The following is a 60,948-nucleotide window of genomic DNA, read 5'->3' on the forward strand; positions in this document are numbered from 1 at the left end:
AACAAAGTACTGGAAGTTCTAGCCAGAGAAATTAGGCAAGAAAACATCCTTCCAAATTAGAAAAAAGATGATCTCTATTTGCAGATGATATGACCTTATATGGGCATACATTGGAGATACTGCAGATTTGGTTCCAAAACTCCACAAAAAAGTGAATATTGCAATAAAGCCAGTCACATGAATTTTTTGGTTTCCCAGTGCATATGAAAGTTATGTTTGGGGACTTCCCTGGAGGTCCAGTGGTTACGACTCCGCGCTTCCACTGCAGGGGACCCGGTTCGCTCCCTGGTTGGGGAACTAGGGTCCCACATGCCATGTGGCACAGCCAAAAATAAAAAAAATTTCTTTTAAAGTTATGTTTGCACGATACTGTAGTCTATTAAGTGTGCACCAGCATTATGTCTGAAAAGCAGTGTTACATACCTGAGGTAAAAAATACTTTGTTGCTAAAAAAAATGCTATCATCTGAGTCTTCAGCAAGTTATAGTAGTAACATCAAAGATCACTGATCACAGATCACCGTGAAAATATTATAACAATAGAAAATATTCCGAGAAATATTAACAGAAATATTGCAAGAATTACCAAATTTTACACAGAGACACAAAAGTGAGCAAATGCTTTTGGAAAAATGGCACCCATAGAAATGCTTGACGCAAGGTGGCCACAAACCTTCGAATACCGCATTATTGTAAAAACCAAAATAAGGCAAAGTGCAATAAAATGAGGTATACCTGTATGCAGAAAACCCTAAAGATTCCACCCAAAAAACCTGTTAGAACTAATAAATGAATTGAGCAAAGTAGCAGGATACATAATCAAAACACAAAAATCAGTTGTATTTCTCTACACGAGTAATCAATGACCTGAAAGGGAAATTTACAAAAACAATTCCATCTGCAAAAACATCAAAAAGAATAAAATACTTAGGACTTGATTAAAGAGGTGAGAAACACATGCAATAAAAACTACGAGACACAGCTGAGAGAAATTAAAGAAGACATGGGTAAATGAAAACACATCCCACGTTCATGGATTGGAAGACTTAATACTTTTAAAACGTCCCCTTGGAGGACACCTCCCTTGGAGAGCCCACAAGAGACAAAGTTCCTCACTACCTCTTTTGGGAGGATGAGACATTTCCCTAGTCCTCCCTTTCATAAAGGAGGCAGGAAGTTCTTGTTCCAGCTTTATGCAGGGGTCTCAATTCCAGCTTCCTGTCTTGGTGGGTCAATGTCATGTCTTTTATTTCTGTGCTGGTATTAAAACCCCAGCTCCTAATGGTGAGGGTCTATGTGGGCATACATTTCCATTCTGACCCAGGAAAGTGATGCTTCTCTCTAGCTAGTCAGTGTATTTAATATTTGTATCATATTTTATACAGCAGTCTGTGTATTTGTAGAAATATGAGGAGCACGGGATGCATTACATCAATCCACCCAATTGCCAGAACTGAACGTTGGAGTCTGTTTCCAATTTTTCAATATCATAAATAATGCTATGAAGAATATCTTTGCCCATTAATCTTCATGCACATCTCTGGTTACTTTCTTTGGATAAATGCCTAGAAATGGTCAAAGAGTATGAACGGTTTTAAAGTATTTGATATATAATGCCCCACTGGCCACCTCAAAGAATGCACCATTCTTTGGTGCATTCCCTGAGAATTCCTGTTTTCCTGCACTCTCATCAACATTTGGAAACTTAGAAAGAAAAAAAAAAAAAACCCATCTGCTTAGACTAAACATATAGCGTAGAAACAGTATTTTTTACATTTTTAACAGGTTAGAAAAAAATCCAACGAAGAATAAAATAGTGTGACATATGAGAATTCTATGAAATTCAAATTTCAGTAACAATAAAGACAGTATTTTATTGGTACACAACTAGATCCATTCGTTTACATGTTATCTATGGTTGCTTTCAAGTTGCAATGGCAGAGAGTAGTTGTGACAGATCTACGGCTTGCAGTGCCTAAAATATGCACGGAAAAGGTTTGCTGACCCGTGTTTTAGATAAAATCCGCCTATACACAAAGACATTGTGCTGTAATCATACAATGATACTAACCATCCCACACCAAATGAACTACAACTACACACAACAGAGTGAATGACTCTCGCAAACGTAAAGTTGAGAAAAAGAAGCCAGAAACGAAAGATTACATGTAGTATGCATGTTCCAGGTAGAACGTTGAGAAACAGGAGTCAGGAGAGTGGTAACCTGAAGAGGGTCAGTGTAGTAACTGGAAGAGGCCAGGAGGGGGCATCTGAAGTGCTGATCTGGCTGTCAGTCAGGTGCATGAGATTGGTTTGTAAAAATTCTTGGAGGTTTACACTTAACGATCTGTGCACTTACCAGTCAATAAGTTATGCTTTAACACAAATTTTAGAAAGAAAACCATAGTGATGGGGGTGGGCACTGCTTGGCCACATCTGGGAACATAGAGTTACATCAGAGCAGGCCAACATGTCTTTGGCATTTTCTCATTTTCTGTTTCTTAGCTCTTCTTCTATAACTCAGTTTTCGTTGCTTTCCTCATCACCTTTTTTCCCCTGCTTTAGGGGGAGGAACTCCTCTTAGGTTGGAAGACCTATCCAGTGATGAATAGGAGGTAAGCGGCTGTGAGACAGGTCCGTGCATTTGTCACAAATATTTATTGCTATGTGACAAATCACCTTCAAGGTTAATGGCTTAAACAACAATATTTTATTGTTTGCTCATGATTCTGTGGGTCAGGCAGGACACAGCGAGGGGATTCTTTGGCTGCACGTGGCATGGGCCACAGTCATGCACGGGGCTGAGCAGCTGTCTGGGATGGATGGTGCAAGCAGCCTTACCTCCCAGAGTCTGGCCCCTCAATGCTCTTTCCACATGGTTCTCCTGGGCTGCCTGATAGCATGGCGGGCTCAAAGTCATCAGACTTCTTACATGGTGGCTGACTCCTAAGAGCAAGAAAGTTGAAGCACCCGTTCTCTTAAGCCTGGGTTTGGAAGTCCCAGAACTTCACTTCTACCATATTATATCAGTCAAAGAAAGCCATGGGTGTGCTCATTCTAGAAGACGGGAAATATTGCATGTATATGACGATGTCGTAATAAAAAGCAAGATAAATAAGCTAAAAATTTTTTAAAAAGGAAGAGGGGAAATGGACTCCCTTCTTGACGTGAGGAACAGAAATGCATTTGTGACCTTCATTAATCTACCCAGAACTTTACCTAGGGTGATAGTAGCTGAGTTGGCTGGAGCTCACCACACTTCCTGGAGCTTCCGGGGTGCTAGGGCCTCAACGGATTATGATACCCCCCACCCCTTTCCATATCATGGGAGACTTCTGTCCAGCTATTAATGTGACATGTTCATGTTCCAGTCATCCAAGTGCCATTTGTGAGAACTCAATATACACATGTAATTTAATAATTTGTAGAGACAATTTACAGAGTTAACTGAATTGCAACTTGTCATCTTTTCATTTAAAAGAAATAAATGGAACTATGTCGTCTGCTGAGCAGGAAACTCAAACAGCACAATATCACTGCAACAGTGATTACTGTTACCTGAATTCCTGTGTACACCAATGCTTTGTAAATGTGAACATGCGGAGGTCCGAGTGAGGCCAGATGGTGCTACTCTGTGGACCACAGAGTGTGACTCTCACTGTGGTGGGCCACGATTAGACCACGGTAGAATTCAACCAATCGGAGCTCAGTACCTTCCAAAGCACGTACCGGCTGCAAACAGGCTTATTTGGAACCCCCATCAACACTCCCTAGTTAAACTGGCATAGAGTTAAGCTGGCCCTTTATAAGGAACATAAATTAGTTGGTTAGGAATGACATAATTTATTCAGATGACAACCAGTCACACACACTCATGCAATTCCATAAATGGATGAGAACATGACAAAGGCAGAAAATTAGATTCAGAATATGTAAAAAAAAAACACCCAAAACGGAAACAAGCATCTTAGGAGAAATGCATTTTGAATCATATCAGACCTTCTCAGCTCTATGCAGGCTCTGGAGGGCTGAGCAAGGTTTCTGAGTTTGGGTGGAATTAATTGGTAAACAATATTGGTATTTGATCATATTATTGCCACAGGGTTGCAAAGACTTCTGATTTTTTTTTAATGTAAGCACAGTAATGTGGACATTGCACAGCCCTTCAGAAGTGATTAATGCCCTCAAAAATGGTGTGTGTGTGTGTGTGTGTGTGCACAAAAAAAGATCTGCTCAGTTTCAAATCTGATAGTCAACTTATTTAAGTTATAAGTTCAAATGCCTACTTTTCTCTTAACTCTTTTTCTAACATTTTTTATGAAAGTGTAGTTGCTGTACAATATTATATAAGTTACAGGTGTGCAATGCAGTGAGTCACAGTTTTTAAAGGTTATACTCCATTTATAGTTATTATAAAATCTTGGCTATATTCCCCACACCGTGCAATATATCCTTGTAGCTTATTTATTTTTCTTGGCGGCGTCCCACAGCTTGTGGGATCTCAGTTCCCCGACCAGGGATTGAACTTGGGCCACGGCAGTGAAAGCCCTGCATCTTAACCACTAGGCCACCAGGGAACTCCCCCTTGTAGCTTATTGTATACATAATATTTGTAGCTCTTAATCCCCTACCCCTATATTGCCCTACCCATCTTCCCACCCCACTTGGCAACGAGTAGTTTGTTCTCCGTATCTGTGAGTCTGCTTTTTTTTTTGTTATAGTCACTAGTTTGTTGTAGTTTTTAGATTCCACATATAAGCGATATCATACAGTATTTGTCTTTCTCTGACTTTTTTCACTTAGCATAATAACTTCCCAGTCCATCCATGTTGCTGCAAATGGCATTATTTTGTTCCTTGTCATGACTGAGTAGTATTCCATTGTATATATATACCTCATCTTTATTTATTTATTTCTTTTGTGGTACGCGGGCCTCTCACTGCTGCGGCCTCTCCCGTTGCGGAGCACAGGCTCCGGATGCGCAGACTCAGCGGCCATGGCTCACGGGCCCAGCCGCTCCGCGGCATGTGGGATCTTCCCTGACCGGGTCACGAACCCGTGTCCCCTGCATCGGCAGGCAGACTCAACCACTGCGCCACCAGGGAAGCCCCCTCATTTTCTTTTTATTTATTTTATTTATTTATTTATTTATTTATTTATTTATTTATTTATTCTTGGCTGTGTTGGGTCTTCGTTTCTGTGTGTGGGCTTTCTCTAATTGTGGCGAGTGGGGGCCACTCTTCATCGCGATGTGCAGGCCTCTCACTGTCGCGGCCTCTCCTGTTGCGGAGCACAAGCTCCAGACGTGCAGGCTCAGTAGTTGTGGCTCACAGGCCTAGTTGCTCTGCGTCATGTGGGATCTTCCCAGACCAGGGCCCGAACCTGTGTCCCCTGCATTGGCAGGCAGACTCTCAACCACTGCGCCACCAGGGAAGCCCCCCCTCATTTTCTTTATTCATTCATCTGTTGATGGACACTTAGGTTGCTTCCATATCTTTGTTTTTTGGCTGCGCTGGATTTTAGTTGCGGCATGTGGGATCTTCTGTTACACCGTGCGGGCTTCTCTCTAGTTGTGGTGTGGGGGTTTTCTCTTCTCTAGTTGAGGCGCTGTAGTTGTGGCATGTGGGCTTAGTTGCCCTGTGACATGTGGTATCCTAGTTCCCTGACCAGGGATCGAACACACTTCCCCTGCATCGGAAGGTGAATTCTTTTTTTTTTTTTGATTAATTTATTTATTTTGGGCTGTGCTGGGTCTTCATTGCTGCGCGCGGGCTTTCTCTAGGTGCAGCGAGCGGGGGCTACTCTTCGTTGAGGTGCGTAGTCAGTGGCTTCTCTTATTGCAGAGCTCGGGCTCTAGGCGCGCGGGCTTCAGTAGTTGTGGCACGCGGGTTCAGTAGTTATGGCTCGTGGGCTCTAGAGCGCAGGCTCTGTACTTGTGGCACCCGGGCTTAGTTGCTCCGCAGCATGTGGAATCTTCCCGGATGAGGGCTCGAACCCGTGTCCCCTGCATTGGCAGGCGGAATCTTAACCACTGCGCCACAAGGAAGCCCGGAAGGTGAATTCTTTACCACTGGACCACCAGGGAAGTCCCTTCCATATTTTGACAATTGTAAATAATGCTGCTCTAGCACTGGGGGACATATATCTTTTACAATTAGTGTTCATGGTTTTTTGGGGATATATGCCTAGCAGTAGAATTGCGGGGTCATATGGTAGTTTTATTTTTAGTTTTTTGAGAAACCTCCAAACTGTTTTCCACAGTGGCTGCACTGATTTACATTCCTACCAACAGTGTGAGAGGATTCCCTTTTCTGCACACCCTCCCCAGCATTTGTTATTTGTGTTCTTTTTGGTGATAACCATTCTGACAGGTGTGAGGTGATATCTCATTGTAGCTTTTCCTTAACCTTTTAAGTTCAGCCTAGAAAATTGATTATTCTCTTTTAAAATTCATTTTTAAGTCTAGCAAATAATAGCAACCAATTTTAAGAGGACTTTGGAAAATATTTGATCCCACTTGCAAACTCAGGTAATTAAACACTTTCATGAATTTTAAAGTGCATTTAAAACCCTTAACACATTACACCCAGTTCTCTTTTTAATCACTTCAATTGTCTCAATTAACAGATACATTCCCAGGTATGCAAATATCCTTAAAATCTAATAAATTAAACTTATAAATATAGTAAAATTTAAGCTCTTTTAAAATATTCCAATACTATATAGTTTTCAACTAAAATCACGTTTAGATGAATTACCCAATTATATATTTTACAGTGGTTTCCAAAACTCAGAAATTCTTTGAAACCTTACAAATGCATAAAATACCAAATACGCAGAGATTCCTTCTTTACCCCAAATATGAATCCTATATTTTGAGTCTCTTAAAAGTTTCTGTACTTTTCCCAAATCCTCCTGGAGCTGAGAGATTCGTTCCATTACAGATAGTAATTACCATCCCATGGCTGAGCCTGCATACATTCCCAGGATTTGGGCTGGCCCCTAGCTAGATTCTTGTCAGTGACCCTAATGGGACACTTGAATCCTATAAATGATTGTTATGTCCAGGATGCTATACTTCACGGGAGGTGCTCTCAAGACCCTGACCCTTAATTTTAATTAAGCTGTACACATTACTGAGTCTTCCATGTACCCTATGGACATTTGTAGGACTGGCAGCTTTATCCTTGATTGGATTTTGCAGGTCTATGGTTCTCAAAATATGTACTTTTCTCTCTGGCTCTAAAGACCTTTGCACTAGAGGAATCCTAAGATATGTCAATACCCTTTTATCTGCAAATAAGATCTTTGGAATCCATGGAATCTTTCCAGAGGCTTTGATCAGATCGGGTTTGGATTTTAGGGCAAAATTGTCTCATAGGTTCGTGGTGTTTTCTTCCCTAGAGGCACATCAGGTCTTTGGTGTCTGTCTTGTTGTGATTTCAGCAGGAACACATACTTTTTTTGATATTCCTGATTATATTCACTTTTGGATATAATTCGGTGACTCAGCTGTAGTCACCGAATTTGAGGTCGTCTTATTGATGAGAAGGTGTAATGTATTTATTAGCAAGCTAATTGTTTATTCATTCAAGAAATACTTCTTAATTTCTTGCTCTTTGCAGATACATTGTGGAGAATATAACATGCTCTTTTCCTTCTGTTGCTCCTTGCCCAGGGTTGCTCAGCCTCAGTACTAGTAACATGTGGGGCTTGGTAGATCCCTCGTCCTCTGCTTTGTATGAGGTTTAGCAGCCTACAATACATGGTCTCTACAAACTAGATAGATTCCAGTAGCACCGCCTCCTCCCCCACCTACCCTCCCCGACCTTACCTGCGGTCTTGACAATCAAAAATGTCTCCAGGTATTCCCTGAAAAAGAATGTTTATATATATATTCTAATCACTTTGCTGTACGACAGAAATTAACACAACATTGTAAACCAACTATACTTCAACAAAATAAAACATTTTTTAAATGTCTCCAGATACTGCCAAATGTCCCCGGGAGGCAAAATCACCCCTGTTGAAGTATGCAGAACTCATAACCGGATGTCTCTGTTTTGAACAAAAAGTTGTTGGTAAATGTCGATCTGAGATACCTGGTAGGCAGAATAATCCCCCTGCCAAAAGATGTCCAGACATGTCCTAATCCCCAAAAGCTATGTTTCCTTACATGACAGATGTTACTTTACATGGCAAATGGCACTTTGCAGATGTGATTAAATTAAGGATCTTGAGATGGGAAGATTGTTCTGTATTATCCAGGTGAGCCCAATGTAGTCAAAAGGGTCCTCATATGAGGGAAGCAGGGGGTCAGAGTCAGGGAAGGAGAGGTAAGATGTAAGCCGAGGTGGAGGAGGGACATGATTGCTGGAAGAGGCCATGAGCCAAGGAATTCAGGCAGCCGCTAGATACTGGGAAAGGTAAGGATGCAGAATCTCCACTAGATCCTCCAGAAGGAATGCAGCGCTGCCAACACATTAATTTTATCGTAATGAGACTCATTCTGGACTTCTAATGAATTTCTATACTTTCAAGTCACCATGTTTGTGGTAATTTGTTACAGCAGCTATAGAAAACCAATAGACATAACACCCAACATTCAGATTCTATCCACTCAGCTGTTTATATGGCGTGCCAGTGGAATTTTCAAAAATTTTTTATTATGGACATTTTTAAGCATATATGAATTGTAGAGGTTTTATGATGACCCCCATGACCCATCACCAGCTTCAACAATTATCAATTTATGATGCCCTTGTCTCAAATCTACTCATTCCCACTCTCCATCACCCATGTTATTTTTAAACAAATCTTGTATATAGATCACATTTCCCATAATTATTTCCAAATGTGTTTCTAAACTATATGCCCAACTAAAAAAAATAACTGGAATACCATTATCCAACCTAAATTTTAAGAAATAATTCCTTAATATCATCTACTACCAGGGAGTGTTTACATTTCCAGTTGCCTCATAAATATCACAGGTGTTTTTTTCCAGTTGTATGAAGCAGGATTCAAATACGGCCCACACCGTGCTGCTAGTTCCTGTGTCTCCTTAGTCTTTTTTTTCATCTAAAGGCTCCCTTTCCATCTCTCCTTCCCCCCCAACCCCCCCCCCCCACTTAGAGTTTTTTTCTGAAAGAAACAAGGTCAAATTGTTGGATATCAGCTGGGATTTTGCTGATAGCATTCCCGAGATGTTAACTATTCCTCTGACGTCTGTATTTCCTGGAAGCAGGTAACCAGATCTACAGGTTTGATCCCTCGATACAGGTTTGACTTTTTGACAAGGCTACGTCACAGGTGGTGTGTTTTTGTGAGGAAGCACATCAAGTCTGATCGTCTATCTTTTTGTGATCTTAGCAACCGTTGAAGCTCAGCACCAGGATCCAGGCAATCCCTGGGGGAGGGGTCTTCACTCTAATTCTGATTCCATCACTGCTTCTTTGGGATTAGCTGAAATGTTTCCATAAAGAGACATTACCCTCATCTACAGGTTGGATACCCAGTGGTCCAAGGTAAATCGGAACTTTGTGCAGCACATGGTAAAACTGGATACTTCTGGTCTACGTTGGATGTCAGCTATTACCGTTTACCGAGTCAAGCATGTCATACCTGGGGCTCCTGGGTTTGGTGGGATTTCTGGAGGCGGTCATGGAAGGCTTCTGTTTTCTGGGATTTCTTGGCACTGATCAGGACACTTCTATAGATTTCAGTCTTGCCTGAAGCAAAAGCAAGAGCCTAGGGACAAGTTTCCAGGAGTATTAGTTTCCTAGGACCGTGGTACGCAAAGTACCACAGACTGGGTGGCTTGAAACAATAGAAAGTTATTGTCTCATGGTTCTGGAGGCTAGAATTCTGAAATCAAGGTGTCAGCAGGGCCATGCTCCCTTTAAAGGCTTTAGAGAATGGGACTTCCCTGGTGGTACAGTGGTTAAGAATCCGCCTACCAATGCAGGGGACACGGGTTCGAGCCCTGGTCCGGAAGATCCCACATGCCGTGGAGCAACTAAGCCTGTGCGCCACAACTACTGAGCCTGCACTCTAGAGCCCGTGAGCCACAACTACTGAGCCTGCACTCTAGAGCCCGCGAGCCACAACTACTGAGCCCATGCGCCACAACTACTGAAGAACGTGTGCCTAGAGCCCGCGCACCGCAACAAAGAGTAGCCCCCACTCGCTACAACTAGAGAAAGTCCGCGCGCAGCAATGAAGACTCAACACAGCCAAAAATACATAAATTTATTGAAACATTATATATATATTATGTATATCATATATATACATAATATATATATGATATACATTATATATATATACACACACATAAACACCAGGTGTTGCTGCCAATCTCTGCCATTCGTTGGCTTGTAGACATATCACTCCAGTGTCTGCCTCCATAACATGGCCTTCTTCCTGTGTGTCTGTCCTTTCTCTTCTTCTAAGAACACCAGTCATATTGGGTTAAGGGTCCACCCTACGTCAGTATGACTTCATTGTAATTTAGCTAATTATATCTGCAATGGCCCTATTTCCAAATAAGGTCACATTCACAGGTACTAGGGATAGGTACATATTTGAACATATTTGTGAGGGGACATAATTCAACCCTCAACACCAGGGAGCCCAGGGCGTAGGAGCAGAGGACATTCTTCCTGCCAGCAGTATCATGCTGACCTTGGGGAGGTAGCTGGGCTGGCAGAGAAGTCCTGGGGAACAAGTGGTTTGATTTGCTGGGACAGGGCCTCTTTCCCCAAAATGATCTTCTGTGCTATCGCTGAAAATTGCTGTCCCTTTGGAATGTTCAAAGGGCACAATGACTAGAAGTCAAAGGTATGGACAGGGCCCTGTGCTCTGAAGGGCTTGTGCTTGTTTTAATTGTCTACCCTCTTGAAATTATTAGTATTTTTTTAAACAAGGGGTCTGCCGTGGTCTGAATGTTGGTGTGCCCCCCAAGTTCATGTATTGAAGTCCTAGTCCCCATGTGATGGTATTGGAGGTGGGGCCTTTGGGAGGTGCTTAGGTCATGATGGTGGAGCTTCACGAATGTGATCAGTGTTCTTTTCAGAGAGACCTCACAGAGCTCCCTAAACCCGTCCACCATATGAAGACGCACCGGATCACGCTGGCACCCTGTTCATGGACTTCCCGGCCTCCAGACCTGTGAGAAAGGAATGTCTGTTGTTTATAAGCCGCTCTGTTTAGGGTGTTTTGTGGGAGCAGTCTGAAAAGGGTCCCGCCTTTTCATTTGGCACTGCAAAATGTAGACAGCAAACTGTGTAGCCAGTCCTGGGTGGGGATACCAGGCAGGGGAGAGGCAGGGAAACAGGCAAAAATCAAACATTGCTGACAGCATCGTTGGCTGGGGGCTGGCTTTTGCCCATTTCTACTTCTGTGCCAGGTTAGCCAGGCTGAAGTTCGCGGAGGCTTGGCCTACGGTTGAATGACACACAAATCCAGACTGTTAAATATGCTTCTCATGGAAAGCTGAGTAGCTCTTGGCACCTCTTAAATGATAAATAAAGCCCTAACGATTATGAAGTTGAGTAACGGAAACACTAACCAGATGGCTCTCTGAATCAATATAGTAAAATCGTTTTTTTTAGATGCCCGCACCCCCGCGCCACCCCCTTCCATGTGTGTAACATAGCGCTTCACAAACCAATGGGTCCGGGCTGGCCGTTTGGATGAGATCCCCCGCGCTGCTGATGCTGCCATCCATGAATCACTCTGGACAACTGGATATCAAGTCAGGAGGTGTAATGGGGAGTTTACGTGTCCACCTGACTGGACCACAGGGTGCCCAGATATTGGGTCAAACATTCTGGGTGTGTTGGTGTGGGTGCTTCTGGAGGAGAGGAAAACTTGAATCAGGAGACTGAGGAAAGCAGATGTGGGTGGGTCTCATCCAATCCGTCAAACGCTGGAGTAAAACAAAAAGATTGACTCTCCTGTGAGTCAGTAAGTAAGGGGGAACTCCTCCTGCCTGACCGATTGCGCTGGGTCATCCGCTTTTTTTTTTCTTAAAACTGAAGTTTAATAACCCAGGTACAAATGCCGAGTCTGCCTACAACATGACAGCCATGAACCAACGCCAAGGGCATTGCTGTACGCAAAGAAGCCAACACACAGCAGAATAAAGCACTAAAATGGCCAAACAGACGGCCTGGTTTATTCACACAGCTGACTCTTTCAGAATACTCTGCATCTCTTTGGAATGGAAGATCAGGACATGAGAAAAACCTCGTCTCAAAACTGCACAAATCTACCCAAGTCAAGGAAGTCCCATTGGAGAAAAATGCTCCCAGGCTCCCCGTCCACACTCAAAATCCACACAAGGGCGTTTCCGATCACAAGTCAAATAAGTGTCTAAAGTTGAAGACTTAAAGTCAGGAAAAATAACCTCAGGGAATAGCCCCACCCGCCCGCTTTTAGTTCCTGAGCCCCAGGAGAGGTCTCAGGTTAGGCAGGCAAGACATCTCCAGCAGTATTTATTTCTCTTATTTTCGACATGACGATTGCAGCCCTCCCGGTGCTCCCTTTTCCAGAAGCTTCCCAAGTATTGAATGTGGATAGAGGCAATTTTTTACGTTCCTTGATAACTCAAGGTTATCCTTTGGGAAGAGGAGGCGGAATCCGAGTAAAAATCTTCAAACTCTGGGCATGCTTGCCTGGCATGCAAGGAGTGTGTTGGATTTACTCCTTAAGAAGCATTTTAAAGAAAATATTCTGCAAGCTCCACGTGAGGGCATTTTAACAGTTTGCGCAAGGGGATTCCCCAAAGGGTCTGCAAGGAGAACAAGTATCAATATTTGCATCTCCAGTACCCAGGGCCTAAGTGGATTTTTCCTGAGCTGTTTTTCCATCAGAAATCTTGGCGCCAGGAGAGGTCGCTACAATGTTTGTACTTTTCCTTGTTGGCAAGGCTGTGGTATGAACATGGAGCAATAAAGAATGCATAATTGTGCCTTCGGCTCAGACGAAAGCCTCCTTTCCCTGCAGTGCTTTGTGTATGCTTGTGTTTTTCAGTCCAACATGGAAAGCCCCACTTGACTGTGAGAAAGACAGGCTTTATTCTCCCTAACAATTAACACACGCACACAAGACTTCCCAATATATGGCAAAGCTGGGGAGGCAAGATTCCCCTCACTCCCCCCACCAACTTCTCTACCATCCCAATGCCCCGCACAGGTCTTTAGGGACCATCAGTTTCTGCCTAGGGCAAACATTACAAGGGAAGATGGAGGCCTCGGTCATCCCAAGTTCTGGTCTCTTCCTTTTGTTGGCTCATTTTAGGAAGACAAATGCGGCTGGCCTGCTTCACTTCTCTGACTCAGAGAGGTCCAGGGGCCGTGGGTGGGCCTGTGGATAAAGCCTTTTCAGTGAGGGGCTTCCATCTGTCTCCACTGGCACGCCGTGTGACATTTCTTCCCAATTCTCCTCTGTTAATGTGCAAATGAAGTTAGGACTATGTGTAGATGTCTTCACGATGGTCAAACGGTTTATATTTGCTAAGTGCTTGGAAGAATAAGCACAGCAGACTCTCTGGGTTCAGGCTCCCTAGAAGCAGTGCTCAAGGAGGGGTAGTTCTCATGCAAGTGATGGATGCGGGTAGGGGAGGCAGGCTAGAGAGGAAAGGAGCTAGCAAAGCCATGGTAGCCCAGGTGGGGGCTCTGGAGGGTGAGGTGCACTACACTTTGTCCCTCCAAGGCACGGGGCCTGGTCTGTCATACTGCAGGAGCAGTCCTGGGGCGGGGGTAGGGTGGGAGTATCACCTCTCAGACATCTGTCAGCCAAGGGTAATCCTCTGAGAAGGGTGTGCGCCCCAGCCAGGGAGATCTGGGTGAGGCGCCGTATCTGCTAGTAAATCAGCAAGTATTTGAGGACTGCGGCTACACGTGCCAAGGGGCAAGGGCTCAGGACTCGAGAATCTAAGGACCGGAGCCTCAGCTTCCTCATCCAAGCCATCTTCCTTTCGGTCTCACAAGGCCTCCCCTGAGTTCCCAGTCTGAACTGGCACCCTGGCTTGGTCTGTAGACAGGCCACAGTCCTAAATGCCTATTCTTAGTTTAGTCCCCGACTTGCGGGCTGGGGGTGCACAGACTCTTTCCTGTTCTCTGCAGCATCGCAACGCCCAGCACAGTGCCTGCATATGGTGGGTCTGCAGCCAGTCTGAGGAGTCCAGAAGATCTCATCCTCAGGGAAAGGCCCATCAGCACTTGCCTCTTAGCTCCTCATGGGGTGTAGCTTCCCCCACCCCTTATTCTTTATCTGATACTTTTTCATCTTGCCTTTCCTTCTGTGAGTCCTTTGATGTGTGTGGCTGTTCTCTCTCTCTGTTGAGGTTGGCGTCACTCCAATGCACTCCAGCCCCATTCAGGATAATTTTTAGTGATAGCGCCCAGATTTGCAAAATTCTGAAAGGACACGATGCCTGGCAGGGAGGGCGGGATTGCAGCTTCAGCCCAGCCATGTTGGGTGGTAAGGTGACTGCAGCGTGGGCCGGGAGGGAGGGACAAGGCAGTGGCAGCCTCCTTGGTAGTAAAGCATGCCGATCAGAAGGGAAGATGTCAGGGTAGGGACACTCAGCACATGGGCATTCTCTGGAACATGCAAGATCACAAAGTATTTGCTTTTTTGATACGCTCCATCCCTTTTCCCTGGACATTTAATAACTGTGCACGTGTAACTAAAAGGACTCCCGTGGTGGAATTTCCGGCATATGATGTTCGGGTGGGGCTAGATTCTTGGGGAGCAAGGAAGTTTCTGCGTTGTGGTGGGAGAAGAGGAGGAAAGGCCTCCCTCGGATATGTCCCAATTACAGTCTCCATGCCTTCACATTCTTTTTTAAAACAACTTTTCCCCTTATAAAAGTAATATAACCCTTTTACAAACAATTTAGACAGTAAATACGATAATTAAAAAAAAAATCATCCCACTGAAGGAATGCAAACGGCTGTGAGCATTTGGGGAGGTTTTCCTCTAGTCTCTTCCCCTATGTAGCTAGATATGGATTGCTGTTAGGGTTTTTATCAGATCTTTTTGTATCACTGTAACAGTGTTTTAAAACCTCCCTGATACTTTCCTGCATTTCCCGGCATTAAGTCTTGTGGCCAGGGATCTGGAGCACGAAGTAGTAGCTGGGAGATTTGGAGGAAGAGAGAGCCCCATCTTTGGACTTCAGTTTCTCCAGCTATGAGATGTGAGTGGAACATAATTACCAATTACCATAGAGGTTTCATGTTTTAGGAGCTGACCTGGCTTCCGCCCGAGCAGTGGCCTATTTGGGTCTCCACTCACACTGTTGGATCCTCCAGACTGGAAGATGCAAGAGCTCAGAGCAGGGCAGGGGGCGTGGCCCAGAGTGGGGATTTCGGATCAGCCCTGCTGGGGCTCTCCTGGCAGGGATGAGAAGTGCCCACCTGCCCAGCTCCCCACTTCCAGGTGTGTCCTCCAGGTCCCACCCAAGAGGACCTGCCTCGGGCTCCTCCTCCAGCTACGGAGCCCCCTCGGCCTCCCTTCCGGGGACTTACCCACCCTCGCGGGACCATCCTGGGTATTCGGGAGACTCAGGGCGCAGCTCCCCTCCCCCACCAAGTGGGCAGAGAGGAGGACCCCAGACATCCAAGGCCTGAGAATGGGTGCAGTGAGGTGACCGCCCTCTCCCCCGGGAATTGTTTGGGCCCCAAGAGTCAGCCCCCGGCAGGCCGCGCCTGCAGCCCGGGTGGGGCGCCGTCCTCCCGGCCCTCCTTCCTCTCTGCTGTGGCCCGGGGGCGGACGGACGCGGCGGCGCCCATCCTGGCTCCCGTGTGCTTTCCCTGCGAGGCCTAAGGAGGTGCTGGAGCGGGAAAGAAGAGGGAGGAGCGCGCGGAGCAGGAGGGGAAGACGAAAGAACACTGAGCGGGGTTGAGGGGGTGGGAGCAGCCGGCTGGGGAGCAGGAGTAGAGCAGCGGGCGGGGGTGGGGGCTGGGGGGCACAGGAGCCAAGAGCCGAGGAACCCCCAGGAGAGACTGGAGGCAGAGCAGCCAAGCGAGATTGAAGGGCTTGCAGCAGGCGGGGGAGGAGCCGCCGAAGGAGAAGGGGATGGGGAGGTGCGTGGCCACACGCGGGGCGGGGCCTGAGAAGCCCCGCCCCTACCGGCCCACGCAGAGGAACGAAGACGGCCGGGCGCGCCGCGGAAACTGAGGGGCGGCAGGTAGCGGCTGCGGCAGCTCTGTGGCTGTGACTCCACGAACGGCGGCGACTCGAGTGACCCAGGCGTCGCGCTGGGCCGGGCGGCAGGCGGGCGGAGGTGAGCGGGCACCGGGCGGAGGATGCACCGGGCGCGGCGGGCGGCTCCCCCCGGCCGCCCCCGCGCCCCGGACGCCGGGCCTTAGTGCTGGCGGAGGAGGCGGCGCGCGTGGGGCGGCCGGGCGGCGGTGGGGCCCGCGCCGTCATGCGGTGGCTGAGCGGTGGGCGGCGGCGGCGGCGGGGACAGCCGCGCGAGGCCCCGCGGGAGCCGCCTCAGCCCGCGCAGCTCCACCGGGAGCCCCCGCAGCTCGCGCCCCCAGCCGCGGGCCCCGCGCCCCCCGCGCCCTCCTCACCGCCACCCCCATGGGCCCGGGAGAGCGCCGAGCTGCCGCTGCCCGCCGGCAGGGAGGAGGCGCGCGACTACGATGGCCGCGTCTTCTGCATCGACCACTACACGCGCCAGAAGTCGTGGATCGACCCCAGCGACCGGTAAGGGGGGCGCGGGCCCCGACCAGGATTAGGGCTCCCCATACCTTGGGCCCAGGGAGAGGATCGAGGATCCGGGAGGCCTCCGGGTGTGGGCGAAGATCGTGAGTCCTCCGCACCCGGCGAGGATCCGGGCGCCCCCATCCCCGGACCCCTGGCCAGGGTCGAGGCTCCCCCTCTCCCGGCCTCGAGCCCCAGGAGTTCGGGATCTCTGGTCTCCACCGCGGAGCGGACACTCTGACTTGGTTCCCTCACGTCAACCGCTGACCGAAGCCTGGGAGCTGGGCATCTGGAATTTCCTCTCCAGGCGCTGACGGATGGCCCTCTCTTCCTTTTTCCTCCGCGGTCTCGCCCATCCCTGTCGGGCCTCCGCGGCCCACCGTCCCCAGGCTGTGGCCCTACAGGCGCCCCCGACCTCGCGGTGGCCAGATGAGCTGTCATCTTGGAGCACAAACGTGCGCCCCAGCCTCGTGGTGTGGGCTCCTTGTCTGGCGGGCTGAACCTAGTTTCCATTGGAAGACTGTGCCAGATGGGACACTTCAGGGATTCCCGATTCTTTGGAGTAACCATCAAACTTGTGACGGTTACTCTTTAGCGCCTTAAAAATTGAGTTAAAAATCTGATTGAAAAAGCCTGTGTACTGCGGTCAGAATGGGCTATGATTAGACCCATATGCTTTTGGAATAACGGGAACACAAGAGTTGAATTTTAGGTTTCCTTTTTGTGCAAGATCCGAGTAGAGCATTAAATTGTCTTATTATTCACGTAAATAAATCCTACGGAGTGAAAAACGGATGCTTCTAAAAGCACCACCAGATTACGATTAATTAAGTTCATGTAATGACTTCTTCGTTAACTTTTTGTTCGATTGTCTGTTGGTTTCAGTGGTTCAGCTGCTTTTGGGGAGAGGCATTTTTTTGTGGAGCTGGAATTCTGTTGAAACCAAGGGATTACAATGATGATCTGATATCTTGTCCTGTCTGGAGCAACTTCTTTCCACACTGGGCCTGAGTGCCAGAAAGGAAATACTGCAAGCTTCCCAGTGATTTTGAGAGTTGAAAAGGCCCAGCGTGGTGAGAGGCTCCTGCTTCCTCCTACCTGCACTGGAAAGGCAGCGCTGCATGGGTTCAGATAGGGAAAAACAAAGAAAGGCAAAAGGATCATGGTTCCCTAACATTCTCTTTGAACATGGCAAGCTTCTGGACTCAGAAACTTAGAGAGATTATAGCACAGTTTATTGGCTTAAAAAGATGCATAGTTATTTTGAAAATCAGGTGAGATCATATTATAATTTTAACCAAAGGCTAGAGCCACAGCTGTCTGATCAAGCCTTGGATGGTTCTGGAGTTGGTAGAACTGCTTGGAATGTGGTGCCCTTTTATGCTGTGTGTCTGTTAAAAATCCAAACAACTGGAAAATGAACCAATTAAAAAATACTGTTTTGCTTAGAAAAGGCAAAGACTCATTTTATGAGGGTAATATGAAACAGCTGTGGTTATATTGCAGTGTGGATTCATGATGAAAAGTATAAATGTAAGTGTTTCCATTTTAATGGTACAACCCAGGCCGTAGGTGAGCAGACCCCACAGAAGACAGCTTGCAGAATCTTCCTTTCCATGTATTTCATACACATTTCCTATGTTCCTCTTTCCAGAAATCTGTGTTATTGAATGACATTTTATACATCACTTATGTTACAGGTTTTTAAAAAGCCCTGTTTCTAATGGTAAAATTGTCGGTGGAGTGAACAAAAGTGAACATTTTACATTTTTTTGTAAAGTAAAAATGTGTACACTTTTATGAGACACTGTTTTTATAGGGAGTGAAATTTCAGCAGGGGACAGCTTGCACTTCAGCTCCCATAGTACCTTGCCCGAAATATGTATGCAATGCTCAGCGAGCCACAGACATTTAAGTGGAGTCTACGGAAGGGTGTAAATGCTGTAATAGTCATTCTTCTTCTTTCGCAACAGAACCCTGCCCATTTTTATAGGTGACCGGTTATCCTTTAAAGTTGTAATTGATTTTTATGATATGGAAAAAACCGTGTGTCAGAGCACAGCATTTTCTCCACGTGCATCTGACAGTTAACACCCTTTTTGAGTTGCATTCGATTCACATGACTGGAAAACGGTATTCAAAAAATGAGGACTTTCGGGCTTCCCTGGTGGCGCAGTGGTTGAGAGTCTGCCTGCCGATGCAGGGGACATGGGTTCATGCCCAGGTACGGGAGGATCCCACATGCCGTGGAGCGGCTGGGCCAGTGAGCCATGGCTGCTGAGCCTGTGCTCTGCAACGGGAGAGGCCACAATATTGAGAGGCCTGTGTACCGCAAAAGAAAAAAAAAAAACATGAGGACTTTCCCCAAACAGCTTCCAAATGGAGAACTATCAGGAGAGGCAAAGAAATAGGTTTTTAAAGAAAATTAAATTATGGAGGAATAGATGAATGTAGTCGGTTAGGCGAAAATTGTTGCCGACTGAAAACATCATTTCCTATATAATTTATTAAACCTAATAGCATAAAATATGCTGCCGTAAGCAAGGTCACCGAGGGCCAAGGTTTGTAAACAAACTCTTCTAGGGTTTTATAGTAATTCCATTCAATGTTGTATTTAACAACATTGGGTCTTACCAGCTCAGGGTGTGTTGGTGAATTATTGTAGCTGTACTTTCTTTTTCAAGTTACAACAAAGAGGTTGCAAACGTGAGGAGACATCTTTACAGATGTGGCTACAGATGTGTAAAAAAAATCTCAATATTTTCAAAATGGAATTTCTTTAGTTGGAGTATGAACCCACTTAGGTTTAAATTCACTATGTCTGCAGATCAGTACTGTGCATATAATTTTCGTGGTTAGTTTTCTGGGAATCATACCCAAAAACTTTGTTAAAAAATATAACGTTGGGACTTCCCTGGTGGTCCAGTGATTAAGACTCCTCGCTCCCAATGTAGGGGGCCGGGTTTGATCCCTGGTCAGGGAACTAAGAATCCCACGTGCTGCATGGCGTGGCCAAATAAATAAATAAATAAGATTAAAAATAAGGTTAATTCACCATTTTTGTGACTGGTAGTTTCTGTGGGTGAGTTGTATGTGGTTTACATTAGTGACACGTATGTGTTCCACATACATCAACACAGAGTTCAATGGCCACTTTATAAAAAGGTATTTACCATTTAGGTGGATAATATGGCAAGAACTTTTTTGCCTCTTTTGGAAAAATTCAGTGCCTTTGACATGTATATGTCTGCTTCTTGCAGGGTTGTATTGATATTAACCTATAGGTGGACTGATCTGTTGAAACTTAGTGTTCTGTTTCCGATAGCTCAGTTGGGGTTGTACGTTACTGGAAATGCCAACCTCGAGCAGTCTGAGTGGTGGACCATGTCACATTTGAGATCAAAGCAGAGTATTAAATGATCAGGATGATGGTGGGAGGCCCAGATTATATCATGACAAAAGCTTTTAGGGATCCATTTGTTCACGAGATGGGGCTTGACCTGTGCCACATGGAGAAATTCTGTGATATATTAAAAGTCTTTTGAACAGGCTGTTGCTTTAAGGAGAAAACAATGCATGGTTCCGGAATTTGCCAGGTTGGAGCCCCACATAACAGGGCCAGATGGCATCATTGCTACCTTCTTGGAGCCTTTATTCGGTGTTAATTAATAGGAGGCTTACTATATTTACCCCGCAGAGTCTATTTTGGGATTATATAAACTTTCTGATAAGCAAATAATGATTTTTCCATTTTTCATTCTTTAAGATTATAGGTAGTCTGTATACATGGGGGAGTGTCTTGCTTTTCAGGCTATAAGGAGTGGGCTTCTGTAAGAATCTTCTTCCATTTAGATGATCAACAACCACTTCTTGGTTTGTTCTCCATCTAATACCTTTCTTTCTTTTTTTTTTTTTTTAAGAGGAGTGAATGGAAAAGTCATTCATTTCCAAAAATAGCTCCCGGATGCTTGGAAATCTCTAAGTTTCCTTTTCTTCCCTTTTGCTCTGATTTTGGAAGTGGAAACTGTGTTTCACCTCTGGCAGGTTCTAGTGCATAAACCGTTGGGTCAAGTGACATGTTAAAAGTCACCGGGTGAGCCCGGTGAACTGCTTCTAGCCTGGGTCCTTTTGCTAATTGGCTGCCTTTCCAGTAAATTCAGTAAAATTAATCTGATGGCATAAAAGCAGAGCTAAGTTTTCCTGAGTTCAGTTATTCCCATTCAAATCCAGTAAAATGAAGTAATAGTTATAGATTCTTGGCCTCCTGTGTGCTGGGATGGTGGATGGAGACCAAGTTTGTCTGGGAGATGGGAGACACATAAAATGGAGACAGTGATGGTCGCCAGGCACCATTTTCATGTGGTGATGGCTTCAGAGAAAGGAGGAGGGCTCACTCGAGCCTGGGGGTTCTGCATCCTTGTCCATCATCTCCTAGGTCGAGCGTTTCTCGTGCTTTCTCAGTGCTGGGGCTGAGAAGGGGGAATGTGAGGAAAGTGCTGCGGAAGAGGAAGTGCTGGGTGCGTTTGGAATAAGAGAGCGAACCGTTCAGTTTGACTGACCCCGAGTCTTCGTGTACGGCAGGTCAGGCTCGGGCAAGACCACACGTGGCTTGAATGCTCCAGCTTTGTTCTTGGAGGAGCCAGGGCCTCTTCCTTCAAACCCCTCATCTTGTATCTGAGGGCTGTAGCCAAGGCGTGCGCCCCACCGGCTGTGGGAAGCACAGGGACTTGAGCTGAGTCTTCTGACCCTGATGCAGTGCTCCGTCCCGTACGCCACCCCATTGCCCAGTCCCTACTCAGTTTAAGCATACCGCCTCTGTTCATTTGTTCATTCGATCACCCATTCATTCATTCAGTAACTGTTGCACAGCCTCTCCATCTCAGGCACGCTTCCGTGTTCAGGACTCCAGTGGTGACCGCCAGCAGACAGGTCCCTGCCTCCATGGCGCTCACACGTGCCCGTGTCCTCTTCCCTGAGGCCTCACCGTGCTGTTCCTGCCTCCTGTTCTCCCCGCTGGGATCCCTTGGGTCTTAGGACCACGTGGAGTGCTTATCGTGTGCCAGGCACTCTAGGCACTTGGTGGATGCTCTCCCTGAAAGCCCACGGGGCCTGCATGAGTTGTAGGTGGACAGGTGGTGGAGCTGAGGCCAAGGGGGTTGACTTAGTAACCTCGCTTCCCAGAGCCAACGAGGAGGCGTCTGTCTGACTCCAGAGTTGAGCCCAAATCTACTACCTAACCTGACCTTCCTTCCCTTGGCTAGGTAACTGTGTGCCCCTTGTACTGTGTTATACCCACTGGTTACTTTTATCTTATATTCACTGTTGTTTGATATTTAACAGACACCTGCCCCCCGCCACCCCGATAGAATAATGGCCCTCCAAAGATGGCCATGTCCTAGTCTCCTAAACCTGTTAATAAGTTACCTTCCAACACAAATGGCATTTGTAGGTGGGATTAAGTTAAGAATCTTGAAATGAGGTGATCATCCTGGATTATCTGGGTGGGCTCAGTGTCATCAGAAGAATCCTTACAAGAGGGCAGCAGGAGGGTCAGAGTCAGAGAAGAAGATGTGCCAGCAGAATCAGATGTTGGAGTCATGTGGCCACGAGCTGAGGAATGCAAGCAGTTTCTGGAAGCTGCGAGAGCCAAGGAGGTGTATTTTTCCAGAGGTTGCAGATGGAACACGGCCCTGCTGACACCTTGATTTTGGCAGAATGAAACTGATTTTTGACTTCTGACCTCCGGAACTGTGAGGTAATAAATGTGTGTTGTTTTAGGCCACCTGGTTTGTGGCAGTTTGTTACAGCAGCAGTAGGAAACCGATTCGCCCCATGTGTTGTTCTCCCAGAGACAGTGGAAGCATGTGGTCAGCTTGGTGTCCGTTGATAATATTTGGGGGTGGGTAATTCTTTGTTGTCACGCTGTCCTGTGTAGTGTAGCATATTTCGCAGTGTCCCTGGTCTCTACCTAGTGCCTGCCAGTAGCACAGCCCTCCAAGTCATGACAACCAAAAGTGTCTTCCGACATTGCCAAGTGTCCTCTGGGAGCCAGATGGTCTGATGGAGACTCGCTGAACTCCTTCTATCTACCTGGTTGCAATGATACATTTAGGAGCTGAATTTGTTTCGAGCAGATTGATGGTTACTAAGATGTTCCATAACAGGGGGTAAGACCACAGAGACCTGCTGTCTGTTTTTTCCATGAAGAACGGATGTTAAACATATTTATGTGAAAACCCCTGAATTTACTAACCATGCAAATGGTGATACGAGTACATGAAACTTTGGAAAAGTAGTATGAATGTATTCTTCAATTTGTAGAATATTCTCAATCAATGGGTAGATACTGAATGTCAAGTGTATACAAGTGCATATGCAGTGGAACAGAAGAAAATGAATCTTGGGACTTCCTTGGTGGCGCTGTGGTTAAGAAATTGCCTGCCACTGCAGGGGACACGGCTTCGAGCCCTGGTCCGGGAAGATCCCACATGCTGCGGAGAAGCTAAGCCTGTGCACCACAACTACCGAGCCTGTACTCTAGGGCCTGCGAGCCACAACTACTCCCACGTGGTGCAACTGCTGAAGTCCGCATGCCTAGAGCCCATACTCCGCAACAAGACAAGCCACCACAATGAGAAGCCCGTGCACCACAGCAAAGAGTAACCCCCGCTTGCCGGAACTAAAGAAAGCCCGCACACAGCAACGAAGACCCAACACAGCCGAAAAAAGAAAATGAATCTGCTAATACTTCAGTGTTCTGCAGTAACCCAGAGAGAGCTGGCCTGGCCTTCTGCGTGTGTGTGTCTGTGTGTGTGTCTGTGTGTGTGTCTGTGTCAGAGAGAGAGAGAGAGAGAGAGAGAGAGAGAGAGAGACAGGGATCAGGTTGCCTGGGATGCCCCCAAGAGACATCCCCATCCCTCTGTGGACAGAGGAGCCGCTGGTGAGAGGATGGCCTCTGCCTTTGCTCAGAAGCTGTAGAAAGACAGGGCAAGGGCATCCTGAAAGGTTGCTTGTGGAGCTGTGGAATCCTCAACATTTTCCATCTGGAGGGCCCTCTTTTTATTTCGTTAAAGCTCAAGGGGTTCAGGGAGGGAGAGGGAAAGAAGAAGGGAGCTGGCTGGGCCAACCCCTGGGGGACAAGCCCCACAGTTCAGTGGGTGGGACATCGAGCCAGGCAGAGGGCTCCTGTGTGCCAGCCTCAGTGCTGTCAGGAGATCGGGCACTGCCCTGGTGAGTGTGACATTTCCAGGCCACCTGGAGCTCGGGCAGGACACCAGAGAACCACTGCAGGAGGTGAGCTCCGTCCTGTGCAAAGGTGCCTGTCTGCAGTGTGGGGCAGCCCTCTAGTGTACGGGTCAGCTGGGTTTGTCCTGAAAATTACCGCGGTTTTTAAAAATTGAGATATGCTTCACATACCATAAAATGTGCCATTTTAAAGTGCCCTGCTTAGTGGTTTTTCGTGCACTCACAAGGTTGTGCACCCATCACCACTATCTAATTCCAGAACATTTTCATTGCCTCAAAAAGAAACCCTGTGCCCTTTAGCAATAACTCCCATCTCCCTCAGCTCCTGGCAACCAGGAATCTGTTCTCTGTCTCTATAGATTTGTCTGTTCTAGACATTTCATGTACTTGGAGTCATGCAGTCTGTGGCCTTCTGCGTCTGGCTTATCTCACTCAGCATCATGTTTTCGAGATTTGTCCGAGTCGCAGAGTGGATCAGGGCTCCATTCCCTTTCGTTGCCAAATACTGTTCCCTGGTGGGGCTGCACCGCGTTTTGGAAGCCGTCCTGAAGCGCTCTCCCTGTCCAGGTGTGCTTGCAGAATCTAGGAAATAGCTATGTCTTTAATTCCACGATGTCAACTCCCAACCGTTTTACTCAGAGAAAACTGACCATTCATAGGTTTAAAGTGTCAAGATAGGTCTGTGTGTTTATTCCTGTCTTACCCCTAGGTTCTTCATGACATTTTTTCCCTTAAATTCCGTATATATGTGTTAGTATACGGTATTTGTCTTTCTCTTTCTGACTGACTTCACTGTGTATGACAGACTCTAGGTCCATCCACCTCATAACAAATAGCTCAATTTCGTTTCTTTTTATGGCTGAGTAATATTCCATTGTATATATGTGCCACATATTCTGTATCCATTCATCCGATGATGGACACTTAGGTTGTTTCCATCTCCTGCCTATTGTAAACAGAGCTGCAATGAACATATTGGTACATGACTTTTTTTTTTTTTACATCTTTATTAGAGTATAATTGCTTTACAATGGTGTGTTAGTTTCTGCTCTATAACAAAGTGAATCAGTTATACATATACATATGTTCCCATATCTCTTCCCTGTTGCATCTCCCTCCCTGCCACCCTCCCTATCCCACCCCTCTAGGTGGTCACAAACCACTGAGCTGATCTCCCTGTGCTATGCGGCTGCTTCCCATTAGCTATCTACCTTATGTTTGGTAGTGTATATATGTCCATGCCTCTCTCTCGCTTTGTCACAGCTTACCCTTCCCCCTCCCCATATCCTCAAGTCCATTCTCTAGTAGGTCTGTGTCTTTATTCCTGTCTTACCCCTAGGCCCTTCATGACATCTTTTTTTCTTAAATTCCATATATATGTGTTAGCATACGGTATTTGTCTTTCTCTTCCTGACTTACTTCACTTTCTATGACAGACTCTAGGTCCATCCACCTCATTACAAATAGCTCAATTTCGTTACTTTTTATGGCTGAGTAATATTCCATTGTATATATGTGCCACATCTTCTTTATCTGTTCATCTGATGATGGACACTTAGGGTGTTTCCATCTGTGGGCTATTGCTGCAATGAACATTTTGGTACATGACTCTTTTTGAATTATGGTTTTCTCAGGGTATATGCCCAGTAGTGGGATGGCTGGGTCATATGGTAGTTCTATTTGTAGTTTTTTAAGGAACCTCCATAGTGTTCTCCATAGTGGCTGTACCAATTCACATTCCAACCATCAGTGCAAGAGTGTTCCCTTTTCTCCGCACCCTCTCCAGCATTTCTTGTTTCTAGATTTTTTCATGATGGCCATTCTGACTGGTGTGAGATGATATCTCATCGTAGTTTAGATTTGCATTTCTCTAATGATTAACGATGTTGAGCATTCTTTCATGTGTTTGTTGGCAGTCTGTATATCTTCTTTGGAGAAATGTCTATTTAGGTTTTCTGCCCATTTTTGGATTGGGTTGTTTGTTGTTTTGTTATTGAGCAGCATGAGCTGCTTATAAATTTTGGAGATTAATCCTTTGTCAGTTGCTTCATTTGAAAATATTTTCTCCCATTCTGAGGGTTGTCTTTTGGTCTTGTTTATGGTTTCCTTTGCTGTGAAAAAGCTTTGAAGTTTCCTTAAGTCCCATTTGCTTATGTTTTTATTTCCATTTCTCTAGGAGGTGGGTCAAAAAGGATCTTGTTGTGATTTATGTCATAGAGTGTTCTGCCTACGTTTTCCACTATGATGTTGATAGTTTCTGGCCTTACATTTAGGTCTTTAATCCATTTTGAGCTTATTTTTGTATATGGTGTTAGGGAGTGATCTAATCTCATACTTTTACATGTACCTGTGCAGTTTTCCCAGCACCACTTATTGAAGAGGCTGTCCTTTCTCCACTGTACATTCCTGCCTCCTTTATCAAAGATAAGGTGTCCATATGTGCGTGGGTTTATCTCTGGGCTTTCTATCCTGTTCCATTGATCTATCTTTCTGTTTTTTTGCCAGGACCATACTGTTTTGATTACTGTAGCTTTGTTGTATAGTTTGAAATCAGGGAGCCTGATTCCTCCAGCTCCGTTTTTCTTTCTCAAGATTGCTTTGGCTATTCGTGGTCTTTGGTGTTTCCATACAAATTGTGAAATGTTTAGTTCTAGTTCTGTGAAAAATGCCAGTGGTAGTTTGGTAGGGATTGCATTGAATCTGTAGATTGCTTTGGGTAGTAGAGTCATTTTCACAATGTTGATTCTTCCAATCCAAGGACATGGTATATCTCTCCATCTATTTGTATCATCTTTAATTTCTTTCATCAGTGTCTTATAATTTTCTGCATACAGGTCTTTTGTCTCTGTAGGTAGGTTTATTCCTAGGTATTTTATTCTTTTTGTTGCAGTGATAAGTGGGAATGTTTTCTTGATTTCACCTTAAGATTTTTCATCATTAGTGTATAGGAATGCCAGATATTTCTATGCATTAAATTTTGTATTCTGCTACTTTACCAAATTCATTGGTTAGCTCTAGTAGATTTCTGGTAGCATCTTTAGGATTCTCTGTGTATAGTATCATGTCATCTGCAAACAGTGACAGCTTTACTTCTTTTCTAATTTGGATTCCTTTCATTTCCTTTTCTTCTCTGATTGCTGTGGCTAAAACTTCCAAAACTATGTTGGATAAAAGTGGTGAGAGTGGGCAACCTTGTCTTGTTCCTGATGTTAGTGGAAATGCTTTGGGTTTTTCGCCGTTAAGGACGACATTGGCTGTGGGTTTGTCATATATGGCCTTTATTATGTTGAGGAAAGTTTCCTCTATGCCTACTTTCTTCAGGGTTTTTATCATAAATGGGTGTTGAATTTTGTCGAAAGTTTTCTCTGCATCTATTGAGATGACCATATGGTTTTTCTCCTTCAGTTTGTTAATATGGTGTGTCACGTTGATTGATTTGCGTATATTGAAGAATCCTTGCATTCCTGGAATAAATCCCACTTGATCATGGTGTATGATCCTTTTAATGTGCTGTTGCATTCTCTTTGCTAGTATTTTGTTGAGGATTTTTGCATCTATGTTCATCAGTGATATTGGCCTGTAGTTTTCTTTCTTTGTGGCATCTTTGTCTGCTTTTGGTATCAGGGTGATGGTGGCCTCATAGAATGAGATTGGGAGTGTTCCTCCCTCTGCTATATTTTGGAAGAGTTTGAGAAGTATAGGTGTTAGCTCTTCTCTAAATGTTTGAAAGAATTCGCCTGTGAAGCCATCTGGTCCTGGGCTTTTGTTTATTGGAAGGTTTTTAATCACAGTTTCAATTTCAGTGCTTGTGATTGGTCTGTTCATATTTTCTATTTCTTCCTGATTCAGTCTTGGCAGGTTGTGCATTTCTAAGAATTTGTCCACTTCTTCCAGTTGTCCATTTTATTGGCATGGAGTTGCTTGTAGTAATCTCTCATGATCTTTTGTATTTCTGCAGTGTCAGTTGTTACTTCCCCTTTTTCATTTCTAATTCTATTGATTTGAGTCTTCTCCTTTTTTTTCTTGATGAGCCTGGCTAATGGTTTATCTATTTTGTTTATCTTCCCAAAGAACCAGCTTTTAGTTTTATTGATCTTTGCTATCGTTTCCTTCATTTCTTTTTCATGTATTTCTGATCAGATCTTTATTATTTCTTTGCTTCTGCTAACTTTGGGGTTTTTTTTTGTTCTTCTTTCTCTAATTGCTTTAGGTGCATGGTTAGGTTGTTACTCGAGACGTTTCCTGTTTCTTAAGGTAGGATTGTATTGCTACAAACTTCCTTCCTAGAACTGCCCTTGCTGCATCCCATAGGTTTTGGGTCATCGTGTCTCCATTGTCATTTGTTTCTCGGTATTTTTTATTTCCTCATTGATTTCTTCAGTGATGACTTCGTTATTAAGTAGTGTATTGTTTAGCCTCCATGTGTTTGTATTTTTTAAAGATCTTTTCCTGTAATTGATATCTAGCCTCATAGCGTTGTGGTCGGAAAAGATGCTTGAGACAATTTCAATTCTCTTGCCATTCGATTTTTAACTGGCAGAATGGCAGTGTCACCAGGGCTAGTGTAAGGCACAGTAAGCCCTTTCTTAATGTAAGCTGATATCAAAAGTTCTGTTTCTTCTGTGGCTTCCCGCCTCGATAGGTATTGACTGATATTGGACAGGGGTTTATTTTGGTCTGTGGTAATTTTAATGGCTGCTGCAGAATGTATTTTCCCTACGTCAGTAGGATCAAGTGACCCCAATTCTTCAGGTACTAAGCCTGGCAGTTTCTTGTTCAGCATCACTCTCAGTCACAAACATTATATGATGAAGAAATCTGAGTAATCTTTTAGGGCTAAAACCATTTCTCCCTTAACAGTAAAAGAAATATGAGCATCATAAGTTCCTAATAAATCTATACCTTTCAGGTTCATAGGGGTATATTCTACTAGGAAAAAGGAGTTCCTTTGTTTAAGTTCTCCTAGTTATAATTCTAAAGGTAATGATCTGAGCGTCTTAATATTTGCATTAGAAACCCCTACCATCTGTCCTGAGGTGTTAGAGAGAGAGAGCCTTTAATTTTGATAGGGTTCAAAATGTAAAAGGTAGCTTCTGTATCTATTACTGCTTTAATTGTTTTCTCCTCATATAATCATTTGTATTTCTTCCAGGGTGTTAGAGAGGAGAAGGTTCCCTCAGATCAGCCTTACTCTTGTTTAACTTGAAATTACAGTCTGTATCTGGTTTCCCTTCTAGGTCTCTCTTTTCTTGTCTTGCAGTTTCCCCAGTAATGACCCGGTGTTGTTCAGTAAAAGCAAATTTTAGAATTTACCAGTCGCGGATTGAATAGGGTTGGGTTAACTTTAGACTGACGTTGATTATTTAATTGTTGCAACTGAATGTTCATAATTTTTATAGAGGCATCTTTTTCTTTTTAGTACTTTTGAAAAGTTGGTCAGCCAGCATGACAAGGGCATTTGTATGTGATACAGACAAATCATGTCTAAATGATTAACATGCCTAAATCGTGTCGTTTAGAGCAGCCGATTCCTCATCCAGACCTTCTAAAAAGATGGAGTTAAGCAAAGAATCATCTTGGTGGTTAAAGAATGATTCGGGTGTCATGCCGTAATATTGTTTAAAAGTTTCCTTGAACCTCTCATAGTGATCCAGGATTGATTCATCTCGTGTTTGTTTACTTGCTGAATCTTTGACCAGTCGGCAGTTTTTGGAAAAAGCTCTGTGATAATTCTGAGTAATTTGTGAGCTAACTCCTTGCATTCACCTTGAGCCTGTGGGCTGTATAAATCAAAATTTGTTAAGGGGTCTCTCCATCCTGCTTTCTCTACTTATTCCTTTGTTTGACTTTTAGAAACTAATAGCTGTATTACTTGATACAAATCGGAAAACCTGAGCTCATAGGTTTGGACGATTAGCTCAAATTCCTTAGCAAATCCCAATGGATCTTGACTACATTCGAGAAAGTCCTTAGCTAAACTAAGTTCTGCTCGGGTCCAGGATGTGTACGTAAGCGCAGAGTACAGTTCACCTCTTCCTGTAATAGGTTTCTCCTTCAAGGGAGCTATGAGTACTTCTGATCTTATGTCTTCCTTTCCCGGGGAGGGGGAAGCAGCAGGAGAATGGGTTGGTGGAAGAGAAAGAGAGTGCGTCTGGGTTAGGCAGTTCGGATAAAGGAGGATATAAAGAAGGAACGGAGTGAGAGACAAGGTTAACGCTAGTGGCTTTTAAAAATTCTAGTAGCATTTTGAGCAACCTTCTGTTGATTTTTTGCGAAGAAGTTACTTTATCATTTCCCCTTTTAGACGCTTCTAAATACCAATTGAAATAAGCATTCCATTTCTGTTTGATCTTTTTCTAGCTGCATATGCAAAAAAAAATCCCCGGTTTTCAAATGTCAAAACAGACCCAATTGGGCCATTTAAGGTTGAGATCTCTTAGTGTAATTGCCCTAATTCGGTTGGTCCTTGCAAGCGTGAGCTCCATACGTATTGCACGTGAATCTGGCTAGAGTGTTAGTGTGGAGGCTGGCTTTCTGACACTCCATGTTTCTCTGTTTGAGAGTATCTGTTTCCCATTTTAAAGTTGAATTTGTTGGGGATAAAATTTTCTTGAGAAATTGTGGGGTGGGCCAGTGTGCTGCTTGTGAGTCTAACTCCTCTGGGATTTTGCCCTAAAGTCGTTTTAGCTCCTTTTACGTGTCTTGGGTTTTCCCTCTGGTAGTGTAAAACCACCACAATGCTCAGAACTTACCTGTGCTCCCAGCAGAGCAAGCTTTCGTTAAAATGAGTGGGTTTCCGCATAGGGATGGTTGCACAGTACAAGGACTTGCCTCCACCACTGCTGCAAGTTAATTATAGAAAACCGGACATCTCAAGTGAATGAATGCAGCACTTTTCTACATAGGGGAAGATACAAGAGTCTGGGCTCACAGAAAGCATTCCTTTGATATGCACCTTAGCTATCTAGGGTCAGAATCGTGTTCTTTCCCATCCTGAGTCCCCTCTGGGTGCACCATCGGGGGCGGCTGTAGTGGCTGAGGGCTTGATGGTGGGCTTCCTGTTTTTATCTTGAGTTCCCTCAGGGCTCAGCACTGGGGGCAGCTGTAGTGGCTGATGGCTGTTGTTCACTGATATGGCAGGTGGCATCCTTAGTCCACAGCTTCATAAGTATTTTTAAAAAGTTAGGTATTTCCTTTGAAGTCCTATTTGTTTATTATTTAGTTGCATTTTGGTTTGTTTCTTTTGTTGTTTATTTGGGATCCAGTTAACAATCAAGTGTTCCATTTACTTAACATGATATAATTTCTTTTCTGATTTGAGAATACCTTATAGATATCATACCCTTTTCCAGTCAAATTCTTCAGTGTATTTTCCTAAAAACAATGATTCTGCCTCATTACCATAGTAATCAAAATCAGAAAATTAACTAATTAGTACTATTTTCAAATCTATAGACATATTTAAATTTAACCAATTGAAACACAAATATGGTTTAAAGAAAATGAAAAAAAATTTTGTCAAGGTTCCAATAAAGGTTTATGCTTTGCTTTTACCTCTCAAGTCCCTTTATCTTCATTATTCTGGAACATTTTTGTCTTTTATGACCTTAACATGTTTGACAAATTCAGGCCCATTATTTTGTGGGATGTCCCTCCATGTGGCTTTGTCTGATTTTTCCTCATTAGATTCAGGTTTGTGTTTTTGGCAGAAATATCTAGAAGTGACGTTGAGTCATATGTATACTATCAGGAGACACATGTTGTGAATTTGCTATACCGCTAAAGAAGTCAGCTTTATTTATGTTGTTAAAATGACGTCTGTCAGCGTTTCTCCACAATAAAATTAATATTTTTCCCTTGTAGTTAATAAGTGTCTTGGGGGGAGAGCGTCCCCCTTAATTTTTAAAAGTAAATTTTTTGTTATAAGTTTGGAATCACAGCTTTGTTTTCCTGTCCTCTGTATCATAATCCAACACTGTCATTTATTTTGATGCTAGTTTTATGCTTTTAAAAGAAAACATGAAGTTGTGAGTTTCAGTCTTCACTAAAAATCCTGAAGCAGTCCTAGGAAACCATGTCCCTAGAGAGGAAACTGTTTATAGATCTAAAAATCAAAATATCGGTCAATTTTAGTCCTATTTGATTTATGTGAATGGATCCATAGTACAAGTGTCTGATTTTAAGTTTTTTTTACATTACTTTATTGTAAACTCCTAGATTTAATCATGCCATTCTCTTTTCACAGCCAGTTCTTTAGCCTAGGTCTGAGGTCCTCAACCTGATAATCATATGCCAAACAGAGTATATGGATTTTTTTCTTGGGGAGAGGATCCATAGGCTTCAGTATATCTTTAACGGATCATTATGGGAACTTTTTGCATAAATTGCCTTTATTTTCCACCCACATTAGTTTATTTTTCATTTCAGCCTCAGATTGATTCCCTTAAACATCTTTCCCTTAGGTCATCACTTTGCTTAGGATGCTGTATCTTTTTTCTGACTCATCAGTGCAAACCTAGGTACTTTATCCTAACTTGCAGACCTGCTATTAGCTAAATAGATCTAATAGGCTTTTTATGGCTTCCCCCAACCCCCTAGTCTTCTTGGTGCCACTTTAAAGTTTTCTCCTGAATTTTTACATTTGTTTTGTGCCCACTCTATGCCATTTCAGACTGCGTTCTTTTTCCTTTTATGTCACACATTACTCAGATTTTCTTCTTGATGATTTTCCCGTAGTAATTCATCCTGAATTCCGTGAGTATTTACATATTACAGTCAATACTACACTGTTGCATATTGTTTTCATGTTTCTTTGGAATTCTTCAGGTATTTAATGTGTGTAACTGATCTGCTCAATGGATGATACATTTATTGATAGCAGGGACAATATATAGTTTTCTTTAATTTTTGTAGATACCAGTACCTACTCTCCATATCTATTCTTTCCTCAAGTATTTATTGAACACCTGTTATGTACCACCGATTGCACATGCAACAGCACAGAAAAGAAACAGCCCTGCTTTCAAGAGCATGCATGCAAGAGACCAAATAAATCAGTAAAGTGTAATACTGATTTTTTTGAGCTTTTAAAGCTTTATTAAGTTTTTTATTGTGGCAAATATATAACATAAAATTTACCTATTTAACCCTTTCAGGTGTATAATTTAGTGGCATTAAGTACGTTCATAATGTTGTACAGTCATTGCCATTACATTTCCAGAACTTTTCCGTCATCTCAAACTGAAACTCTTTACCCATTGAATAGTAACTCCCAGTTCTTCCCAAACCAGGTCTTAGTAAACACTGTTCCACTTTCTGTTTCTATGAGATTGCCTAGTTTGGCTACCTGCTATAAATGCGGTCATACAATATTTATCATTTTGTGTCTGAATTATTTCACTTAGCATATGTCTTCAGCGTTCATCCATGTTGGTTGCATCAGAATTTCCTTTCTTTTTAAGGCTGAACAATATTCCTCTGTACATATGTGACACATTTTGTTTATACATTCATCTGTCGATGTACACTTGAGTTGCATCCATCTTTTGGCTATGATGAATAATGTTGCTAGAAAATTGTTATACAAATATCTGTTTCAGTCCCTGCTTTCATTTCTTTGGGGTATATACCTAGAGATAAAAATGGGTCATCATATGGTAATTCAACAGTAAATGTTTTAAGAATCCATCATATTTTCTTCTACAGTGGCTGCACAATTTTGCATTCCTGTGAGCAGTGCACTTGAAGTTCCATTTTCTCCCAGTCTTTGCCAAAACTTGTTGTTTTCTGCTTCTGTCACAATAATTATCCTAATGGATGTAAAGTAGTATTTGTTGTGGATTTGCTTTTTATTTCCCTAGGGATTCATAGTGTGATCATATTTTCATGTAGCTTAACGGCTATTTGTATATCTTCTTTAAGTTCTTTGCCAGTTTTAAAATCAGATTTGTTTGTTTTTGACTCTTAGGAGTTCTTCAGATACTTTGGATATTAATTCTTTACTGGATACCTGATTTGGGTATATTTTCTCCCATTCAGTGGGTTGTCTTTGAGGTCTGTTGATTGTGCCCTTTTTACTTTTGTGGCCTGTGCTTTTGGTGTCATATCTAGAACATCATTGCCAAATTGTGGCAAGTTTTCCTCCTCTCTACTAAGACGGAAATTAATGGCTATAAACTCTTACCTTACAAAGGAAGAAATATCTCAAATCAACAAACCAAAACCTTACAACTTAAAGAACTAGAAAAGAGGAGCAAATAAATGACAACTAACACAAGGAAGGAAACAATGATTAAACCAGACATAAATAAAATAGAAATCAACCCTGCTGACAGCCCTCCTGACCTAGGACTTGAGTTCCATAATTGTGAAAAAATATTTTTCTGTTGTTTAATCTCCCTAGTCTGTGGTATTTTTTTAATAGATCTTTATTGGAGTATAATTGCTTTACATTGTTGTGTTAGCTTCTGCTGTATAACAAAGTGAATCAGCTATATGTGTGCATACATCCGCATATCCCCTCCCTCTTGCGTCTCCCTCCCACCCTTTCTACTCCACCCTTCTAGGTGGTCACAAAGCAGGGAGCTGATCTCCCTGTGCTATGCGACTGCTTCCCACTAGCTATCTGTTTTGCATTTGGTAGTGTATATATAAGTCCACGCCTCTCTCTCACTTTGTCCTAGCTCACCCTTCCCCCTCCCTCCCCATGTCCTCAAGTCCATCCTCTACGTCTGCGTCTTTATTCCTGTCCTGCCCCTAGGTTCTTCAGAGCCTTTTTTTTTAGATTCCATATATATGTGTTAGCATACGGGTATTTCTTTCTCTCTTTCTGACTTACTTTACTTTGTATGACAGACTCTAGGTCCATCCACCTCACTACAAGTAACTCAGTTTCGTTTCTTTTTATGGCTGAGGAATATTCCACTGTATATATGTGCCACGCCTGCTTTATCCATTCGTCTGTCAATGGATACTTGGGCAGGGAATCCTTTACTCACAGGAGGGAGCAACAGGGGCTGGGGCCCGGGTGGCCACGTTTGCGAGGCCTGCAGCTCCTCTCCCCACACAGTGAGGTGTCCCGGTCGCACTGCCCCGGGCAGCCCAGGGTCAGGCGGGGCACTCCCGCCCCATCAGGCTGCGGCCCTGTGGGGCCTGATGCTTCATCACGCAGCTGGAGGTGCCTGATCGAAGGCCATCCTTCCTTATCCTAGACTCCTGCCGAACCCCTGTGGAGCAGCCTCCCGCCTGCTTGCTGAGGAGGACGGGGCGGTGAAGGAGGAAGCCCTTCACCTCCCCAGAGACAGGCCTCCAGCCCCTGCACTGTGCTTTGTGCCCAGCACAAAGGCACACGCACTGACCGGCGATGCTTCTAGAGGCCTCTGTTTTTATATATGTTTGTGATGACTGGGAGGCACGTAAGTGCAGTGCTGCAACATTTCCTGCTATCTGGGGCTCACTGGCATGGAAAGTAAGGCCGTGAAGGCCAGGACTTTGCTTTCACACAGATACATGTTGTTCCTGAAATGAAAACCTGCCGCCAAATGAAATACGTAACGTCTCGGCTCCCGTGAAGTCGGCATTATTTATTTTTCTTTTTAAAGACAGGCCTTTTCCCTTGACGGGCAGGGTGGGTGTTAGTGGTGTGGTCTTGTCCTCCTGCCAGGAACGAGGCTCTTATCTGGAACGCCACTCTTCCCAGCTCTTGCCAAAGCTAGAAACACAGCAAATGAGAATGACTGATAAAAAGTGAAAAGCGCTGAGGAGAGTGCGGGTTTTCATGAGCGTCACACCGTACCAAGTGGCAGTTGGCATTGATAGGACCGAAATTGTGTTGCGCGATTAGCCTGGAAAACCTCAGCTGGTTCGGTTGATGGACCTGAAGCAGGGGTGGGGCCGGGGGTTGGTCTGCTTATTTGGTTTGTCTTTGTTTGGCCTGAAACTCTTGTGTGGGGTTTTCTTGTACGCGAAACCCAAAGTCTTGGTAAAAGCTCTAAACGTCATAACTGTTTGAGTACCTGCACGAGAACCAAAATAATCCAGTTCAGAGTACACAGAGAATGAATGTTGAACTCTTGAGGAAGTGTTTCTGAACCGCCGTCATTTGGTGTAGCTTTATCGTAGTGACAGCGACAGTTCAATGCTGGCCCGCAAGTCCCCCCTTGTCCGAAACACTTTGGAAAGACGAACCCTTCGCTATAAGCAGGTATGTGCCACGTAGACTAATCTGCCGTCTGTATGTACGCTGGGAGTTATTTCCACAAACCTGAAGGGGTAATATTTTAGGTAAGATTAATTGAAAGGTAATATGTTTATTTCCTTGTTTACTTAGATATAATTTTTAAAAGTGTATATAATGTCAATGTTACCAGTATTTGTTAATTTCCTAAGATAATGTCGTAATCTAAGATAATACATGATCTTTACATTTTAAAATATAATAAATTAATAAACAGCCATTCTGTATAAGAGATTCTTCTTTCTTTTTTGACAAGGGAGTATATACAGTTTAGAAAATTTGGGTCTTTCACCGTGGCGCATTCTCCTACATAGGACTGTTCTACAGTTTTCCTTTATATACACCGGATTTTTTCTCCACGTCACGCCAGTGTACACAGTTTTGCTCCTTTTAATTTGTAAGGTAGTGGTTCCCTGACTTTCCCGGGCAAGAATTCTTTGAAAGAAAAAGAAATTCCCAGATCTCCTTGTGGTGGTTGTATTTAGAGTAGCCGCTGACTGAGAGTGATAAGAAAATACATAACTCAGCAACGAAAGTATTTCTCAGCAGCCATGCTGTTGGCATTTTGGCCTAGGTCTGTCTTTGTTGGGGGCTGTCCTGTGCACTGTGGGCTGTTGAGCTGCATCCCTGGCCTTGACCCACTAGTTGCCGGTATCACCCCCTCCCCCAGTTGTGACGACCAAAAATGTCCCCGGAGGGCCCAAGTCACCCGTGGTTGGGAACCAGTGAGCTCTACTATGAATTCAGGAGAGCTTTTAAATGAGTTTGTGTTTATTAAGTCACTTAGATTTGCATTTAACTTCTGTATATGTGCAAAATAGCGTTATGGGTGTGTAAAACGCACACAGTTATTCAGTCCTCCCAACAACGCTCGTGGATTTGTGATTTTGTTGCACTAACTGCCTTCCCCAGCGTTGTTAGCCGTGGCGTGGGAAGTACTGCTCTCAGCTCCGTGTACAAAATTCTACTGTCGTCTTAGAGCTTTCTTGAAAACAGGAGACTTGCTTACTTCAGGCGTGTGTGGGGAGGAGCGTTTTTTGTTGTTGTTGTTGTTGATGTTCGGCCTCGCTGCGCGGCTTGCAGTTGTAGTTCTCTGACCAGGGATTGAATTTGCAGCCCAGCATTGGAAGCGGGGAGTCCTAACCATCGGACTACCAGGGAATTCCCTGGGGAGGAACGTTTTTGACAGCTTGTGTGTGTTTAACCAGAAAGCCCTCAACGTGGTTTATAACGTGCTTTTTTCCCGTTATACAGTAGGCCATTAAGATTTTGCCATGTCGGTCTATTTTTCATCTTTCTACAGTAGCTGCGTTTTCTGCGGGCCTTATAATGTATTTGATCACTTTTCTCTTGTCAGGTATTTAGAATTTTTCTGTCATAAAGCTTTTGCACATCATCAGCTGTGCCTTTCAGGTGCAAGTCACATGAAATTTCAGAACCAAAGAAAACACAACATTTTGTGGCTCTTGCTTATAGTGTCAAGTAGCACTTGAGAAAGATGACGCCCTCCTGCCCCGTGTGAGAGGGTCTGTTTCTCTGCGCTTTAGCCAAAGCCTAGGTCGTCATTACAGCGGACAGCTTGCTGTCACTGGCTCGTTACCGGAGTGGAGGTTTGAACCCGTGTGGCCCACATCCGTGTTGTGTTGGCGTCGGGCCACGCTGCGGCTGTCTCTCTCCAGTGGGGTCGGTCACTCGGGGAAGAAGCCGCGGGAAGGGCGCGGGCGGGGTGGAGGCGCTCACGGCCGCGGTCTCGCAGCCCTGCAGGTCCTCCGTGGCGGCGCTGGCGGCGCGCACGTCCCTGGACCTGGAGCTGGACCTCCAGGCGTCGCGGACGCGGCAGCGGCAGCTGACCGAGGAGCTGTGCGACCTGCGCGAGCTGCGCCAGCGCCTGGAGGACGCCCAGCTCCGCGGCCACGCCGAGCCCCCGGCCTGGCTGCTGCGCGACGAGCGCTTCCGGAGCCTGCTGCGGGAGGCCGAGAGGCAGGTGAGGCCCCGGCCCGCCAACGCGGGGAGGGGGCAGGCGGCCGGGCCTTTCTCTCCTCCCGGTGCCCGGAGCTGGCAGGGGCTTCCATCGCTCTTCCTTAAAACTGGAAGCAAACCCGTCTGGTTCACCCCGCGTTGCTGTTCCAGACGAGACAGACCAAACTTGACTTGCATTCAAGAACAGGCAGCTGAGAAGACGCTGAAGAAAGCCTCCAAAGGGGTGTGCCAGCTGCGCGGGCGGAACCTCAAAGAGCCCATCCAGCTGGGTGCAGGCGTTCAGGTGGGGAGAAGCCCAGGCCTCACTCTCGCGCTTGATTTTTACTGTCATACCTTTGTCATTATGAAGAGTAAAGTAAGTATTGAGAGAGACCCACAAGGAAGTCGAGAACAAAGCTGGAATCCCCACTGCTGTTAGCATTGTGCGATTTTTCTCCTGATTTATTTTCTGTGGAGCTTTAATTAAGGCCAGGTATGATCATTTTTGTTTAATTTTGCATTCAGCTTATTAAGAATTAACATACCACATGTTACTACCTAACCTGTTATTTTTTTCATGACTGATTTCATCTAATAAACATAAATCACTTACCGGCTCTTGTAACATCTTTTTATGTTTATGATCATAAATAACAGCAATTTACATATGTACAGTATGTGTTGTCTTTGCTTTTTAAAATTTAGAGTGAAGCATACTCTATATTCAGGAAAATGTTCTTTTCTTACCAAGATAGTTTAGTGAGTTCTCATAAACTGAACATGACAGAAATCAAAACATTATCAGCATTTCCAGATTACTCTGCAAATTTCCTTAAACACTGTGTTGAATTCTAATGACATAAATTAGTTTTGCATGGTTTTGTTCTTTTATACAGCCGCAGTTAACACAGTTCTATCCATACTACTTTGTGCCTGACTTTTAGCTTTGTTTTTGTCTATACCTGTAATTTTTATGTCCTTATCATAAAATAACACAAGATATTATAACCACTTCCTTCAGTTTTGATTTAGAATTCATCTATTGATATATTTTTAAAATGTATTCATTTGTTGATAGAACAAGAGTTAACACTATGTAGCAGGCACTCTTCCAGCCACTGGAGGTAAGTCCCTGCCCTCCTAGGAGTATCATAACTTCTATTAAAATTTTGAAAATTTGTATATGAACATATATTATGGAAATTCAAATTCTGATTGTTCTTTGAACAAGGAAAGCCATCATTGATATGAGAGCTTCCTGCCAGCTTTCCGTGTCTGCATATCACCTTCTAACATAATTTTTTCCATGCCCACCCAGGGAGAAGATAACATTTTTCACGAGACCACGGGCTAACATACCCCTGCTGCCGGTTGATGCTGTTTGCTGGAGTATTTATCTGCCTATTTTATTGCTGCGAAGTTCTAAAATTGTCTAGCTAAAATTGTCTTTCAAATATGTGTGCAAAGTTATTAATATACAATTTGTTTTTCGAAAGTCTATAAATATGTATTTTTTGATAGTGACAGGAGCAGGGCTTGGCTTTTCCTTGTTGTTAAATTAACATCTCAAACAGGTTATTTTATAAAAGAGTAGCTGTTGTGTGAAGATTCGACAGTTTCCATGCAGTTTTCTTTGACTTGAAGGGTGGAAGACAGAAACTCAGGCAAATTCACTCTATTGTCATTTATTCATGGTTCTTTTCTTCCTCCTTGAAGGAGAATACTGACTTTAAGATGTATTTTAAGACTGAAACTTGGTTCTTCAGTATTTGCCATGTGGTAGAATGGATCTTTGGGGCCGGTTTTGTGTTCTGACATCGGAAATGCAAACACTATGTGCTGAACTCGTCACTCGTCCCGTTTCTCCTGTGTGCATTTATCATGTATAGTGTACACTTTCGCACCCTATATGTTCTGTTAAGATGCCACCTTAGGGGCTCAGTCCTAAGTCAGTGCGGGGTGCGCTTTGCGGAGCTTGGTCTCCCGCGCGGGCTGGGCACCCATAGCCCCTGGTTTCCGTGCACCCTTCCGTGCCCACCCCGGGTCTGAGGCTGGTCACGGAGCCCCCGGCAGGCACACAGCCCACCCTCACCCGGCCTCGGCAGCCCCGCCTGCCTTTCCAGTCCGCCCCATCTGATCCTGACCGACAAGGAGGGCAGTGGTGGAGCTTCTGCTCTGCTGCTCTGCCCTGCAGGAAAGTGAAAATAGAAGAAGGAAGGTGTGTTTTCACTGAGTCACTGGATCCGCTGATGGATAGAGCAGTCACGACATGGACACGATAACCTTTGAAGGCGCTTTCTTGAGGAAGCCAGCTTCCGTGGGAACTACAGCTACCAGGCGAGTCACTCACAGGAGAGCATGTGCTTTCGCTCAGAAGGCCCCCCGCCCCATGCTGGAGTCTTGCCAACATTTCTTAAGAAATCTTAGAACTAGCTCATGAGGAAAAATATTTTTATTCAATAAAAGGGTACAACTATTCTTTGAATTGCCAAGTGATATAAATGTTTTGCCTAATATATACTTACTATATTTAAAAGGCACTCTTCTTCATGAAGCTTTGGATGAGTAAACAAGATCAGTCACAAAATGTGAAAGAAAGAAAGACAGAAAGAACATACAACTCTTCCTGTAGCTTTCTTCTCCCTCTTTTCCGTTGAAAATATGGACAATAGAGTTTGTAAGTAGTACTAAGACTGAAAACTTTATGCTATTCACAGTTGTCATCTGTTGCTATGTGTTTCTAATCTTTGTTTTGATTTTTTTTCCCTCGTCAATTTCTTAGTGTATGTACTGGCAGTGGAAGTAGAGACTCACAAAACATTCCTTAGTAGAATTAGCAGCCAAGCAGACAGCATGGGTACGCAAGTGAGGACAGTTAGGCCCTCTCTAACTTCCCTGAGCTATTTGAAACTTTAAAATCAAACAAAGAACTGTCTACCACGGGACTCTAGAGGATGCAAATGGCAAGTTATTTATATCTGAGGTACAGTCTCCATTCATGTGGGGAGGCTTGCAGAATGCATTTTCTCTGTGCTTCTTCTTAGCAGCTGTGCCAGCATAGAAATGCCCCAGACAGGTGCTTTTGAATAACACTGAATAACATACCCCTCTCCACCCTCTATCCCCAGCTCAAACAGATTTCCATTTGGAAGTGTTTCCCTGATAGAGAGCTGGGGGATTTTTGTTGTTTTAAATCCCATCTTAGCCAAATGCAGCTTCTATGGCCGTGCAGTGGCCTCTTACATTTGCCACTTCTCTGTTTTACTTCTCCATGCTCTGCCTTGCATGTGATTGCTTTTATAAGATCATAGTAAGGAAGTAAAATCGAGACCAATGAAGAAAAGTTCTGTGCTGCCTGTGGAGGACCCCTTTTTGAGTGTTCATTGTTCATGCTGGAAAAGACAAATGGTCTGTGTTAGAGGCTGTGGTGGAGCAGATGGTGGGCTTGATTTTGCAACTTCTGATCAATTAAGACTGTCAGGAGCATATCCCACATGAACGAAAAGTTAAGTCCTGTTGCCTTATGTTTATCTTTGTATATCCTTAAGTTTTGTGTCCCCATGATGAAGTGATATACTATATCTTCCTCAATTAAAATTTAGAACTCAGTCATTCGTATGTTTTTTCATGTATTCATTCCTTTATTAATAAAACATATTTACTGAACACCTGCTACTTACCTGGCACTATTGTAGGCCCTAGAATAAATTCCTGACGTCGTGGGAGCATCATAAACTGTATGACATAATATGTTTATATGTTTCCTTTGTCATTAAGAAAACTGCCCTATTTTATTGGCAGTCTTACTCAGGGTAGTCAGAGGTAGATTGCAAATGTTGATATCCCTTTTCAAGAAACTGTCAAAATGCTGCCACCAGCTTCTTTTAAAACAGAGCTACAAGTAAACTAATTTTTTCTTCCTATGATCACTGAGTTGTCAAACTTTGGTTGAAAACTCCTTAAATAAATATTCTTCTGTTGTGGGAATAAGTAATAATCAATATTCCTCTCTTTGCTTATGTCACCATTTCCTCCGATTTGTATTGTTTGAAAGTATTTCTTAAAATTAGAGTTCTTAAAACAGAGTGGAAATATATTTTAAAATTCCTTTTAAGTTTTGGAGAACTATAAATGTATAAAAATAGTAAAATAAATCCCTATGGTCCTCTGACCAAATTTCATCATGGATCAGTCATGGCCAAATTTGTTTCTCTTACACTTCCATTCACTTCTCCTCATATTTGGAAGCAAATCCCACACACAATATCATTTTGTCTGTAAATATTTCAGCTGCCATCCTATAGTAATCCAGGGTTTTCCAAAAGTCTCCTCATTAAAATAAACTCATGGTTGAAAAGCTTGTTAGGAATAAAAAAAGACATTGATTTCACCTTTTCACTGATTTCTGTGTTAGGAAGAACCTTGGATGAAGACCAAAGTAACATATTTCTTATTTTAAATCAAACTATCATAGCGTTCTATTGACCTTACTTTATTTTATCTTACTTTATTATTTTTTAAATTTTATATATCCTGAATCTTTCATCCCTGTGAGATTTCCTTTGTCTCACTCTTGGGCTGCAGGCCAGAGGCCTGCAAGCCCTAGGCCTGCAAACCCTGCACTTGCCCAGCTTTAAGACCAAAGAAAGAGCCTGGGGTCAGCAAGGTAGACATCAGTGGTTTAATGGCTGGGGGCGGGGCTTACACATCTAAGCAAGGTCCTGGAGCAACACCCCATTATGTGCAGCTCACAGCAGGCAGGACTCCTGGGGTAGGGGGAAGGTTACCAGTTATAGGTGGAATTGACACCAGGTTGGCTCATTAGTTACCAGGGAAACTAGTAGAGGGGCACACCCTCACTGCCCCTTTGTTAAGCTATCCTGGTAAAGGTGTTCTGATCTAAAGCTACAGCAATCACTAGCTGGGGCAGGGGCAGGTATGTAGGACAAAGTCAATCATGTGAGTAGGGTGTAGGCGAAGCAGGCACTGGTCCAGCAGGGGATGTACAGAGAGCAAGAGGACAGCCATCTGGGGGATCTGATCATGCAGATGGGATAATAATTAGGTGGTGGTTTCAGTTGGCTTTGCTTTTACACTTTATATCGGTTTTCTTTGCTGTGTGAGATAGTACACGAAGTGAGGAAGTTAACTGTGGGTACAAAGGGAATCCTGCACTTGGTAACTCATATGCTTGTACCGTTCAATACCCAGGTTGTCTCATCAAGGTGAACGACACAGTACTGATTGATTTAGGGACTGGCAAGATACCCAACTTTATCAAATTGGACACAGGTAAGTATTTGTTTCCTTTCTTCCCTCCCAACCTTCTCTCTCTTTCTTCCTTTTTCCTGTTGCTCCTTCTATTTTACTTGTACCCTACCTTGATTAGATAGAACTGCAATGTGGAAGTCAGAGAGATAAGTGACGGTTGCTTCTGGCAGAGATGTTCTCCTTGAGTCCCATTCTCATCCCAGTCCACACATTTAGGACGAGAAGTTGCCAGACGGTCTCTTGAACTTGACGCTAAACAGTTGTGAGACTTCCCTTTGGGCTGCATCCATCAGCCCAGTCTCTGCAGGTTAGCTATATAAACTACAGTTGGCCACGAGAGGGAAACTTTGTGTTTCGACTCTGATGACTTTAGGTGAGTTCCTTGAGGTAAAGGGCTAAAGGTGTCCGAATAACCTTAACCTAGTGTTGATGAAATGTTTCTCTGCAGAGTTGTTTCCCCTCTCCACTCCTCAGATTCCTCTGACAGAGGTTCACATCCAGTGTTAGCTGGTATCTGATGTGCTAATGAAGTACAATATTTTCCCCAACTGGTTTTAACAAAAATACCACAAAATATAGAAAGACTGAAAAAATAGGACAAATAACCGATGGCAGCTTATTTTCTGCCTACCTGCAAATGATTGTTAACATCTTGTTCTATTGCTTTTATATTCTTTCTTTCTTTTCCTGTGCCTGTGTTCCCTTCCCCACGTGGATCCAAGGACCAGCCAATGTTCTCACACACAGTTTTCTGTAGTGTCTCTTTGGGACTCTTTTAACCTGAGTTTGCCTCCCTGTTTTGAATTTTAAAGAGTGCAGGCTTCCTGTCTAATTCAGTACTCCACAGTCTGGGATTGTTCAAGTATTATTTCACCATAAGGACTTTGCACCTGTGCTACCTGCACTCCTGATTATTTACTACTCACCTGGAAATTGTAGACCAGAATACTTCATTGATGTCAAAGTTCTTTTCCTTAAGTGAAAACATTGCAAGTGGATATTAGTGTTGGGGGTCACGCTTATGACACCTAAACCTGTTGCTTGATTTCAACATGACAACAAAACAGATAACCAGACATGATGTGCCTCCCAGTGGCAGTACACGATACCTCTCGTGAGGAATTCTTGTCAAAAAGGAGAACAGACTCAAACGTGGTTGAAAAGAGAGAGGAGAGCATAAATCGGAAGAGACTAAGAAACCTAGCAGTCCGATGCAGTTGCTTGCCTTTTAGAGAGGAGTACCAGAATATTTCAGGTTCAAATGATCTGTGGCTGGGCATTTGTTTCAGAATGACCCAGTGCAGGACTGCTTAGGTAAAGATGAATCAAGGCTGGCCGTGGGTTAGAAAATGTTGAAGCTGGGGGTGCGTACATGGGGACTCGTTATTCTTATTTTCTCAACTTTTGCAATCCTTTGAAAATAATTTTTGAAGTTGAATTGTATGTCCTATTTCCAATTAAAGTAAACGTTATTTATTAAATTAAATTTCCAGTTAAAATTTAACTTTACAGATTTTCCCCCCAACTTAACTTTGTTTTACATATATCTGTATCTCTTTCTCTTGTGATGAAACTCCTGGTATTAATTAAGTTACTTAGTTTTATAAACAGTACACATAAAATAACATGAAAATTGCAAAGCCAGTTTTCCTAGGGACAAGAAATCCACTGAGTGGAGACAAAGGTGTTTTTGTAGTTCTTTTTGACCCTGGAATTATATTCCTGGTATTACTAACGTGGTATTGGTAGATTACGAGCAGTGGCAGTGTTAGATTGTCATCCTCAATACCACACCCTGATATCTGATACCACTTGCAAGTTTGTGGGTGGGAGGGTTCCCCAAACCACACCCGGATTTAATAACACTTTAGAACAACTTGCAATACCCACTGAAGGCTGTTACGCTCACGGTTACAATTTATTATAGGGAAAGGATACCGATTAAAGTCAGCCAAGGGAAGAGGTGCAGTAGGGCAGGGTCTAGGAAAGCTACACACACAAACCTTCCAATTGTCTTCTCCCAGTGAAGTCATGGATATTGCTAAGTATTCCTGGCTGTGACGTGTGACAGCAGACATGAAGTTTGGTCAACCAGACAGACCCACCCAAGCCTTAGTGTCCAGAGTTTTTATTGGGGCTCAGCCATGTGGCTGACCACCCCTGTGGCTGATCCTAGCCTCTGGTCCCTTCAGTGGTAGAGCTAATACCCAATGGCCCCAAGTCCCTACCATATATCACACTGTTAGACTGTCAAGTGTAGCCGGAAGCCCCCAGGTCACCAGAAACACTGTTACCAGGCTGGATGTTCTAAGAGCTAAGAGGTCACCTCTTGGGGCTGAGGAAGGCAAAGACTAGAAGTCTCTTTACTACTCACCATTTTCTCTATGCTTAGTTAACAGCGTGTTGTTGGATAGGCTTGTTTGCTTCTGTTTGCAGTATGAGGTTGTGTTCCTCTTTTTTTTCCCTGTTCATCCACATCCTTTGACTATGTAAGACCAATTTGATTGGATCAGAAGTGAAGAAAACAGTATGGAAAAGTATAATCAAAAAAGTTTCAGGACTTCTCTGATGGCACAGTGGTTAAAAATCTGCCTGCCGATGCAGGGTACACGGGTTTGATCCCTGGGCTGGGAAGATGCCACATGCCCTGGAGTAACTAAGCCCATGCGCCACAACTACTGAAGCCTGTGTGCTCTAGGGCCAATGTGTCATAACTTCTGAGCTGGTGTGCTGCAACTACTGAAGCCTGCGGGCCTAGAGCCCATGCTCCCCAACAAGAGAAGCCACTGCAACGAGAAGCCCGTGCACCACAACGAAGAGTAGCCCCCGCTCGCCACAACTAGAGAAAGCCTGTGCGCAGCAACAAAGATCCAATTAAATTTATTATTAATTTAATAAATTAAATTTATTTAATTTTAATAATAAAATAAAATTTTAAAATAGGTTTCATCTAAGGAAGTGGGTTCTTGATCCTGATCTGCCATTCTTTCTACCAAACTGTATTTCCAGTAATTTCTTTCATGATAGTAGAAACAAGTTCAAAGCTCATGCTTGACCCACTAGAAGGTTGGCATGGTGGAGACAGTCTTGGTGCTTAATTAGATATAGTGTCCAGGAATGTTGGGTGTGATATTCTTTATATGTCCTTTTATATTTGTCAGTTTTTGCAGTATCTACTTGAAGCTTGTTAGAACACACAAATTTAAAATACAGTATCTCCCTGGTAGTTCACCTCTTATAGCATCCTTTTGTTTAGCATTCATGCAGCATATCAGTTTCTTTCCAGATATTTGATATCTGTAGATTGTAGGTAAAACTGATAAACCTGACCTGTATTTTATTTTTTGATGCTGGCTTTTTGTGTGGACCATTTAAGGTTTGAGATATATATTTATATGTGTGTATATATATATATATACACACACACACACACACACACACACACATATATATATATCACTTTTTATGGTGCTTTCTGCTTGTCCTGCCTCTTCTGTGTACAGCTATTTCCCCCACTCCCTTTCCCTTTCATAGCTTTCCTGGATTGATTATTTTGTAATGTTCCAACTTTTTAAAAAATTTTTTATATTCCTCTTTTGGTATTGTGGTAAAATACACATAAAGCATATTTATTTTAACCATTTATAAATATACAGTTCAGTGGCATTAAATACAGTCACAGTGTTGTGTAACCATCACCACTGTCTATAACCAAAACTTTTTTCTTTTTTACATCTTTATTGGAGTATAATTGCTTTACAGTGGTGTGGTAGTTTCTGCTTTATAACAAAGTGAATTAGTTATACATATACATATGTTCCCATATCTCTTTCCTCTTGCGTCTCCCTCCCTCCCACCCTCCCTATCCCACCCCTCCAGGCGGTCACAAAGCACCGAGCTGATCTCCCCATGCTATGCGGCTGCTTCCCACTAGCTATCTACCTTACGTTTCGTAGTGTATATATGTCCATGCCTCTCTCTCACTTTGTCACAGCTTGCCTTTCCCCCTCCCCATATCCTCAAGTCCATTCTTGAATGGGTCTGTGTCTTTATTCCTGTCGTACCCCTAGGTTGTTCACGACACTTTCTTTTCTTAAATTCCATATATATGTGTTAGCATACGGTATTTGTCTTTCTCTTTCTGACTGACTTCACTCTGTATGACAGACTCTAGGTCTATCCACCTCATTACTGATAGCTCAATTTCGTTTCTTTTTATGGCTGAGTAATATTCCATTGTATATATGTGCCACATCTTCTTTATGCATTCATCTGATGATGGACACTTAGCTTGTTTCCATGTCCTGGCTATTTTAAATAGAGCTGCAATGAACATTTTGGTACATGACTCTTTTTGAATTATGGTTTTCTCAGGGTGTATGCCCAGTAGTGGGATTGCCGGGTCATACGGTAGTTATGTTTCCTGAATGATTTTAAATATTAGCCATTTCTGATACTGCTATTTAAAAGGTAACTGTAGGAATTGTAGCATGCATATTGAAACCACCAAAGTTCAAAATTGTTTCTCCTCTTCTGGGAAAATAGGTCTTGAGAATACCACACCCCTCTCCTCTTTAACTTCTTGGAGCTTGAATGGTTTCTGGCCATGTTCTGGAAAATTAGGTTTTCCTTCCTCTCTCCTCTCTTTTCTGGGACTTGGATTTAGCCTGTGTTAGGTCTTTCCACATTAGTCAGTTTCATCCATACTTCTGTTTTTCACCTTTTTGTCTTTCCGTGGTGAGTTTAGGGCAACTTTTTCTCATCATCCACCATTTTTCTAATTTGCTCTTCAACTGAATGTAAATACATTCTTTAAACCCATTCTATTTGGTTTTTAATTTCACCTACTGCATTTTTCATTCCTAAAAGTTCTTCTTGATTGTTTTTCAAATCTGCTTGGTCGCTTTGCCAAGATTGTCTTTTATCCTTGTAGATACTTTCAGTGAAGTTCCAAATTCTGAAGTCTGTTTGAGCCTGACTTCTGCGGGTGCTGGTTCTTAATCATGCTGTCTTAGTTCCATCTGTGCTGGACAGTGTATGCAAAATGTAATTAGTAAGAATATTTAGAGGCCTAGGACAATGGCTTCCTTCTTAGATAATGTGCATTCTGATCTCTCTGGTCTCTGGGGTGTCTGTCAGCCTGAAATCCCCTTGATCAAGGCTTGAGATTCCCTGTGCTGACCAGGCAGTGTGAAATTCATTTGTTTTTAAGTTCTAAGGAAGATGGGATTGTTTTCAGCTCAGCTGTTTGTGAGGCTATGGCCCTTTGGGGCCCAGCTAGTTGTGGGCAGGGTCTCCTATTAGACTGAACTTTACCCTGAGACTTAACTTTGGGCTTTGATTTCTATTCCTGTTTCCTTAAGAGGTCATCAAAAAGAAAGCTGATAGGGCTTCCCTGGTGGCGCAGTGGTTGAGAGTCTGCCTGCCGATGCAGGGGACGCGGGTTCGTGCCCCGGTCCGGGAGGGCCCTGCATGCCACGGAACGGCTAGGCCTGTGGGCCATGGACGCTGGGCCTGTGCATCCGGAGCCTGTGCTCCGCAACGGGAAGGGCCACAGCAGTGAGAGGCCCACGTGCCGCAAAAAAAAAAAGAAAAAAGAGAAAGCTGATAGCCTTTATGAAAGAAGGAGAAGTTAATTACCTTGCTCTGAGTTGTTTTTGCTCCTGGTTTTGAGTCTGGAATTTCCTTTCTGTCTTCTCACCCCTTAGGTCCTTTTAGGAGGATTGGTAAGTTTTTTTCTTTTTTTTTCTTTTTGGCCACACTGCTTGGCGGGATCTTAGTTTTTCCACCAGGGATTAAACCTGTGCCTATAGGCCCAGAAAGTGTGAAAGTGTTGGTTCCTAAGCACTAGACCACCAGGGACCTCCCTCATAAGAAATGTTTTCATACATTGCTTGTAGTTTTTTTCAAAAGCAGGAAGTTTGATCCAAAAAAGCCTTGCCCACCATAACCAGAAATTGGAAGCTGGAGGATATTTTAACTGATGAGTCCCTGTGTACTCATTCTCTGTAGATGTGCTGTCCCTTTCATTCTCGTTGTGTTTGGTGTATGAGGAAGGACTTTGAGGTCAGAGGATGTACAGCAGTTCAAAGGGTGTTGGGTGCTCTAGTTTATTTAGCAAAACTAAAGAAGTTTGCAGGCCAAACTTTATACATGCAGACTGCTAGCAGGACCACTTTAGGTCTTGCTGAGGTAGACGCCCATGGTGGTATTGTGATCAGGATTAAGAATGGTCTCTACATACAGTCTGTTTTCCGAGGGAATAGAGAGAAGAGCACACTGTGAAGTAAGAGTGTTGCCAGCCAGATCAGTAAACAAAGGATTTTGTGGCCCTCAAGCCATCGGCCACTGCAGCTGTCCCTGAAGGTGAACCCAGAAGGAACTCAAGATAAAAACAGGAAACCCACCATCAAGCCCTCAGCCACTACAGCCGCCCCCAGTGGTGCACCCAGAGGGGACTCAGGATGGGAAAGAACATGATTCTGACCCTAGATAGCTAAGGTGCATATCAAACGAATGCTTTCAGTGAACCTAGGCTGTTGTATCTTCCCATACGTAGAAAAGTGCTAAATTCATTCACGAGAGATGTCTGGTTTTCTTTAATTAACTGTAATCTTTTGACATTCTAACTACCTGCTCTTTGTTACAAAACTCCTATACATCCAAAGTTTTCTGGGAAAGGTCAGAGAAAGAAAATCATTATCTTCATCTTGTTTGGAGACACAAAACATGTAACATGGTCTTTTAATCAAGGATCCTTCGGACAGAGCCTGAAATTCATTTTATTCAATCATAGATCTCAAGACTGAGTCCCCGGTGAATGTGTGACCCCACAATGGGAGATCTAATGGAGGTTTCTGGGGCAGTTGGCACATCTGTAGGAGACACATCTTGAATTTCAGAAGAAATATGTGCCATCTCAAATAAAATTTTCTTCAGCTACTTTTCTCACCTTGTTTTTCAACCCTGCGAGTTCACATGCTGCTTTGGCAGACCTACACAGATAAACCGTCTAGACCATCACAGTGGTTCTCAACCTGAGTAGCTGTGACACCACAAGATGACTGGTCTCCTAGCAATTAAAGTGTAACATTCAGCCAGTGTTTACTTCTCTATGAAATTTATCCAGGTAAAGTAAGATATGGGCTGCTTACTTAAACAGTAACTTAAAAAAATGAGATCTGCAAAATCTCATTCCTAAAGAGTCTTATATAAACATATCACGTAAATAAATCCATTTCGTTTCTGAAATAAAAGTGATTTCTCTCCCTTCTACACACATACTCTTAGCGCCAGTAGTGTTCCCAAGCCACACTTCGGTCTGCTCTCCTGTGTGCAGTAAAGCCAATCTACTTACACCCGGTTGTGGTGAAGGTAAGTGTAGCCTTTATTGCAGGTGCCAAGCAAGGAGTCCAGGCAGCTAGTGCTCAAAAGGCCTGAACTCCCTGCAGGCTTTCAGGGAAAGGTTTTTAAAGACAGGGTGAAGGGGGTGGGTTGTGGGTTGCATGATCAGCTCGTGGACATTCTTCTGATTGGTTGGTGGTGAGGTCATTGTGAGTCAGCGTCATCAACCTTCTGGTTCCAACCAGTCTGCAGTCTGTGTGCTTGTGGGCAGCATGAAGTTAACTTCTCCCACCTGGTGGGGGTTTCAGTATCTGCAAAACAGCTCAAAGGGCATGGCTCAGAATATGATTTATAGCCCTGGAGGAGGAACTAAAGGTCCTTCACTTTGTTTAATGGCTAAACTATTATTATTTCTGTTTTGCTTCACTGTTTTCCTCTCTTTCTGCGTATTCTGACTTCTCTGATTAAATTTGCTCTTTGGAACTTGAGGAAGGTCAAGGAGGGTAAAGTTTTTCTACAGACAAGGGCAGGCAGAGGACATTGTGGGGAGTGTCTGTTCCAGGAAGCCTCCATAGTTACAATGCCCCCCTTTTTTTTGATACCCCTCAGTCTTGAGGGACAGGTAGAGAAAAAGAAAGGGAATAAAGTTTTGGATAGAGAGGTTAATTATAAACATGGCAGAAGAACTCAGTTTTAGTTTCCATTTCTGTTTCAATTTTCCTGAACTCTTTGAGGGAATGGGGCAACAACCACTTTGGCTACCACCTAATGAAATGGAGCATAGACCTGCCTAATTTGGGAATGGACACAGAGCTGGTAATAATGTTGAGTTTCAAGTTTAGCATCGATATTTTGTAGTATGAGAACGTTACTTCTCTCTTTGATTGTTTTGTTACAGCACCTGGACACACATTTGAAAATTAGCCAACATATTACAATGAGGATAATGATCAAAAAGAGTCCTCTAATTTTAGATGCAACCAGAAAAACTAAGCTTTGGAGTGTTTCCTCTTTAAATATATTCAGTAACCAAGTAAGCTTTTAAATTATTCTATATTTGGGTTTTTCATTTTTCCAGGGTTTTTATACATAATAGGAGCTATTGGCCACTAGTATCTCTCTCTGTGTCACTCTCTCTCTCTCTTCTTTTTTTGCCACAATGTAATTTAAAGCAATTTTATTAGCTCATAGTATTCTGGCTGAATAATCTAGCGCCTTTTGCTGGGAGGCTCTATCTTGAGTTGGCTCATTTGCCACTATTATTTCTAAAGTAGGAGATGGGTTTCACAGTTATGAAGAGACCTTGAGACCAGAAGGTTGCAGCTGGCAGCTGCTAACAGATACTGTTTTGAGAAAGGCTGGTAGTGTCCTTACATTTGATAAAGTTTAGGAAACTCAGGTTCTCAGTAGTATAAGAACATGTCTGAACTCACGTCAACAGTGGGCACCCAGCTCCATTTTGGAGGCTTGAACCACAGTTACTCCATTCTGATTTTTAAGTGTATCTTTCATTAATGGCTCATTGATTGCAAATCTTTCAGTAAAAAGCATTGATGATCAAAATATCTGTCCGTCGTTGCTGGGTTGTTTGAGCTGCCTGCCCCAGGTCCAGATCATGTCCCTTGGTGCTAGGCCTCCTTCATATTGGCCTAGTTATCCACATTGGGGGAAAACTAATCAGATATCACAAACGTGTTCAGAAATGTGTTAAATGGGGAAACATTTTATAGGGTATACATTTTATCAATCATACCCAGTTGTCACATAAGCACTGTACCCGTGCTTCCAGCAATAAATTTAAAGCAAGCAGTGTTACACATCATGAGCAGTTATACTCTGTGAAAACTCCATTAGAGAATTACTTTCCTGTTTTAAACACTGAGGGTAACAAAATTATAGTAGAACAATAACTTTCAAAGTTGATAGGGAGACAAATATTTGGTAAACAGTACAGTTGAATTCATAGGATGGGTCTTACAGGCCTGGCCCAGTTTCTTGTGTCAGCTGCCTACCATTGCTGTTGTCTTCTTCTCATGGTATGAATGTTGTTGGGAGTCAGCAGTCCTTTCTATTGACCAGTCCAATGCAAAGGCCCTTCTTAAGTGGGAAATATGAATTTAAGGGTTAATTCCCTTCAGTGTCTTTGTACATGAGGTACTTAAGAATACTCAATAGGGGTTATTTCAGCTAGGTTGGAGATAGTCCTTTAAATTATGCTTTTTTTAGTATGTGGGGTGTGTGATCAGCTCGTGGACATTCTTCTGATTGGCTGGTGGTGAGGTAATTGGGAGTCGGCATCATCAACATTCTGGTTCTAACTGGTCTGGGGTCTACGTGCTTGTGGGCAGCATGAAGTTAACTTCTCCCACCTGGTGGAGGTTTCAGTACCTGCAAAACAGCTCACAGGACATGGGTCAGAACATTATATATAGCCCTGGAGGAGGAACTAAATGTCCTTCACTTTGTTTAATGGCTAAGCTATTATTATTTCTGTCTTGCTTTACTGTTTTCCTTTGTTTCCATATTATTCTCACTTCTCTGATTAAATTTGCTCTTTGGAACTTGGGGAAGGTCTAGGAGGTGAAAGTTTTCTAGAGGCAAGAGGCAGGCAGGGGACACTGAGGGGCGGGGGGAGGGTTGTCTGTTCCAGGAAGACCCCATAGGGTTCCGCTTGGTTAGAGTAGCATATGGCCTGGTAAATGGACGATGCAAAAAATGAGTAAAGCAAAACAAATGATAAATAGCTCTGTCAGTTTGGAACTGAAATATGTGCAGAACTTGTATACAAAAGAAGCATAGCCATGAAGACAGAAAACAGGTTAATTGCTGCCAGGACCTGGAAGAGGAGCGATTGGGAGTGCTATTTAAAGGGCATGTACTATTTATAGGGTGATGAAAATGTTTGAGAACTAGAGAGGTGATGGGTGCACAACATTCGGAAGATACTATATGTCATTGAATTGTATACTTCAAAATAGTTATCTTTATATTGTGTTTTAATTCAGTTTTTAAAGTTGAGTTGGATCTGTTATCACTGATTTCACAATATAAAGTTATTAATCTGTATATTCTATATAAGTAGTCTATACATTAAACAAGATTAAAAACATTTTCATATTAGTGTAATAAACATGATTTTATTTAGCATGTCTGTAAATGTCTGATACATACTCATGAAGTATAAGATTTTAAGAGAAAGTAGTAGGTTTACCATTAAGGAGATCCTAAACAGTGGGAGATAACAAGTAAAAAGACAGTGTTATGAGTAGAGTAAATTTGTATATGTGTCTAAGAGGAAAATTACTTTTGCTGCAAGAGCCAAAGGATTTTTATTAAAAGATTATGTGGGGGTATCGGGAAGATGGTGGAAGAGTAAGACGCGGAGATCACCTTCCTCCCCACAGATACATCAGAAATACATCTACACGTGGAACAACTCCTACAGAACACCTACTGAACGCTGGCAGAAGACCTCAGGCCTCCCAAAAGGCAAGAAACTCCCCACGTAACTGGGTAGGGCAAAACAAAAAAGAAAAAACAGAGACAAAAGAATAGGGACGGGACCTGCACCAGTGGGAGGGAGCTGTGAAGGAGGAATGTTTCCACACACTAGGAAGCCCCCTCATGGGCGGAGATGGCGGGTGGCGGAGCGGGGAAGCTTTGGAGCTGCGGAGGAGAGTACAGCAACAGGGGTGCAGAGGGCAAAGCGGAGAGATTCCCGCACAGAGGATCAGTGCCGACCAGCACTCACCAGCCCGAGAGGCTTGTCTGCTCACCCGCAGGGGTGGGCGAGGGCTGGGAGCTGAGGCTCAGGCTTCAGTCGGAGCGCAGGGAGAGGACTGGGGTTGGCGGGTGAACACACCCTGAAGGGGCTAGTGCTCCACGACTAGCCGGGAGGGAATCTGGGAAAACGTCTGGACCTGTGGAAGAGGCAAGAGACTTCTTCTTCCCTCTTTGTTTCCTGGTGTGTGAGGAGAGGGGATTAACAATGCCCCTTAAAGGAGCTCCAGAGACGGGCGCGAGCCTCGGCTAAAAGCGCGGACCACAGAGATGGGCATGAGATGCTAAGACTGCTGCTGCTGCCACCAAGAAGCCTGTGTGTGAGCACAGGTCACTCGCCACACCTCCCCTCCCGGGAGCCTGTGCAGCCCGCCACTGACAGCGTGCTGGGATCCAGGGACAACTTCCCCGGGAGAACGCACGGTGCACCTCAGGCTGGTGCAACGTTCCACCATACCACCGGCCTCTACCGCTGCAGGCTCGCCCCACACTCCGCGACCCTCCCTCCCCCCGGCCTGAGTGAGCCAGAGCCCCCAAAGCAGCTGGTACGTTAACCCCGTCCTGTCTGAGCAAAAAACAGACGCCCTCCAGCGACCTACATGCAGAGGTGGGGCCAAATCCAAAGCTGAGCCCCTGGGAGCTGTGCGAACAAAGAAGAGAAAGGGAAATCTCTCCCAGCAGCCTCAGGAGCAGCGGATTAAAGCTCCACAATCAACTTGATATACCCTGCATCTGAGCAATACCTGACTAGACAATGAATCATCCCAAAAGAGGTGGACTTTGAGAGCAAGATTTATGATTTTTCCCCCTTTCCCTGTTTTTGTGAGTGTGTATGTGTATGCTTCTGTGTGAGATTTTGTCTGTTTAGCTTTGCTTTCACCATTTGTCCTAGGGCTCTATCTGTCCATTTTTTTCGTAAAAAAATTTTTTTTAATAATTTTTTATTTTAATAACTTTATTATATTTTATCTTTTCAATTTTATCCTTTCTTCCTTCCTTTCTCTTTCTTACTCTCTTTTTTCTTCCTTCCTTCCTTCTCTTTTTTCTTTCTTATTTATTTTCTTCCTTCCTTCCTTTCTTTCTCTTTCTTTCTTTCTTTCTTTCCTTATTTCTTTCTTTCCTTATTTCTTTCCTTCTTTCTTTCCTTTCTTCTCCCTTTTATTCTGAGCTGTGTGGATGAAAGGCTCTTGGTACTGCAGCCAGGAGTGCTGTGCATCTGAGGTGGGAGCACCAACTTTAGGACACTGGTCCAAAAGAGACCTCACAGGTCCACATAATATCAAATGGCAAAGATCTCTCAGAGATCTCCATCTCAACATCAGCACCCAGCTTCACTCAACGACCAGCAAGCTACACTGCTGGACACCCTATGCCAAACAACTAGCAAGACAGGAACACAACCCCATCCTTTAGCAGAGAGGCTGCTTAAAATCATAATACGGCCATAGACACCCCAATCCACACCACAAGACATGGAACTGCCCACCAGAAAGACAAGATCCTGCCTCATCCACCAGAACACAGGCATTAGTCCCCTACACCAGGAAGCCTACACAACACACTGAACGAACTTTAGTCGTTGGAGACAGACACCAAAAACAATGGGAACTACGAACCTGCAACCTGCAAAAAGGAGACTTCAAACACAGTAAGATAAGCAAAATGAGAAGACAGAAAAACACACAGCAGATGAAGGAGCAAGATAAAAACACACCAGACCTAACAAATGAAGAGGAAATAGGCAGTCTACCTGAAAAAGAATTCAGAATAATGATAATTAAGATGATCCAAAATCTTGGAAATAGAATAGAGAAAATGCAAGAAACATTTCACAAGAACCTAGAAGAACTAAAGATGAAACAAGCAATGATGAACAACACAATAAATGAAATTTAAAATACTCTACAAGGGATCAATAGCAGAATAACTGAGGCAGAAGAACGGATAAGTGACCTGGAAGATAAAATAGTGGAATTCACTACTGTGGAGCAGAACAAAGAAAAAAAATAAAAAGAACTGAGGACGGTCTCAGAAACTTCTGGGAAAACACTAAATGCACCAACATTCTAATTACAGGGGTTCCAGAAGAGGAAGAGAAACAGAAAGGGTCTGAGGAAATATTTGAAGAGATTATAGTTGAAAACTTCCCTACTACGGAAAAGGAAATAATTATTCAAGTCCAGGAAGCACAGAGAGTCCCATATAGGATAAATCCAAGGAGAAATATGTCAAGACACATATGAATCAAACTCTCAAAAATTAAATAGAAAACTTATTAAAAGCAGCAAGGGAATAACAACAAATAACACACAAGGGAATCCCCATAAAGTTAACAGGTGATCTTTCAGCAGAATCTCTGCAAGCCAGAAGGGACAGGCAAGACATATTTAAAGTGATGAAGGAGAAAAAACTACAACCAAGATTACTCTACCGGCAAGGATCTCATTCATATTTGATGGAGAAATTAAAAACTTTACAGAAAGCAAAAGCTGAGAGAGTTCAGCGCCACCAAACCAGCTTCACAACAAATGTTAAAGGATCTTCTCAAGTCAAGAAACACAAGAGAAGGAAAAGACCTACAATAACAAACCCAAAACAATTAAGAGAATGGGAATAGGAACATACATATCGATAATAACCTTAAATGTAAATGGATTAAATGCTCCCACCAAAAGACACAGACTGGCTGAATGGATATAAAAACAAGACCCATATATAATCTGTTTACAGGAGACACACTTCAGACATCGAGACACATACAGACTGAAAGTGAGGGGATGGAAAAAGATATTCCATGCAAATGGAAACCAAAAGAAAGCTGGAGTAGCAATTCTCATATCAGACAAAATAGACTTTAAAATAAAGACTATTAGAAGAGACAAAGAAGGACACTACATAATGATCAAGGGATTGGTCCAAGAAGAAAATATAACAATTGTAAATATTTATGCACCCAACATAAGAGCACCTCAATACATAAAGTGAATACTAACAGCCATAAAAGGGGAAATTGCCAGTAACACATTCATAGTAGGGGACTTTAACACCCCACTTTCACCAATGGACAGATCATCCAAAATGAAAATGAATAAGGAAACACAAGCTTTAAATGATACATTAAACAAGAGGGACTTAATTGATATTTATAGGACATTCCATCCAAAAACAACAGAATACACATTTTTCTCAAGTGCTCATGGAACATTCTCCAGGATAGATCATATCTTGGGTCACAAATCAAGCTTTGATCAATTTAAGAGAATTGAAATTGTATCAAGTATCTTTTCCGACCACAACGCTATGAGACTAGATATCAATTATAGGAAAATATCTGTAAAAAAATACAAACCCATGGAGGCTAAAGAATACACTACTCAATAACGAAGTGATCACTGAAGAAATCAAAGAGGAAATCAAAAAATACCTAGAAACAAATGACAATGGAGACACAATGACCCATAACCCATGGGATGCAGCAAAAGCAGTTCTAAGAGGGAAATTTATAGCAATATAAGCCCAACTGAAGAAGCAAGAAATATCTCAAATAAACAACCTAACCTTGCACCTAAAGCAATTATAGAAAGAAGAATAAGAAAACCCCCAAAGTTAGCAGAAGGAAAGAAATCATAACAATCAGATCAAAAATAAATGAAGAAGAAATGAAGGAAACAATAGCAAAGATCAATAAAACTAAAAGCTGGTTCTTTGAGAAGATAAACAAAATTGATAAACCGGTAGCCAGAGTCATCAAGAAGAAAAGGGAGAAGACTCATATCAATACAATTAGAAATGAAAAAGGGGAAGTAACAACTGACACTGCAGAAATACAAAAGATCATGAGAGATTACTACAAGCAACTCTATGCCAATACAATAGACAACCTGGAAGAAATGGACAAATTCTTAGAAATGCACAACCTGCCAAGACTGAATCAGGAAGAAATAGAAAATATGAAGAGACGAATCACAAGCACTGAAATTGAAACTGTGATTAAAAATCTTCCAACAAACAAAAGCCCAGGACCGGATGGCTTCACAGACTAATTCTTTCAAATATTTAGAGAAGAGCTAAGACCTGTCCTTCTCAAACTTTCCCAAAATATAGCAGAGGGAGGAACACTCCCATTCTCATTCTATGAGGCCACCATCACCCTGATATGAAAACCAGACAAGGATGTCACCAAGAAAGATATCACTGATAAACATAGATGCAAAAATGTTCAAAAAAGTACTAGCAAACAGAACGCAACAGCACATTAAAAGGATCATACACCATGATCAAGTGGGATTTATTCCAGGAATGCAAGCATTCTTTAATATATGCAAATACATGAATGTGATATACCAAATTAACAAATTGAAGAAGAAAAACCATAACGTCATCGTAATAGATGCAGAGAAAGCTTTTGACAAAATTCAACACCGATTTATGATAAAAATCCTCCAGAAAGTAGGCATAGAGGGAACTTTCCTCAACATAATACCGGCCATATATGACAAACTCACAGCCAACATAAATGGTGAAAAACTGAAATCCTTTCCACTAAGATCATGAACAAGACAAGGTTGCCCACGCTCACCACTCTTATTCAATGTAGTTTTGGAAGTTTTTACCACAGCAATCAGAGAAGAAAAATAACAGGAATCCAAATTGGAAAAGAAGAAATTAAGCTCTCACTGTTTGCAGATGACATGATACAATACATAGAGAATCCTAAAGATGCTATGAGATAACTACTAGAGCTAATCAATCAATTTAGTAAAGTAGCAGGATACAAAATTAATGCACAGAAATCTCTAGCATTCCTATACACTAATGATGAAAAATCTGAAAGTGAAATCAAGAAAACACTCCCATTTACCATTGCAAAAAAAAAGAATAAAATATATAGGATAAACCTACCTAAGGAGACAATAGACCTGTATGCAGAAAACTATAGGACACTGATGAAAGAAATTAAAAATGATACAAATAAATTAAAAATGATACAAATAGATGGAGAGATATACCATGTTCTTGGATTGGAAGAACCAACATTGTGAAAATGACTATTACCCAAAGAATCTGCAGATTCAATGCAATCCCTATCAAACTACCAGTGGCATTTTTCACAGAACTAGAGCAAAAATGTCACAATTTGTATGGAAACACCAAAGACCCCGAATACCTAAAGCAATCTTGAGAACGAATAACGGAGCTGGAGGAATCAGGCTCCCTGACTTCAGACTATACTACAATGCTACAGTAATCAAGACAGTGTGGTACTGGCACAAAAACAGAAAGATAGATCAATGGAATGGATAGAAAGCCCAGACATAAACCCATGCACGTATGGTCACCTTATCTTCGATAAAGGAGGCAGGAATGTACAGTGGAGAAAGGACAGCCTCTTCAATAAGTGGTGCTGGGAAAACTGCACAGGTACATGTAAAAGTATGAGATTAGATCACTCCCTAATACGATACACAAAAATAAGCTCAAAGTGGATTAAAAACCTAAATGTAAGGCCAGAAACTATCAAACTCTTAGAGGAAAATATAGGCAGAAACACTCTATGACAAATCACAGCAAGTTCCGTTTTGACCCACCTCCTAGAGAAATGGAAATAAAAATAAACAAATGGGACCTAATGAAACTTCAAAGTCTTTTGCACAGCAAAGGAAACCAGAAAGAAGACCAAAAGACAACACTCAGAATGGGAGAAATATTTTCAAATGAAGCAACTGACAAAGGATTAATCTCCAAAATTTACAAGCAGTTCATGCAGCTCAAGAAGAACAAAACAAACAACCCAATCCAAAAATGGGCAGAAGACCTAAATATACATTACTCCAAAGAAGTTATACAGACTGCCAACAAACACATGAAAAAATGCTCAACATCATTAATTAGAGAAATGCAAATCAAAACTACAATGAGATATCATCTCACACCGGTCAGAATGGCTATCATCAAAAAACCTAGAAACAATAAATGCTGAGAGGTTGTGGAGAAAAGGGAACACTCTTGCTCTGCTGGTTGGAATGTGAATTGGTACAGCCACTATGGAGAACACTATGGAGGTTCCTTAAAAACTACAAATAGAGCTACCATATGACCCAGCCATCCCACTACTGGGCATATACCCTGAGAAAACCATAATTCAAAAAGAGTCATGTACCAAAATGTTCATTGCAGCTCTATTTACTATAGTCTGCAAATGGAAACAACCAAAGTGTCCATCATCTGATGAATAGATAAAGAAGATGTGGCAGATACATACAATGGAATATTACTCAGCCATAAAAAGAAACGAAATTGAGCTATTTGTAATGAGGTGGATAGAAGACCTAGAGTCTGTCTTACAGAGTGAAGTCAGAAAGAGAAAGACAAATACCGTATGCTAACACA

At 43.1% G+C, this 60,948-nt stretch overlaps 1 pseudogene; it reads left to right on the forward strand.

Moving 5' to 3' along the window:
- Positions 1 to 17,974: 17,974 nt before the first annotated feature.
- LOC137217897 (protein WWC3-like) lies at positions 17,975 to 50,628 on the forward strand (annotated as a pseudogene).
- Positions 50,629 to 60,948: the final 10,320 nt, after the last annotated feature.

Source organism: Pseudorca crassidens, chromosome Y, assembly GCF_039906515.1.
Source record: "Pseudorca crassidens isolate mPseCra1 chromosome Y, mPseCra1.hap1, whole genome shotgun sequence".
NCBI classification, from domain to species: domain Eukaryota; kingdom Metazoa; phylum Chordata; class Mammalia; order Artiodactyla; family Delphinidae; genus Pseudorca; species Pseudorca crassidens.